General features: G+C 37.5%; 3 protein-coding genes and 1 non-coding gene across 8 annotated transcripts; 2 read left to right on the top strand and 2 right to left on the bottom strand.

Moving 5' to 3' along the window:
- Nucleotides 1-2849: 2849 nt before the first annotated feature.
- Nucleotides 2850-8261, top strand: LOC104092198 (protein SAWADEE HOMEODOMAIN HOMOLOG 1-like). 2 transcript variants are annotated; one of them, XM_018769478.2, is made up of 9 exons: nucleotides 2850-3083; nucleotides 4710-4795; nucleotides 4892-4937; nucleotides 5022-5150; nucleotides 5900-5967; nucleotides 6647-6698; nucleotides 6884-7027; nucleotides 7653-7772; nucleotides 7853-8261. In XM_018769478.2, the coding sequence occupies exons 1-9, from the start codon at nucleotides 3018-3020 to the stop codon at nucleotides 7907-7909; spliced, it is 768 nt and encodes a 255-aa protein (XP_018624994.1). In that variant the 5' UTR covers nucleotides 2850-3017; the 3' UTR covers nucleotides 7910-8261. The 2 variants fall into 2 exon arrangements, with proteins under 2 accessions (XP_018624994.1, XP_009596025.1); XM_009597730.4 differs by having other exon boundaries at nucleotides 2851-3083; nucleotides 5022-5157; nucleotides 5904-5967.
- A 24406-nt stretch (nucleotides 8262-32667) lies between these two features.
- LOC138891827 (uncharacterized) lies at nucleotides 32668-34814 on the bottom strand. Its single transcript, XM_070175529.1, has 2 exons — nucleotides 33550-34814; nucleotides 32668-32749 (listed from the first exon to the last, which is right to left on the bottom strand). Exons 1-2 carry the CDS (start codon nucleotides 34812-34814, stop codon nucleotides 32668-32670), a joined length of 1347 nt encoding a protein of 448 aa, XP_070031630.1.
- A 1048-nt stretch (nucleotides 34815-35862) lies between these two features.
- On the top strand, nucleotides 35863-35969 carry LOC117275773 (small nucleolar RNA R71). The gene has a single exon (XR_004505970.1). It is a non-coding gene; the product is annotated as a small nucleolar RNA R71 (small nucleolar RNA).
- A 9186-nt stretch (nucleotides 35970-45155) lies between these two features.
- Nucleotides 45156-53174, bottom strand: LOC104092197 (casein kinase 1-like protein HD16). 4 transcript variants are annotated; one of them, XR_685356.4, is made up of 18 exons: nucleotides 52525-53174; nucleotides 50915-51046; nucleotides 50738-50811; nucleotides 50555-50624; nucleotides 50401-50456; nucleotides 50225-50296; nucleotides 49720-49814; nucleotides 49533-49599; nucleotides 49298-49427; nucleotides 49003-49221; nucleotides 48768-48910; nucleotides 48519-48693; nucleotides 48226-48316; nucleotides 47975-48132; nucleotides 47690-47878; nucleotides 47349-47586; nucleotides 46200-46259; nucleotides 45156-45697 (listed from the first exon to the last, which is right to left on the bottom strand). XR_685356.4 is itself a non-coding variant. In XM_009597729.4 (16 exons), exons 1-16 carry the CDS (start codon nucleotides 52903-52905, stop codon nucleotides 47527-47529), a joined length of 2112 nt encoding a protein of 703 aa, XP_009596024.1. In that variant the 5' UTR covers nucleotides 52906-53174; the 3' UTR covers nucleotides 47042-47526. The 4 variants fall into 4 exon arrangements, 1 of the variants encoding a protein (XP_009596024.1); XR_001968462.3 differs by having other exon boundaries at nucleotides 45156-45874; XR_011413394.1 differs by having other exon boundaries at nucleotides 45156-45683; nucleotides 46187-46259.
- Nucleotides 53175-72089: the final 18915 nt, after the last annotated feature.

A 72089-nucleotide genomic window follows, 5' to 3' on the forward strand; every position in this document is an offset into this window, starting at 1 on the left:
GGCCTATCAAAAATGACCTACGGAATAATAGTCATCGCTTCGTCATGACCGTTCCTCATTTTTTGGATTTTAGGGCTATAACATTGGAATTCCGTCCGATTTCTAGATTTTCATGTGCTATCCCAAGCCACATGCATGCTTCCGGGCGACCAGACTCAAATCACCTAAAATTTTGTCGACTCTTCAAAAACAACCTAAGGAGCTATAATCATCGTTTCGCCATGACCGTTCCTCATCTTTTAGTGTTTTAGGGTCAAAAAACTAAAATTATGTTTCATACCTTGATTTTTGTATAATATAGCTCATGCCACTTGCATGCATCCAGGCGACCGGACCCAAATCACCTAAAAATTTATCGGCCCATAAAACGAACTACGAAACTATAGTCATCGCTTCGCCATGACCATTCCTCTTTTTTGGTATTTTTCAGCCAAAAAACTGGAATTCCTCCCGATTCCTAAATTTTCGTATGGTATAACCCACACCACGTGCATGCATCCGGCGACCAGAATCGCTTAAAATTTTGTTAGCCGATCAATCTATGGAACAATTGTCATCTCTTCTCCATGAACATTCCTCGGTTTTTGGTGTTTTATAACCAAATACTAGAATTGCGCCTGATTTTCAGATTTTGGTGTGCTATTGCCAACGCCACCTACATGCTTCGGGCGACCGGACCCGAATCGAAAAATTTTTTACCGACCATCAAAGCGACATATGTAATAATAGTCATCGCTTCGCCAAGATCATTCCTCATTTTTTGGCATTTTAGGGCCAAAAAACTCGAATTGCGCCTCATTCCCAAATATTTATGTGATATAGCCCATGCCACCTGCATACATCCAGACGACCATACCCGAATCGCCTAAAATTTTAACGACCTATAAAAAAATGACCTAAGGAACATTAATCATCGCTTTGCCATGATCGTTTCTCATGTTTTGGTATTTTAGGGTCAAAGAATTGGAATTCCGCCTGAATTCTAGATTTTCGTGTTCTATAGACTATGCCACCTGCATGCATCCAAGCGAGGACCCGAAGCGACTGAAATTTTACCAGCACGTAAAAAATGATCTAAGGAATAATTTTCATCGCTTCGCCATGACTGTTCCTGATTTTTTGTCCTTTTAGAACCAAAAACCGGAATTGTACACGCCATATGCATGCATCCGGGCGACCGGACTCGAATCGCCTAAAATTTTGTCATCTCATAAAATATGACCTAAGGAACATTATTTATCGCTTCGCCATGTTCATTCATCATTTTTTGGCATTTTAGGGCCAAAAACTAGAATTCCGCTCGATTCCCACATTATCGTGTGCTATAGCCCACGCCACCTGCATGCATCTGGGCGACCGGACCTGAATCACCTAAAATATTTTGTCGGCCCATAAAAATGACATAAGGAACAATAATCATCGCTTTGTCATGACCGTTCCTAGTCGTTTAGCGTTTTAGGGTCCAAAAATTAAAATTTCGCCCGATTTCCAAATTTTCGTGTGCTATAACCCACTTTACCTGCATGTATCCGAGCGACCGGACCGCATCACCTAAATTTGTCGGTCCATCAAAAATGACCTAAGCAACAATAATCATTGCTTCGCTATGACCGTTCCTAATTTTTGGCGTTTTAGGACAAAAAAACTAGAATTCCGCGTGATTTCTAATTTTTCTTGTGCTATAGCCTACACCACCTCCATGCGTCCGGGCGATCGGACCCGAATCGCCTAAAATTCTGCTAGCCCATCAAAAACGACTTAAGGAACAATAGTCATCACTTCACCATGACTGTTCCTCGTCTTTAAGCGTTTTGGGGCCAAAAAACTTGAATTCTGCCCCATTTCTATATTTTTGTGTGCTATAGCCCATGTCACTTGCATGCATCCGGGCGACCGGACCTGTATCGCCTAAAAAGAATTGTCGACCCATCAAAAAAGATCTAAGGAACAATAGTCATCGCTTCGCCACGACTGTTCCTCGTTTTTTAGCATTTTAGGGCCAAAAAACTTGAATTTCACCTAATTCTCATATTTTCGTATGATATTGCCCACACTACGTGCATGCATCGAGGCAACCGGGACCGAATCACCTAAAATATTATCATCCCATCAAAACGATCTAAGGAACAGTAGTCATCGCTTTGCCAAGACTGTTCCTCGTTTTTTGTGTTTTAGGGTCAAAACTTGAATTTTGCTCGATTTCAAGATTTTCGTGCATGTATTCGGGCGACCAGACCCGAATTACCTAAAATTTTGTTGGCCCATCAAAAACAACCTAAGGAACAATAGTCATCACTTCTCCATAACCGTTTCTCGCTTTTTGGTATTTTAGGGCCAAAAAATTAAAATTCCGCCTGATTTTCAAATTCCGTGTGCTATAGCCCATGTTACGTGCATGCATCCGGGCGATTGGACCCGAATCGCCTAAAAAATTTCCCCCACTCAAAAATAACCTATGGAACAATAGTTATCGTTTTTCCATGACCGTTCTTCGTTTTTTGGCTTTTTGGGCCACATTCTTACTAAAAATAATTTCTTAAAAAACACTTTTAAAAAATAAATGAATTTTAGAATTACACTAAATAGACTACTACTCCTTCCGTTCCAATTTATGTAAACTTGTTTGAGTGAGCACAGAGTTTAAGAAAAAATAAAGACTTCTAGAATTTGCGGTCCTAAACAATTCAAAAAGGGGCCCAACGTATTTGTGTGGTTATAAAAGCTCCTCATTAAGGGTAGAATTATAAGTTTAAGTAAAATTATTTCCAAATTTAAAAAGGATTATTATTTTTAGAACGGACCAAAAAGAAAATAGTTTCAAAGCTAAACGGAATTAATATTAATTTTGAAATAGGCGCCCAATAAAACCATGAGAAGAGACAAATTGGGTTGCGTTCCAAATTGTGGGTTTCGTTCAAATCTACTGTTAAATGGAGCTGGACCTTCGGCCATATTTCTCTCTTTTACTATAATTTCCTCAGAAAAAAATTGTGGGTTTCGTTCAAATCTACTGTTAGATGGAATTGGAACTTCGACCCAGAAAGAGACAAATTGGATCTTTCTCTGGCTTCTCAGAAGCTGAGGTACTTTCCATTTCTTTTCTGGGTTCCATTTTTTTTAAAGGATTATCTTTTCCAAATTTGTTCTTGACGGGTAGTTGAAGAATTGTATTAAGATGATATATGCATTAAGTTGATATTTTTCTTGTTTGATCTCTATTTAGAAATTTGTTTATCTTTTTCATGTTTTGTCTTTTAGGGTCGTTGAAAAATTGTACTCCCTCTCTTTTAATTTATATAACACGCTTTACTTATTAATAAGTTCCAAAAAGAATGATACTACCTCTGTTCCAGTTCATGTGAATCTTTTCACTTTTCGAGTGTCAATTTGACTAATTTTTTAAGCTAAATTGGATTAAATTAACTCAATATTTTAAAGTTAAAATCTAGATATTAAAAAATTATACAAAAAGTATGCCGACCAGCAGGTACCTACAAGCTTGTCAGGTACACGTTCCGGTCACTCTTTCGAAAAAGGTTCACATAAACCGGAACGGATGTAGTATGTTTTTGGGGCTATAAATCAGCTAACTAAAGGTAAAATGTGAAGTTTAATATTAAATAGTTTCTAAATATAGAAAGGTGTCATTCTTTATAGTACAAGCTAAAAAGGAAAGAGTGTCATATAATTTGAGACAAATGAAGTATATATTTGTAGTATGAAATATGCATTATCACTCTACCTATGTGCAAAAAATAGCCGAGGTTGCGGTAGGTTGAGATTTAGAGTAAAAGTAGTCATACTATAATAAATGACTAGTGAATAGATACAGAGGATTTATATAGGTGACCCCAACTTATTTGGAATTGAGGTGTAGTTGATTGATAGATATAGAGGAATTTTCTGCACTTGACACTCATTGGATTAAATCATGTTGAATCGTGTGAACGGCATTGTATTAAGATTTTAGCTGTTAAAGAGGAGATATTTTTATTTATTTAAGTTTGTGACACATCTCTTACATGAGGGATGAATCTTTATTTCCCCTTTTCCTTTGAGCCAAACATGGGGATATAGTTTGTTAATATGTGGCCGTGAAACTTTAACGCAAGAACTTTGTCTGTTTTGACTCCATATTGAATTATATGAATGACTTAATTTAAAAGTTTAAATAGTTAAGGAAGGTCGGCGACAATGTTATGAAGGATGAAACCAATTAGACGGTAGTCTCTTGCAAAAGGGTAGCAAGTCTCAGCTGTTGGAATTGAGCAAACCAATGGGTTTGATTTAGTTTACGTTCTACATATCAAAGTTAGTTCAATTTGTTAATAGGTTGCAGTCCCTCTTCTTCCATTTAATATCACAAAAGATAAAAGAAAATAGTGGAGTATTTAAATGAGCTAGAAATATTGGTTGCTAATAGAATGTAGAAGCTATGGTCTATTAAAGTTATGTCCTTTCTGTATAATTTTGTAGAAATGTTAGTCTTGAATATTTATATCAAAAGTCGTTTGTCGTGTTTCACTGAGATTGCAAACTGAGGCTGCATACTGCAAGCACTTCAGTTTTGCCTTGCAGTTTTTGTACGTATTACATTTTGCTGCTTTTGAGCGACAGGAACCTAATACCATTGGATGCATTTCTAGTTCAGTTATTTTCTTCTGACTGAAAATCTTTTCATCGTCTTCCCAAATCCTTCATTCGAGCAGATTGAGAAAATGGAGAACTTAATTAACGAATCAAGTGAACAAGTTTGTGACCCAGAATTCTGCAAGAAAGTGGCAAAGACGTTCATGTGAGTTTTCACTTTGAACCAAGTAATATTTCTTTTTGCATACTCACAATCCGTACATGTATATTCTTTAATACATACTTCTCGGCATGTTTTTAGGCGCTCTCAAGGTCGTGCAGGAAAACCGATTGTTAAATGGACTGAGGTTCATACTTCAATAGCCTTTCTCTAGGATCTGTTCTTGTGGCTTGAAGGTTCGTATGGCACTAATTATTTCACTTGATTTTAGGTCCAAACTTGGTTTCAGAACAAGTTGCAATGCTGTCCTTTGAAGAATAATTCAGCTGAGGCCGACAAAAAACTGCCTGACGTCACAGAAAGATGTGCTTTAGATAAAGCAAATGAAAGCTCTCATACGGCAGAAGGTCTGTTTCAACATATGTTTTCTATGTTGCCAGAAATTTGACATGATGGTTATATGAGACTTATGTGGCCAAGCACGGCAGGTCTTTTCAACATATGTTATCTATGTCGCCAGAAATTTGACATGGTGGTTATATGAGCCTTATGTGGCTAAGTACAATGTTATCTACAAGCACTATTTTCTCTGGAGAAATTAAGTGCACATTAGTGCCTCTTGATTCCTTCATTGAATATTCACTATGTCGAAATTTCACATTTTTGTCTGTAAATTTGTTATGGAGATAAGATACTCTTAATATTCCCAACAAGTTTTGGCTTGTTTATGTTTTCTCAGCTCCAGCTGAGTAATTAGTAATATTAGTAATTTGAAATTATCTTTCACAAGTCCTCCCCTTTCTTCTGTATTGTTTTCCAGTGTTTATCTTCTATTATTTTCTTACCGTTGTCTAGTTTCCTTTATCAACTTCAACTGAAACCTTAACATCCAGTTAAAGCTACATTCAACTGACATAGAATAAGATCGACAAACCATGTTGAGTATCTGGTACTTCAGTTGGTGGAAAGTAAGTAATTGTTGAGATACCGAAATTGCATAGGCCTTTTCTTTTTCCTTTTTTTTTCTTCTAATATTGATAGTTGAAATTCTTTTGTTCTGAATAGTTGGTCCTCCTTTCTCTTTTAACATTAGAGTTGCATTTCCTCTGGCATCAGAAATGTACTTTATATATTCATGACGAACATTTTGCAGGCCAAAAAGTTCTAACGCAATCAGAATTAGAATTTGAGGCGAGGTCTTCAAGAGATGGGGCATGGTAAGAGTACAATTAGCAGGCAGGAAGGTTTTGGTCTTTTACAGTCAGAAATACTTACTGGGTACACATCGGTTTCAGTATATCATTTTGGATACGTAATTGAGTTTTATCAGCACTGTGTTAGTACATTTTCAGCTCCTTTAACATTTGAGATGCATATACTTGTGATGACTCTTGTTTGCATATTGTCTTTGTTTGTGACGTCCATATCTCAAAAGGTTCCATAAAATGAAGTTAACTGATTGAATATGACATCCGTGTCGACTAAGAAATGTCTTATTTCTCTATATTTTCTTTTCAGAGAGTTTTATCTGTTTTTCTCTTTTGTTGCTTTCCCTTTTGATGGGTGGTCAATGGCTGCTGGTTGGAGAATGTCTTTATGTTTATTTCTTTTGAAATTTGTGCTATATTAGTCCCCATCCATTTTAAACACACGGAACCAGAAAACTCTCAGTGAGTTCAAGTGTTCAAATAAGAGGCAATGAAAGTCTACTTCTCAAATCATCTTAGTTTTAGTTTACATAAAACTTTCAAAGCTTGTTTCTTAAGGGGAGTTGTTTTCCAGTTTTGCCAAAAACATTTACCTTAAATACACATTCCTCGTGGGGTTGATGAAGTAAAAAACATCAGTACTTGTTGATGACATGATTAATAGAGTGTTTTCTTCTGGATTTTACAGGTATGATGTTGATTCGTTTATCTCTCACCGATTTCTTAACTCAGGAGAACCTGTAAGCAGTTCCTATTTCTTCTAGAACTAACACCATATAACCGAATCCAGGCATTGTGGAATATGCTAAACCTATCTTAATGAATGTTTAGCAAGACTCTAAAGTAGCTCCTACTTATATTTCTATAACGACAGAAATCAAATCCGTTATTTATGGTTGCAATAACCAATTCACTGTTTTTGCAGGAGGTTCTTGTGAGATTTGTGAGCCTTGGATCGGAGGAGGATGAATGGGTAAACATAAGAAAGGCAGTTCGCGAGCGTTCTGTTACTCTTGAACATTCAGAGTGTAACAAAGTGAAGGTTGGAGATCTTGTTTTGTGCTTCCAGGTACCCTTTCCATTGGAATTTCTTTTCCCAATATTACTGCAAGGAAAACATAGAAATATTTGAATTTTCAATTCGTGATTACCAAGAAAAAAGGATTTTCTTAGAGTGCTAGGCTGGTGTGCACAATGGAAGAAAAAGATTCATATAAGTGATACTTATTAGTTAGGAATAGGTTTTAAATTTGTTAGAGAACCATATATATATATATATATATACATACATATATATACACACGCACACTTATTTTCCCTACAATTATTTATTGTGGCATGATAATGATATGACTTGAGCTTAAAGAAAGAAGTGAGAATTCATATCTCCCACCCAACTTTGTTTAGGATTGGGGCATAGTAGTTGTTTTTGTTGCTTGGGTGGTGTGCTAAACTGCCAATAGAAAAGATTGAAAAATCATCACAAATTAGGAACATTGTGTCATTTTAAAGTGTATTTCGAATGCCCAAATGCCCCACTAACACAAAAATGATTTAGAAAGATTCTTCTTTCTCCATGGTCATCAGTCAGGGTATCCATAGCTTTACTTCTTTTTCGGCCAAATCCTTATTTCATTTTGAAGGTAGTGCAGATAACATCTTATTTTGTGTTCTGTTCATCTTCATTTAACTAGGAGGGAAAGAACCAATCAAAATATCTTGAAGCTCATGTTGTAGAGATTCAAAAGAGATTGCATGACATAAGGGGCTGCAGATGTCTCTTTGTGATTCGATATGGTCGTGATGACACCGAGGTAGGTATTGGTAATAACTAATAAGCATACACTATGGAGATGGACTAAATGTTTACCAGATTTTACTATTTTTTGCTCAGGAAACAGTTCGTTTGAGGCGATTGTGTGTTCGACCAAGCATATTAGGGCGTCCTTGACGTAGTTTGAACTTTGAATATAGTACATGCCGCCAGCATATGCTACTCAATCATAGAATCGATTCCAGTCAAGGTGAAAAAAGTCTGATGATCCCGCCACCCCTGCTCCCGGATTTTGATCCTACTGCTCTATCTAAGAGATGCAAAAGAATTTGTGAATTCCATCTGGTGAATTGCTGCCTTAGGGTGTTTGGCTATTAAATGGGGAGAACATCTTGTTTAGCTTAATATGACCATCTATTGTAAATAATTAGCTCTAAAACGACATGCAAGAAGCAAAATTTTGATGATACTTTAATGTCATTATTTACTGTTTTAGTGGTTGAAACAATTGTGTTAAAATTTGTCATTAGATTATGGTTCAATTTTCGCTATAGTATAGTTTAAAATTACTGCTACCTTGTAATGTCTGAGATGCCAAATAACCTCACAAAAGAGTAATCACATCCCAAGAACTATTCTTTAACTCTTAGTTCCACTTTAGTGATTGAGTTATTATTTGGAAAGGTAAATGAGCTTTTCTTTGATTATAATTTTTTAAATAACTTTTAAATATTGTGAGGTTGTTTCCGAAAGACCGCTCAAGAAGACGAAAATAAACAATAGATCATTGATAGCAACAAAAGCCAAAGACAGAAAATAGATGGAAAAGCAACAACAATAACCAGTAATAATGCCATAGAATTATGAGAAAAAACGAAAATAGTGTGGAAACTATATAAACCACTAACATTCCTAGGCGAAACACTATCAGCCTAGTTTCGCCCCCGATACAAAGTAGAAAAACGTTCGACTCCCTCATAACCTACGACCCTAATGCTCGACCTGCACCCTAATTTTCGCTATAGTATAGTTGAAAATTACTGCTACATCATCCATATAATGTCTGAGATGTCAAATATCCTCACAAAAGAGTAAATCACATCCCAAGAACTACTCTTTAACTTTCTTTGTTCCACTTTACGTGATTGAGTTATTATTTGGAGAGCTTTTCTTTGATTATAATTTTTTAAATATTTTTAATTGTTAAATATTGTGACTTATAGTGCTTTTTACATTAGTTTTTAAATTTGTAAAATTTATTTCAAAATTTTTTGAGGATTTTATGTCCGAATACAGACATAAAATAGAAAACCAATGTATGATACGCACCAATTACGTTTTGCCACATTTTTTTTTTCTTAATACTATTTTTATTTTCTCGTTGTTCACTATTTATTTTATTTTTATCTTTTGTTTTCGTTTTCTTTCTTTTTTCTTCTCCTGCATCCTCCGCCGTAGCCACTACCATCACTGTCACAAATGCCACGTGGATTCAAAATTTCTTTAGGATTTTTTGTTTTCCCCTAAATCTAATTACCTTTATCTTTTCTTATCCATAACTAGTAAACCACGACAACTATAAAACCAAGATAACACTTACCACCTTTCTCAAGACATGATAATAATCAGGAATTCCTTCAAATTCTATCTCTCAGCTTTAGTCCTTCTACAAATTCTAACTTTTTCCAAAGCAACGGTTTAATTACTATGTATCGGTTACTAGCCGATTGGACAATTCAGTATCTATTCAATGCACAACTCAAGGTCACAATATTAGCAAATACAACACGCCTCGTGGCGTTGTTCTTGATTTTTCTATTGACACCAATGCTCCTAATCCTAATGCTTCATGTAAAATGAGTTCTGGAAATTTACATGGAAATTTTGTGCTATTTGATCCCTCAAAAGACCCTGGGAGATGTTCAGATAATGAAACATGCCAATGGCTATTAAATCCAGATGGAAGGGGAATTGTTATTAAATCCAATGGCTTTAGTGTATAAGGGGTCGTAAAATTGTTATTTGTATGTGTAAGGGGAATATTGGCAAGATTTTATATGTCTTCCTAATTATGATTGAAATATATTCTACCCTTTAAAGTACTTTTTATTTTTTTCAATCGTTTCGGTATTCAAAATTCATTAACTAAACTTATTTTGATAGGGAATGCTTTGTCATTTTAGTGGGGCTTATGGGACTTTTAAGTACTTATCCCTCGTTATTTCCTCCAAATAAAAAGGGGACTTTTTCGTATATATACGAGAGACCTCCGAAGAATTAATAGATAAAAATTCAGGAACATTGTTAATTTTTGTATAGATCGGTGGAATTGATCTTATATGTTGTATAAGTGCATTTTAATTGCGTTAGATGTATTTCCAGCTGCTTTAATATTAACTTTAAGATGCAGAGGTGGATCTAGAGGTTTAGTTACGAGGTTACGTGAATCAAGTAACTTTTGCTCAAACACTTTATATATATATATATATATATATATATATATATATATATATATATATAAGGAATTTATTAAATATTTAACTATGGTCCAATTATTAATGTAGTATTAATTTGAGATTAATAAAGGAATCGATAAACTTCAAATTTTAAATCTGCCTCAGTTAAAATGTGTATATATACTTGTGATGACTCTTGCTTGCATATTGTCATTGTCAAGTCCATATGTTGTTCCATAAAATTAGGGATGACAGTGGTGCGGGACGGGTGTGGACTAAACCCGCAAAATTTTACCTTCATAGCAAATTTTCTGTTTTCAACCCGCCCTGCCTAGCACCCGCAAAACCTGCCCCGCCCCGCCCCGCCCCGTGCCGCATAAGTTTTATTTTTCTTTTTTCTTTCATGTTCTTATTTAACTGAGACAAATAAGTTAAACAATTGGTTATTCTGTAAACCAGAGATGTTATTAGTTACATTACTAATATACTAATAAAATTGAAGCGTGGTTGCAAAACATATTCTGAGCCTCATATTCGTTATTCTGCACTTACTAATATTCTGTTGTTGCAAAATATAGAGTAATACTAGTATAAAAGAAAAACAAATCAACGACTTTGTTATGCCAAGAATTATCAATTCAATTTTTACAATCTGGAAAAAAAATTATCACACACTGAATTAGTATAATTGGGTCTTGCAAAAAATGAGTTGATAATCCCACCAAATAACACAAAAAATAGAAACAAAGAAAACAGTTTATTAGAAATAGAAAAACAAAATTGGGTGAAGCATTTTAATATTAATAAGAGCAAAAAAGGGAGCAGATTGCTTTGATGGTTTCAACCAACAAATCGCACCAAATTTTTTACAAAAAGGCAGTCAACCCGCCCCGTCCCGCACCACATAAGAGCACCAGCCTCGCCCCATTGCTATCCCTACATAAAATGAAGTTAACTGGTTGAATATAACATCCATATCGATTAAAAATACCTTAATTTTCTATCTTTTCTTTTCAGAGTGTTTTATCTTTCTTTTTTTCTTTGCTTTCCCTTTTGATGGATAGTCAATGACTGCTGGTTGGAGAATGTTTATTTGTTTTGAAATTAGAGCTATATTATACCCCTTATATGGAGCACCAAAAAATTCTCTTATTCTGTGCAGTAACTAGTAAGTACTTCGATGTGTTGATTAATGGTCAGAGATAGCTTAAAATCAATAGTTCATTACCAAACAAAGCAATTTATCCATAGTAGCTCCATATTAAAGTGAAAATTCATGTTACTCAATCATAAATAAGTGATAAATGTGCATATGAATGACACGTCTTGTATTTATTAGTTTGGTTTTTTCCGGCATTAGTTTTTCACAGGGTGCTTATTTATTTTTATCCGTTTGAGGCGACTGTCCTTGACATAGTTTGAACTATAAATATAGTATATGCCCCAGCATATGTTACTCAATCATAAAATCGATTTCGATCAAGATGAAAATAGTCAGATGATCCTCCTGCCTGTTTCTGGATCTTGATCTGCTACTATATCTGAAATATGCAAAAGATTTTGTGTATAGCTACTATTAAAATGGGAGTACATCTTGTTTAGCTTTTCCTGGCCATCTTTGTGAATGATAAGCATGGTAAAATCAAAATTCTTATACCTACTACTATATCATTGTCGACGATGTTCTAGTGGTTAAGCAATTTTGTCTCAACTTTCGTTAAACTGTAGTCGTTGATTTCACCATGTTAGTTGATCACGCTCAACTATGCCTCTTAAGAGGTGTAGCGGCCGTTGCAAATATAATTCGATTTACAAGTTCGGAATCGAATCCCACAGGGAAATAACGTGTTAATTACAACTAATAGTTTTGCACGAATTCAAGTAATTTGAGTGTTTACTAACTAAGATCAAAGTAATTAAAAATGCAATAATTTATAACTAACAAGGCAAATATTGTAGACAAGATTTGAAAAAGTCTAAGGTTATGATTTTCCCTATTGTCGGAATCTTCCTCGCTGCGTTTCCTATAAATTCGCCTAAATATTTTCTACCGATCGTGAGTACTTTAAGTGTCGTAGCTCTCTCTCTCTCTCTCTCTCTCTCTCTCTCTCTCTCTCTCTCTCTCTCTCTCGAGTAACTACTACAATTTACTAGATGTATTCTCTCGAATTACGCTACCTGTCACTAATTTACCGCTCACGACGATCGCACCAAGGCTTCGTTATCTCTAATCCCGCCTTTAGACCCTTCGTATCGATCTCTCAACTACATTAGGAGTGGTGTTGTTCAACAACTACCTAAATGTGCACTCTCTCTCTCTCGAGCAATTTACACACTAAATAGGCACAGTTAATTGAGAGCTCTTCAATTAGCAACAATGAAAATATAGTTGAACAAGTAGAGAAAAATTAAAGACAAATCAATATTAAACGCAGTAAAGAATCATCCTCCAATAGGTTCCACCAAACCTTAGATTAAAGAGTTTAGCTACTCATAAATACAATAACAATCAACATAATATTTAAAGACATGAAACTACAAAGTAAAGAGATAAAGGAAGGAAAAACTCGTTTGATTCTTGCTCCACAGTGCTTGGCAGCCTATTTCTTCTCCAAAATCATGTCCAACCCTAGAATAACTCATTTGGGGAGTATTTATATCAATCCCTCGGTCCAATTTCGGGTTTGGATCTTTTAACCTGCGATTTTAATTTACCGTGCTATAGACCTCGCGAAACCTGGTCTATAGCGCGGTCGACCTAGCTATAGACCTCGCGAAGCCTGGTCTATAGCGCGGTCGACCTAACTATAGACCCCGTGAAGCCTGGTATATAGAGCGGTCGACCTGGCTATAGACCTCGCAAAGCCTGGTCTATAGCACGGTCAACCTGGCTATAGACCTGCAAAGCCTGGTCTGTAGCACGGTTTGGATACTTGATACTTCTGTGCTCTTTTCTTGTATTTTTGTCCTCTTTTTGTGCAATTTTCATTTGATGATTCCTTCTGATATTCCTACACATAAAACAACACAATTTAGCACAAATATAACACAATAACTCATTAGACCAACAAAATATAGGGCGAGTAATGTGCTAAAAGTAAAGCATTTTGGCATCACATCACCACCCCACACTTAAACGTTGCTCGTTCTCGAGTCAACCACCAATTTCTAGAGCACTTTTATTTTCTTTTAGCACATCTGAAGCACGCCATACCTACTATGACTATGGTTGATAGCAACAATTAAACTTTAGCATATGTCTTCGACACACATTTCCTTTTACTTTATGCCATACTTCAAATCTTTATTCAACAAAAGGACAACATGTTTCTAATAATCCTAACCTCACAAACTGACTCAATATCACAATGTATTCATGGCTTGAACACTTAACATCATAGAGAAATCTAATAACGTCACATATCCCTTGAAAAATCATATTCCCTCACAACAAGAACAAGAGAGTAAGTTGAATCCATACATTCGAATCAAATGCTCAAATATATTTTAAGGATTTTCATATATCAAAGAAATTCCTCACTCTCACAAAGAAGTCACATGCATGCACAAAGTATCATAGGCTTGGCCATTATGTAAACATCTACTAATGTAGGCTTGCTCGATCTAAAATCAATTAGGACCTTTTATGGTTGCAATGTTGGCTTAAGGACGGGTAGGATAAATTTAGGAATAGTGACTAATCCTCCTAAACACTTTAACACATCGCATAATTAACTTTAAGCGCAAATTCTTCAATCCATTTCAATTTCACAAATATTATCACCCCCAAAAATATTTTCTCTTTCTTTAAGCATCACATTAATTCATACACACTAGCAAGGACAAGATAAAAGGATCATCCTTATTTCTTTTACTGCTCATTTTACAATTAAAATTCTTTAAGAGGTAAAAGGATCAAAACAATAATAATTAAGAACAAAGGAGTATAGGCTTATAATGTGGTTGCCAAATAAAAGTTTATAGGCTCAAAAGGGTTGACTAGAGATAATTTTTAATGTGGTAAGCATTAAGCTCAAATAAATCAAAGAATGCCTAGTATCATTTTTCAAACCGAGCAAAACCTAAAATTTCGCTTCAACTCACATGCCAGGCAAGTTCTGGACTCTAATGTAATGACATATACTATATAATTTCTCACCACATATGGCACATGACTCACTAAGGACGGTTCCATTCCTATTCTCAAACAATTACAAGTATTCACAGAGCCACAAAATATTAAGCATCAAACACAAAGTGACACAAGCCAAGAAAATGAGATATAGGCGTCAATAAACATGTTATTACTCAACAAGGCATAATAAATATTTTCAAACCATAGGGAAGGTACTACACATGCTAGAGCCTAAATATTCTACTATCAAATTACTATCTACAATAATAAAAAGATATATATATATATATATATATATATATATATATATATATATATATATATATATATATATATTGTTAGACTTAAGTCCCTCAAGAAAACTGTCTAAGAGATTCATCGTCGGAAAAAGTCCAGTCATTTTATTTTTATTTTTATTTATTTATTTATTTTTAAAAAAATTAAATATGGGGAAATACAAAAATAAAATAAACATTAAGCACACGAACTAATTAGTTTATCTAATATTTACAAATGACAAAAGAATACCTTCCACCCCACACTTACATCATGCATTGTCTTCAATGCATATATAAATTCATAAATACAAAAACATGTAAGGTGGTTAGAAAACTCCCTGATCAGACATCGTAGTGTGTTTAGTGAGGTGTGTGTTTTTGTATAGTGTTTTAATATAAAGAGGTTAGAAAACAAAGTAGTGTTTTAATATAAAGAAGTAATATAAAGAAGTTAGAAAACAAAGTAGTGTTTTAATATAAAGAAGTTCGAAAACTAAGCTTAAAAAATATTAAAACATCACTTACCTGTGCGCGCTCCCAGCGAGTATTTTACCCGACGAAGCGAGCTGCATAGCGAGATGAGATGCAGGCGAATCGAGGTCATAGCGAGCTGGTGGTCTGGCTGGGCGAGGTCTGCAACGTGGTATTTGAAAAGCAAAGAAAACTGCCCTCGCGATAACCCGCGCGACGCGAGGCTAACGCGAGGTACTGCTTAGCGAGCTGTATCATTTGCGATGCGAGGCTTAACGCCAGGTTGTGATCGCTGCATCTCTTGCGACGCGAGCTTAATGCAAGGTAGTTACCTGGCAACGCGAGCTAGAAAGCACGCTGGGCAGCAGGCGATGCAAGCAGTAACGCGAGATTAACCTCGCTTAATCCCTCACTGAGCGAGCTCTATATCACGCTTAAGACCTGGCGACGCATGGTGTTTATCGAGAAAGGGAGTGGTTTGTTGTGCTTAGGCTGGGCAAGCTCCCAACAAGAAATGGACAGTAGGTTTACAACAATGGACAGTGGGTGATGTGAGGTGTGTGCATGGGGATTGGCCAACTGAGTTTTTATAGTGAAAATGGGAGATGGCCAGGCGAAACCAATAGCGAGCTAGAAACATGGTTGGCGAGGATTTCAGGGAGCAAAGGACCATGCTAGGTGATCTTTAATGCGTGCTGAGAACCTAGCGACGCGAGCTCCCAACGAGAAACTTACCTCGCGAGGCGAGCGCCTAATTAGCGAGCTGCGAAGCAGGCGATGCAAGGCATAACGCGAGGTTATTTCCTGGCTATGCGAGGTATGCTGCTAGGTTGTTCTCGCTGTTTCCCTTGCGACGCGAGGCTACCGCGAGATTGGTCTCGCTATGACCCTCGCTCGATGCAAGTTGTGCCGCGAGGTGAAATGTTTGCAATGCGAGGTTTGCTTCCAGGTGCGTTGTGCATTTAAACTGGGTGACGCGAGGTACGCAGCATTGTTTGGAGCGTATGCATGCAATTTTTATTTCGTTTTGTGAACGACTCCAAGAGCCATGACTTTCCCTCGTGCTCCATTATCTGTTCAAACACCAAGATTTAGCTAAAAACTTGTTAGTGCATAAAAAACAAAAATTTATAGATAAGCTAAAATAAAGTACGAATTGGGTTGCCTCCCAACGAGCGCCTTATTTAACGTCGCGGCACGACGCATGCGATCAAACTTAAGGATCACTCAACAATTGAGGCTCCTTCAAATGAATCGCCGATACAACATTTTCCTCATCCATGCCAAGGTAATGTCTCAATCTTTGCCCATGATAAGTAGGGATTTTAACCTATTATTTGCTCTCTTTTACTTGTGTTTAGGGCCAAAAATTCGTGAAGATATTTCCGGAAACTAATGTAATATGCTTGCTTGCAGGGATTGTTCAAAATGAGCCAAATGAGTCATAATCAACTCATAAAGGAGTCAAAACTTGAATAAAAACTAAGACTGGGCCAAAAGATGTGAAACGCGGACCGCACAAATGTTGTGCGGCCGTGAAAGCAACAACGCGGACGTGAGTACTATTTCGATCCGCGAAAGGAAGATTCGGAGAGATGGATTTTTGGACTAAAATATGAATGCGGTCGCGTCAAAAAGGTGCGGCCGCGAAAGTACCTATGGGGCCGTGATTGGAATTATACAGACTATGGTTGCTGAAGTTCAGAGAGCTTACATTTTAAGCAAAAACAAGAAGTGCGGTCCACGTCAAGATTATGCGGCCGCAGAAGTCTCCTACGCGACCGCGATGGAAATTACACGGTCTGCGAAACCATGCTCAACCCAGATCCAGAAGTGAAGAACGCGGACCGCGATCAGAATTATGTGGCCGCTAAAACAAGAGTGTGGTCGCGGTCAGAATTATGCGGCCGCATAACCTCCGCAAGGGTATTTTTGTCCGAAAATTTCAGCTTAGTATAAATAGAACTTTTTGTCATTTTTAAGGGATGTTGTGTATTTGCTGAGCACGTGAGACGGCTGGAACTTCCATTTCGGGCAATTTTGTACTAGATTCACCTTATAACAATCGATTTTCATCTTTTAATCTAGTATTATGAATTTTATCTTCTTTTCATCTTTGATTTCTGTTATTTCTATGAGTAGCTAGACCCATAGTTAGGGTTTTGACCCAACTCTAGTATGGGTATTTAATGGGTACTGAATTTTGGGGCTTGAATATTTATGGGTTAGTGATATTTAGCCTAGTTCTTGCTAGAATTGTAGAATTAGTGGTTGCAAACACTGATTCATGCCTTTATGACTTAGTCTCTTCTTGAGAAAGAGAGACTATGTCTAGGAAAACTAGGCTAACAAGGAATTGGGGTGAACTCAAGAAATTGATAGCCCCAATTAAAGGGTTAAACTTAGAGATAGTGATGCCCGACTTGAGCTAATATCACATGACGTGCATGAATACCCGTTTGGACTTGAGAAAGCCAAATTGGGCAAAATCACTCAAACTATCGAGAGGTATAAAGTGAGTACTTGGGTGTGATAGCTATATTACGACCCCAAATTAATCAAGCTTGCCCTAGATTCTTGCTACCCGTTAGATATCCTCCTAGGCGGAAGTCACTACCCTAGTCCTTTTTAAACACTTGAAAACCAACATAAAAAAATATTATACTTAGCTTTAATCATTGCATACAATAGAATAGAATTAGAAGTAGAATCAAAAACAAAATGTGTGGAAGCGTAATTAGGAACAAAACACGAATCTAGACTTAGATATAAACTTAATTCTAAATCAGTTGACTCCTTGTGGATTCGATCCCGACCTTGTTGGGTAAAACTGCATCGACCATCCTCGCTACTCAATAGTAGTGCAGGCTTGGAACAGATCAATTTTTGGTGCCGTTGCCAGAGAGTTAGACGGTCTTAGCTATATATCTAACTATTTATGTGTTTTGTTTTTTTCTTTCCTTCCATTTTTCTAATTTTTGTGTGTCAATTGCTTTTAGGTACCAAATGGCTCTTAACGAGGCCCTCAGATATATTCCTCAGGGGGAGGAGGTAGATTAAAATGAAGTGGATGAGGTTCATCTTAAACATTACGTACAAAGAAGAGGCCACCCGCCTTATGACAATGTTCCAAACCCTCATCCACCTCCTCCAAGGGCAGCACACCGGGTGTTGCCCAATGAAGGCTACGCAAGTGCAATTGTCCCGCCCCGGATTCGGGCGGGCAATTTTCAAATAACCAATGCCATGCTTACTCTATTGGAACAAAGGGGTTTCTTCACCGGAACTCCACATCAGAACACATATAAGCATCTCAATGGTTTTGTAGACACATGCTGGGAGAGCAAGCATACGAATGTATCTAAGGACGCTTTAAGGTTAAGGCTTTTCCCTTTCTCACTTAGAGGGAAGGCTTTGGATTGGCTTGAGAGGTTACCCAACCATTCCATCACCACTTGGGATGAGTTGGCCGAGAAGTTCACAACAAAGTTCTTTTCTCCGGGACATATGGCAACATTGAGAGATGAAATCCTTGATTTTAAACAAGAGCCAAATGAACTGTTACATGAGATTTGGGAACGGTACCGGACAATGGTCAAAGAATGCCCCAACAACGATATGACTGAAGCAATGATCCAGCAAACCTTTTATAGGGGTATCAACACAACTAACCAGTGTGTGGTGAATCAGCTCGCAGGGGGTAACTTCATGAACATGCCATATTCAGAAGCATGTGAAATATTAGATGAGATGGCAGATACCTCTTCAGCTTGGCAAAGCCGGGCCAACGTTCCCTAGGGTGACCATAATGTTATCCACCTTCACAAGGAACTTCATGATCACGGACAAGCCATAGCAGAGTTGACAACTACCATGAATCAGTTAACCAAGGCATAGCTTCAGCAGGTTCAGGGTGTCACACCTACTTTTTCCCGAGGGGATAGGGAGTTTTTCCAATTTAAGTTACATTATTCGAAATAGGATTATTTATTTATTCATAGTCGCCACTTGGAATAATTTATGGTGTCCCAAGTCACTGATTTATTTTAGAATCCCAAACCGAGGAAATTTGACTCTTATTTTTGGTCCGCGAACACAAAAGATCGGGTAAGAAATTCTGTTAACCTGGGAGAAGGTATGAGGCACTCCCGAGTTCCGTGGTTTTAGCACGGTCGCTTAACAATTAATACTTGGCATAATTATCTGATTTATTATATGTTTTAAACTCATTGTGCATTTTTGTCTTTTACCGCTTTTTAATATTTATGGAATTTATTTTAACAAGTCGCGATGTCGCACACTTGTCGTTTTGGTACACATTGCAAACCGCGCCACGTGAAACGCACCCGCGATTTACAACATATTTATTTTTATTATTATTTGAAGTTATGGTCAAGTCGCGTGAAATGCGCACTTGAATTGGGGTTTACGTATCATGACTATGCCACAGGAATCATACCCATAGTCATGATGATTTATTATTAAATCGCACCTAAATCAAGCTACGGTGTTCGAATATTATTCAATTACTAATTTTGACATTATTGTAAGGTCATGAGGTATGTATATTGTTATGGAGGAAATGAAGTAAATTAATTATGGAAAAAGTTAGCTAGCTTGTGAATGTTTATTTGTTTTTGGTCATGTGCAACAATTAGCCCATAAATACGCTAGGAAAGTTCAATTAAAGTCTTACACCAATTATGGCCCAACCTAATCTCTTATAATTTTACTGCTAACCAATATTTGAAATTAGACTAAATTTATGGCAGGAAAAGATAGACACAGGCAGGATCAATTTAGTCACTAAGATAGGAGATCAAAATGAAACTAAAGCATGCTAAATTGGAAAGTCATTACTTCATTGAATAAACAAGAAAAGTAACGAATTAATACATATTCATCAATGAAATTAACCATATGAACTACTAAAAAGGACAATAAATTATTCTTAACAAATACTCGACATGAAAACACATTAATCTTAGCACACTCAGATGCGAACTCGATCATATCATACTCAAAGTTAAATTAAAACAGAGTGACCCAAAACATTAATGAGAAAAAAAAAATAGAAAGAGAAGTGAACCTTTGTATTGATGATTGTGGATTTAAATTACAACCACTCAATGATTGGATAGCTCTCAACTGGACCCTTCGGACCACGAAAAACTCGAGCGGCAAATCTCAACTTGCAACCTCAATCGACCCTGCAAAACTGACGATTTAGTGGCTATTTTTGGAGCTTTTTTCTTCTTTTTTTTCTTTTTTCGGGGGGGAGGGGGGGTTAATGATGGCTCAAAAGTGGTCAAGGGCTGATGGTTTTGGGATGGTGAAGCTGTTGGAGTTTTCGAAAGAAAGCCGAAAAAAGAATGACACGAGTAGAAATTTCCTTATCCTAGAAGAAGAAAATATTTTTTTCTCAATTCCTTCCTCCCTATTTTTTCCTTTCTCTCTTTCACTTTTTTTCATCACATTTCTCTTCTATTTATAGAAAAAAAATCGGATTTTTCAGATTTTTATTTTTTTATTTTTAATTAAAAAGAATTTTCACTTCCCATTTTTCTTATTTTTTAAAAAAAATAATTCTCCACTTTCATTTACTTTTATTTTTTAATTTCTCACTTTTTTTTACTTTTAATATATTTAAAATGCCACTTTTTTACTTTTCTTTTTTTATTTCCCACTTACTTTTACTTTTTTTTAAAAAAAATCAGATACCCTTACTTTTATTTTTTAATTCCTACTTTATTTTACTTTTTATTTTTTAAATTTCCACATTCTTTTACTTTTATTTTTTAATTTTCCACTTTCTTTTACTTTTTTTATTAAACAATTTCTACCTACTTTTACTTTTACTTTTTAAATTTTATATTTCTACTTTTACTATTTTTCAATTCCCATCCGAAATTTGTTTTAAAAAAAATTAATAATTAATTTTTATTTATTTTCGGTTTTTAATTCATTTTATTTAAAAATAAAGACAAAAATAATACTAATAGTAATAATTTACCTTTTAAATTATTAATAATTTTTCTATATATATATATATAAGTGTAACAAAGCTAAAAAATATATATTAAATTCTAAAAATATTTACATAGTAGAAGGTGATAAAAATTTAAATATAGTAAAAAATTAGGTGCTCACACGGGCCAAAGCAAGTAAATGTCATGGAAGGAGTGAATGTAATGATTAACATGAGGAGACAAAGAGGTCAACAAGTTCAACACAATCGGGATCAATTTGAGCAAAGTGGTAATGGGTACAACCAAGATGACTCTTATGACGATCAAAGTGAAGAGGTTCAATATGTGAACAATTACCAAGGTCAACGGAGCAATGCTCCAAATCAACAACAGTGGATATCACAGGGAAACAATCAAAATTGGGGCAACCAAGGCCAAGGGAATTGAAATAGTAACAACATCAACAATCCGAACAATTGGGGGAACAACAATCAAAATTGGGGGTATCAAGGAAATACCCAAGGCAATTGGGGTGACAACAATAATAGTAATTGGGGAGGCAATGTAAACCAAGGGGGGTGGAACAACAGTAATCAAGGGAACCGGGGGTCGGGCTTTCAAAGGCCCCCGATGTATCAACAACCCAACAACCCGCCTCCATATCTGTCACAAGGGCAAAGTTCTTCCAACAATGAGATGGTACGGATAGAAAGTATGTTCAAGCAAATGATGGAAAGAAACGCCGACTTTGATGCCCAAATAGCCTCCCACAACACTTCTATCCGCAACTTGGAAGTCCAAATGGGTCAAACTTCTCAAGCCTTAAATACTCGCCCTAAGGGGACACTACCAAGTGATACAGTAGTAAACCTAAAGGGTGGAAACAATACGGGTCATGCTATGGAGGTGACGACAAGAAGTGGTAGAGGTGGAGTTGCTAGTACCTCCAATCCAAGAAAGATCGTGAATGATAATGTGGTTGTGCAAGAAGAGGATGAGCCAATAAATGATGAGAATGTGAACGATGAAGTGAGGATAGACATTGATGATAACGTGGAGGAGACACAAGATGATATGAACCCGTCTAAGTAACATGTGATAGACATATCGGATCTGGTAGTGCCCAAAGCCAAGGCTCCTTTGCCAAGGCCTCATCCACCATAACCTCAAAGGCTCGCAAAGCAAAACAACAAGAACCAATTCAATAAATTCATTGATATGATAAAAAGTTTGTCCATAAATGTGCCTTTGGTTGAAGCTCTAGAATAAATGCCGGGATATGCCAAGTTCATGAAGGACTTGGTAACAAAGAAGAGGTCAATGAACTGTGAGATGATCAAAAATGACACATCAAGTGAGTTCCATTGTGCATTCCATGGCTCCAAAGCTAGAAGATCCCTGTGCCTATACAATTCCATGCACTATTGGTAGTGTCGATTTCGCCAAAGCCTTGTGTGATTTGGGAGCGAGCATTAATTTGATGCCATATTCTGTGTTCAAGACATTGGGGATTGGGAAACCAAGACCTACTTCCATGAGTTTGCAAATAGCGGACCGAACAATGAAGAGGCCATTGGGGATAATTGATGATGTGCTAGTTCGGGTCAACAAGTTCATGCTTCCCGCAGATTTTGTGATACTCGACTGTGAGGTTGAATGAGGTGCCAATCATATTGGGGAGACCTTTGCTAGCTACAGGAAGGCCTTAGTTGATGTGGAAGCTCGGGAGCTCACCTTCCGAGTAGGTGATGAAAAAGTTGTGTTCCACGTGTGCAAGTCAATGAGGCAGCCTAATAGCAACGAAGTATGTTCGTTTGTGGATCTTGTGACTAAGGTGATTGTTGATGACACAAGTGCTATGATTAATGTGTAAGACCCTTTTAAAGTTGTGTTGTTGAATCATGATGAGGATGAGAATGAAGGCTTGGTAGAATGTTCAAATGCTTTGCAAGGAATGGGGTACTACACATATGGACCCCAAAAACTTTCCTTGGACCTTTCGAACCGGAAGACTCCACCAACAAAGCCCTCAATCGAGGAGCCACCATATTGGATTTGAAGCTCTTTCCTTCACACCTCGGGTATGAGTTCTTAGGCCCTTATTCCACATTACCTGTTATTGTCTCTTCGTGCTTAACTAACGTGTAGGTAGATTCCACCCTTGCGGTGCTTCAAAGAAGGAAGAAGGCAATAGGTTGGACATTGGCGGATATTCGGGGTATAAGCCCCGCCTTTTGCATGCACAAAATCATATTGGAGGAAGATGCCAAACCCTCCGTGGAACATCAAAGGAGGTTGAACAAGGCCATGCAAGAGGTTGTCAAGAAAGAGATCATTAAGTGTCTAGATGCAGGGGTAGTGTATCCCATTTCTAATAGTTCATGGACTTCGCCGGTACAATGTGTCACAAAGAAGGGGGCATGACTGTGATAAAACATGATAGAAATGAATTGATACCCACAAGAACTGTCACCAGTTGGAGGGTATGCATGGATTATAGGAAGCTGAACAAAGTGACCCGGAAAGACCATTTTCCATTGTTATTTCTTGACCAAATATTGGATAGACTTGCCGGACGTGCTTATTATTGTTTTTTGGATGGGTATTCTGGATATAACCAGATTCTCATTGCACCTGAAGACCAAGAGAAAACCATTTTCACTCGTTCGTATGGCACATTTGCATTCTCAAGGATGCCATTTGGTTTGTGTAATGCACCAGCTACTTTTCAGCGGTGTATGATGGCAATATTTACGGATATGGTGGAAGACTTCCTCGAGTTGTTCATGGATGATTTCAGTGTTGTGGGGGATTCCTTTGAAGAATGCTTGGATAATCTTGATAAAGTGTTGGCCTTATGTGAAGAGACCAACTTAGTGCTTAATTGGGAGAAGTGTCACTTTATGGTCGAGGAGGGCATTGTCCTTGGCCATAAGATCTCCAAGAATGGTATTGAAGTGGACAAAGAAAAAATTGAAGTGATATCAAAACTCCCTCCTCCGACTTCCGTCAAGGGAGTGAGGAGCTTTCTTGGTCACGGGGGGTTTATCGTAGGTTCATCAAAGATTTCTCAAAAGTGGTGAACCCCTTGTGTAAGTTGTTGGAAGAAGATGCCAAGTTTGTGTTCAATGATGATTGCATGAAAGCTTTTGAGCTACTCAAGTATAGGTTGACTACCACTCCCATCATTACCGCACCCAATTGGAGCTTACCATTTGAGCTCATGTGCGATGCTAGCGACGTTGCGGTAGGAGCGGTATTGGGGCAAAGAATCAACAAGATATCTCACCCGGTCTATTATGCAAGAACAACAATGAACGACGCCCAAGTCAACTATACGGTTTGCCCGTACCTCATGGGTACCAAAGTGATTGTGCACACCGATCACGTGGCACTTTGTTATTTGATGAGTAAAAAGGACATAGACCGAAAAGGGAGTGAGAATCAAGTGGCAGACCATTTGTCCCGCTTGGAAGAGGAGGGGAGGCCCCATGATGGCCTCGAGATTAATGATTCATTTCCGGATGAACAACTCATCTCCGTGTATTTGACTGGGATACCTTTGTATATGGCTAACTTTATTATGACCGGTATTGTCCCGAATGAGCTCTCTTCTAACCAAAGGAAGAAGCTCAAACGGGACTGCGTGGATTATTATTGGGACGAGCCATATCTTTTCAAAATTTGCAATGATGGTGTTATTCGGAGATGTGCTCCGGAAGAAGAGCAATTGAGTATTCTTGAAGCTTTCCATTCCTCAACCTATGGTGTCACCATGGTGGGGCGAGAACTGCTACAAAGGTCCTAAGCTGTGGATTCTATTGGCCTACCTTGTACAAAGACGCTATCGAGCTCGTTAGGCGTTGTGATGAGTGCCAAAGAGCCAGTGAAATTTCCAAGAAGAATGAAATGCCTCTCACCACCATCCTTGATATTGATATTTTCGACGTGTGGGGCATCGACTTTATAGGACCATTTGTGAGTTCATGTGGGAACACTTATATTCTTGTTGCTGTGGATTATGTTTCCAAATGGTTTGAAGTTGTGGCTTTACCCAACAATGAGGTAGGGAGTGTGGTGGCTTTCTTATAGAAAAATATCTTCATAAGGTTCGGCACCCCAAGGGCTATCATTAGTGATGGGGGTTCTCATTTTTGCAACAAAGCCTTTGACACTTTACTTTCCAAGTATGGTGTCAATCATAAGGTGTCAACCCCCTATTATCCCCAGGCAAGTGGACAGGTTGAAGTCTCCAACAGGGAGATCAAGACCATTCTATCCAAGACTGTCAATGCAAACCAGACTGATTAGTCAAGGAAACTTGACGATGCTTTATGGGCCTATAGAATAGCTTACAAGACTCCAATTGGTATGTCTCCGCACCGATTGGTATTTGCGAAAGCATGTCATTTTCCGCTGAATTAGAGCACAAAGACATGTGGGAGCTGAAGAAATTGAACCTTGAATGGGATGTAGCTACCAATCTCCGGGTAGAGCAACTAAATGAACTTGATGAGTTCTGGTTCCATGCTTATTCCAGCTCTTCCTTTTATAAGGACAAGATGAAGTACTTACATGATAAGTATATCCGGAACAAAAAATTCAAGGAAGGTGACTTGGTTACGGATGTTTCCGGGAAAGCTCAAGTCGAAGTGGAGTGGTCCTTTCGAAGTGGTACATGTGACTCCTTTTGGTGCTCTAGATTTGAAAAAAAAAGAATGGTGAGATCTTTAGAGTCAATGGGCGTCGAGTGAAGCACTACTTTGGCAAGATTGATGATAGCCAAGTTGTGGCATTGATCCATTTCAAATGACGATGGTAACATGCGTCGTTCCGCGACGTTAAATCAGACGCTTCTTGGGAGGCAACCCATGTGTTTTTCTTTCTTTTAATTTTCTTCGTAGATTAGACATTATTTTGGACTAACTGGTTGTGAAGTATATGTAGGAATTGGTTGTGCAGTGCAGGAAATTGACAAGGAAAAAAATATTTTGCTAAGTGGTGAACTTTCGCGGACCACGATCAAAATTTCGCAAACTGCATAAGCACTTCACGGCCGCATCATTTTGCGCGCGGTCGCGTAGTTCAAATGGGAAAAATGCCAACTCTCCGAAGTTGGCCTGTCAAAATTCCTTCAGAGTTCACGGACGTGTTCAAATTTTCGTGGTCCGCACAAATTGTGCGGCCGCGGCCAGTTTTTCGCGGACCGCGCCCGTGGATCTGAGGTAGATCTACATAAAGGTAAAGAATGCGGACCGCGATAAAATTTTGCGGCTGCACTCAGGTAAGGCGGTGGGGTCACTGGGTTCTGAGTATAAATAGGAGTTCTTGAAACTTTTCACACTTTACGAACCCTAACCTCTCAAACTCACCTAAAGCACTGTGCATCCGTACATGGTTTCAAACTAATCCTATTCTCATCAATTTTCAATTTCCTACCACATTTTACAACTGGTATGTTCATTTCAATAATTTAATTTTATCTTTTTCTTTTCTTTTCTCTTTGTTTTAATTTTTCTTTTTAGATAGAGTTAGAATCATGTCAAAATGTCAAATTAATGCTTAATGTTTTATTAAAAACATATGGGTTAGTGTTTGTATGCATAATGGGGGTTGGGGTTAATAACTTTGCATGTTTAATTGCTATAATTCTTGGGTAATTAGTGAAAACCTTAGTTTTAAGTGTTCATCAGTGCCGATTTATTTTGAATTTCGCGGCCGCGGTCATTTTTTCGCGGTCCGCGATAGGGTATGCGGTCGCGTCCAAAATTAAGTGGTCCGCAAAACCCTAGCTTCAGGGCATTGATGATTGTTTAGAATTCATGGCCGCGGTCACTTTTGTGCGGTCCGCAATTGGTCTTTCGCGGCCGCACCCAATATTTCGCGGTCCGCGCATTTGAACTTTAGAGACTATCATTTGACTTCGCGACCGTGTTTATTTTTATGCGGTCCGCGATTGGTCTTTCGCGGCCGCACTCATTTTTGTGCGGTCCGCGGTTGATCAAGTTCAGAGAACCAGTAGTCTGAGTCTGGTCTCTTCGCAGCCGCGTTCACTTTTACGCGGTCCGTGATGGGCAGTTCACGGCCATACTCATTTTTGTGAGATCCGCGATGCCCTGTTCTGAGAAGCATTGTTTTTCATTTCATCTATATTGCTCTAACACATGATTGAACTCCAATTCTAACTGTCTTTCACTAGATGAGAGAGGAGACACTTCAAAGGGGAGGGAAGAATCCTCCTGAGGCCGGGGTAAAGGAATGCAAACCTTACCCTTAGCAGCCCAAAGGGTAGTAGGAAAAAAGGCTACCCTTGTTAGACCTCCTTCTGACTCCTAGGACACAAGTGAATACCTCCCATCCCGGGAGACTTCCGAGGGGGAATCTGCACAATAACAACCAGAGGCTCAATCAAAACCATTCTGATTGGTCAATGAACCTACCTCCTCTTCTGGGTCATCTGATGGCTTAGAGGGAGGTAGTGAGGCATCGGAGCCATCTTCCCCACCTGCTACAACACCTGCCTCAACAGCTGCCCTAATAAATATTGATGATGATGACGAGGTCCCGGATGACGGGAGAGAGGGTGACGCAATCATATGAGGTCTGGCTAGATCAAAGAAGGCGGAGGTGTGTGCTGATAGATTTGTAAATGAGAAAGCGTATGGAAAATTTCGGGAATGGTGGATCCAAAGGTCACTCACTCTTGAGCGACAATTCATAACAAAAGACCTAGGCCAGCACAATTCGAATGTCCTGCGATAATTTACGAAGAGAAAAGGATGGAAATGGTTTACCTTCCAGTTGAAAGATACCAATGAATACCTTGTCAAGGAATTTTATGCCAATGTTGCCCACATCAAAAAGGGTACAAAGGTGACGAAGGTCCGGAACTTGAAAATCGGGTTTGATGGAAATGCACTAAACCGTTATGTAGGGTTTGAGGAGGTCGAGGCAGTGCAATACCTGGAGAAGCTAGCCTTGGGTGATGCAGTTCGCACATGGCTAGCTGAGATACTTGCTATTCCGAGGACAACACCTGCTTGGCTCACAGAAGGAGTTCAAATTGTCATAGCCACCCTTAACATTGAAGCAAAAGGGTGGGCAATATTCGTGTGCAACCATCTTGACCCGTGCCATCATGCGAATGTCCTTCCACTCCCCCTGGCAGTATGGGTATCTTCCATCATGATAGGCTATCTTGTTAATGTAGGAAACTTGATGTCCTACAACATCTCCAATGCAGTCCAAAAAGAAGAAAGATCATATCCTTACCCCAACTTCCTCACAGAGTATTTCCACAACCAAGGGGTAGAGCCGAGACATTTTGATGTGGAGGTGAAGGCTAAAAAGCCTTTCTCATGGTACCACCTCCAGTGAGCGGAAAACCCTAAGTTCAAGGGTAAAGCCATTACCCCCACTGGCCAGTCTAAAGAGCCAAGGGTAGTGGCCACCGGGTCAGTTGTCGAGCCCTCCACAGCATCCGGTACTTCTAACGGAGCAGCTGCTATGCCTCTTCCTTCCTCTGGGCCATCCATCACAATGCCATTATCTGTGCCTTCATCTTCCACCTACCCTCAGACTGTGCTGCGGTTTTCACAGACACTATCCAGCCTCAACAACTGGATGCAGGCAGCTACCACAAAGCTGATTGTCCTATCCAGTGCAGTAGCAACACAGTCTTCAGCCCCATCAGAGCTTCAGGTACCTCCATCATTGGAGGAGTCTTTGAAGAAGATTCTGCACAACCAAAACAAGATTCTGGACGACCAGAAGAAGATCCGGGAAACTCTTGATACACATGGGAGGATTATCAAGGATTTGGGGAAGTAGGTGAAGAAGATGCGGAAAACTCAGGCATCTAAGGATTTGGTGGAGAAGTTGAGCAAAGAGGTTCAGAAGATTGCTTCTACCGGTGATATTCCACTGGACATGCTCATTGAGGAGACAGCACCTGCACCAGTGCATGAGGCATCAGATGCAGCAGTTGGACAGTCTGAGGAGCCGACTGCTACTACACATATTGCTGAGGAGATGATCTAGATGCTCAGAAACCCCGTGGTCCCCCAGTCAAAGGATGTGGAGATCTAGTTAGAGGACACAGAGGGAGCTGATGATCCTATACAGTCTGAGGACCCCACTCATGTTCCTGACCCGATGCAGACAGAGACCACATAGGGAGTTCTCTTTACTCCCTAACCTTTCCCTGATCTTATTTTGATATTAGCATTGAGGACAATGCTATTTTTTATTTGGGGGGTGGTCCATTTTGATTTGATTTGTGATGGCATTTGGTATGTAATAACTATGATACTATTTTTCTTTATCTTTATTTACCGTTATTTTCACTTTTGGTATGTATAAAATTTTATCATTCGATGTATATATTCATTTCCATTATGTATATATTCATTTACTCCATTTTGTACATATTCAGATTACTTTCTGTAGTTTACTTCATAACTTCTTTTGTTATTTTTCCTTAATAACTTAGCTTCTTATTTCCTTTAGTAGCTTCTTTTTAAGTTTTTATCTTCTTTTTTACATTTTGTGTGAACAATAAGCCTTTTGTTTTCTTAATGCCACAGTTCTTTCCAAAGGTAGATGTTGTGTGAACTGAGTGGCTCTTCCTACTGATGGATGGCGTGACAACCTTCTTAAGGGATCGAGTTCATTTTTATTTTGTTTTGGTGTATATAGTAGTAGTAATAAATAAAAGTGTCTCAAGCAGGCTTCACTTAGTACTAACACATTTACCTTCGACCTCATGATTAGAGACAAGTTGATTGACAAAGATTAGCTCTAGTTGTGACCTTTAGACTCTTGAGTTGACTAAAACAATCATCGAGTGGTTTTCTTGAGCCATGTGTGATTTTCAATCTTAGCTAGGGTTGTTGTGGGCCCTCGACTCTATTCTCTTTAACAATCCAGCAGCTTGAGAGGTGAGGTATTGAATTGCAAGTCCAAGTCCCATGCCAATAAGTCTAGAACTTGCCCTTAATGTTTGTCTAGGCGAAATTCTACGTGTAGCTCGACTTGAGAAATGATTGTAGGCTCTCCTTGGTCCATTTTGAACTTTGAAAGCTTTCGTAGCCTACCAATTTTATATCCCTATTCAACCCCTTTGAGCCTAAGCCTTTTTCATTCAATAGCCACATTACAAGCCTTTATCCGTTCTATAATGACCCTCTCTTGGCACCAAATCTTTCCTTAGCATTCATGATGAACAATTGGAAAAGGCATAAGTTTGGGGGAGAGACGAAGAATTTGAAAGTTATAAAAGGTTCAAAAAATAAAAAGAAATGATGAAAAGGAAAGGCAAAGAAAAGGAAGAAAAGCCAAAAAGAAATACGTCAAAAAGAAAGTGAAGGTTGAAGGGATTCAAAGAACGCAATGATGAAAGGAATGGAATTATGAGAAAAGGAGAAAAATGATTGTCATGAGTAATAAAAAGTGACGGTGTGTCTCTCTAGTTCCCCTAAGGAAGAAGAAAATGACTCAAAGGGTCAAGAAAGTATGAGCTGAAATGAGAAAATGGAGTGCTTAAGGAAAGATGAAACCATCATAGCTCGATAAGTCCTACTTTGATCCAAAAGCCTTCATTACATCCCATTAAAGCCCTATATGATTTCAAGTTGAGTGAGCTTACATTAGTGGTGATTTACATAAGGGGAAAGCTTATGGTACTTAGAGCCGGACTTGTGGCATTCTTTTGAGAGTGATGAGCGCACTTCTTCACAATCCTTGTTTTGAGTGGTACTTTCTAAAAAGTGAGATTTTCTCATGGAGAGTAGAGGAGGAGGAATTTGGGATCCACAATGACCTACGTGATAGAGCGAGCTTCCTTGATGAATTGAGTCAACTCTTGATGCTCTAGTGTCACAATAGAACTATAGTACTCAAAAGGTCATAACATGATGTTGTTGATAATTCATTTGTGTTGAGGGTAATTGTTAGTCCCAATTGATGCTTGATGGAGTTACCTTAGGCCAACTGAAATATCCTTTTATTTTTCTTGTAGAGGTGAGAATTACCTTATTTGCTCGAGGACAAGCAAAAGCTTAAGTTTGGGGGAGTTGATAAGTAGGGATTTTAACCTATTATTTGCTCTCTTTTACTTGTGTTTAGGGCCAAAAATGCGTGAAGATATTCCCGGAAACTAAGGTAATATGCTTGCTTGTAGGGACTGTTCAAAATGAGCCAAAGTAGTCATAATCAACTCATAAAGGAGTCAAAACTTGAACAAAATCCAAGACTGGGCCAAAAGATGTGAAACGCGGACCGCACAAAGATTGTGCGGCCGCGAAAGCTACAACGCGGTCGCGAGCACTATTTCGAGATCGATTTTTGGACTAAAACATGAGCGCGGACCGCGTCAGCAAGGTGCGGCCGCGAAAGTACATGCGCGGCCGCGATTGGAATTATGCAGACCGCGATTGCTGAGGTTCAGAGAGCTTACATTTTAAGCAAAAACAAGAAATGCGGTTCTTGTCAAGATTATGCGGCCGCAAAAGTCTCCTACGCGACCGCTATAGAAATTACGCGGTCCGAAAAACCATGCTTAACCCAGATCCAGAAGTGAAGAACACGGACCGCGATTAGAATTATGCGGCCGCTAAAGAAAGAGCGGAAGAGTGCGGCCGCGGTTAGAATTACGCGGCCACGTAACCTCTGTAGGGGTATTTTTGTCCGAAAATTTTAGCTTAGTATAAATAGAACTTTTTATCATTTTTAGGGGATGTTGTGTATTTGCTAAGCAGGTGAGACGGTTGGAACTTCCATATTGGGCAATTTTGTACTAGATTCACCTTATAACAATAGATTTTCATGGGAATCTTATGTCGACGGAAAATATTCCCCGTCCTTTGACACTCATCACATCTATTTATCCAAAAGTGTGCATCTTTAAACAACGTCGGCCAATAGAAGCCCGACTCCAAAACTTTAGCAGTTGTCCTTACTCCTCCTAAATGACCTCCATAAGGCAAAGCATGGCATGCCTGCAAAACAGAAGCTTGGTCTATATCGGGAATATATCTCCAGATCATGTTATCAATACAAATCCGAAACAAATATGGTTCATCCCATAAATACATGCGACAATCACTAAAGAATTTTATTTTTTGCACAGAAGACAATTCATAGGGAACAATACCGCTTGCTAGGTAGTTTGCAATGTCGGCATACCGTGGTGCTTCCTCAAGTCTCATGGCTAACAGTTGTACATCCGGGAAATTCTCCATGATATCTTTCACCTCAACCTTCGTTTTAGCTCCTTCAAGCCTGGACAAGTGATCGGAAACTTGTTTTTCCGTTCTTTTTCGGTCACGAATTTCCAAGTCAAACTCTTGCAGTAGGAGAACCCATCGAATCAGGCGCGACTTTTCTTCCTTTTTATCAATTAAGTACCTGAGAGCAGCATGGTCAGTATAAACAATTACCCTCAAGCCTATCAAGTAAGACCGAAATTTGTCAAATGCGAACACCACTGCTAGCATCTCTTTTTCTGTCACTGTGTAATTCAGTTGGGCGCCATTCAACATTCTACTTGCATAGTATATTGGATGCATGATTTTATCTTTTCTATGTCCAAGTACTGCTCCCATGGCATGGTCACTTTCATCACACATCAGCTTAAATGGTTGCTCCAGTCAGATGCAACTATGATAGGTACAGACACTAGCCTCTTCTTCAATCTTTCGAAATCTACCCTGCAATCATCAGAAAACACAAAGGGTGATTTTTTTCAAGCAATTTACACAAAGGGTTAACAATCTTGGAAAAATCTTTTATAAACCGCCTGTAAAAACCGGCGTGACCAAGGAAACTTCTTATTGCCTTGATGGAAGTGGGTGGTGGAAGCTTCTCTATTACATCAATCTTGGAATGATCCACCTCAATGCCCTTACTTCACACTAGGTATCCCAAGACTATACCTTCCTATACCATAAAATGGTATTTTTCCTAGTTCAGCACCAAATTAGTCTCTGTACATCTCCGCAACACTCTTTTCAGATTTCTAAGGCAATCATCAAAAGCATTTCCCCACCACTGAGAAATCATCCATGAAAACCTCCATTATATCCTCTACCATATCTGTGAAGATGGCCATCATGCACCTTTGGAATGTGGCGGGTGCATTGCATAGGCCAAACGACATTCTCCGAAAATCATAAATGATATATGGATAGGTGAATGACATTTTTTCTATATCCTCCGAGGCAATAGATATCTGGTTGTACCCCGAGTATCCATCCAAGAACAAAAATGGGACCTCCCTACCAATCTATCTAGCATCTGATCAATAAACGGGAAGGGAAAATGATCTTTTCGGGTGGCCTTGTTCAATCTTTTGTAGTCCATGAAAATTCGCCATCCTGTGACTATTCTTGTTAAGATTAATTCATTATTCTCATTTTGCACAACAATCATCCCACCTTTCTTTGGCACACACTGAACTGGGCTAACCTAGTTGCTATCTGAGATGGAAAAAATAATTCCCGCATCTAACCACTTAATCACTTCCTTCTTTACAACTTCTTTCATGTTAGGGTTTAGCCTTCGTTGATGTTCTATGGAGGGTTTGTGCCTATCTTCCAGTAGAATTTTATGCATGCAGAAGGTCAGGCTGATACCCTTAATGTCTACAATGGTCCAACCAATTGCATTCTTGCACTCTTTTAACACCTGCAAAAGTTGTTCTACATGCACATCTAACAAACCAGATGAGATAATAATAGGTAAAGTCGAATTAGGTCCCAAGAAAGCATATCTAAGGTGAGATGGAAGTGGTTTCAGCTCCAATTGTGGTGGTGCTTCGATCGATGGCTTGGATGAAGGGTTTTTTCTTTCTTTCGAGTGTAAAGGCTCAAATTCGAGCTCTTGTTTCCAGTACCCTTGCCCTTGAAGAGCCAACACCCATTCCGCCAAGTCTTCACCATTTACTTCTTCTAAGTTCATAAGGCAGCCTGTTAGAGGGTCTTTTGCATTAAGTGTCTCATCATCTTCCTCCATGATTACATCCACCGTGTCTAAGAAATAGCAATTTGCAAACTCACTGGGTCGCCACATAGACTTTTGCACATTAAATGTTATTTCTTCATTATTCAGCCTCATCTTCAGCTCCCCCATTTCACAATAAATTAGAGCTCTCCCTGTGGCCAAGAACGACCTTCCCAAAATTATGGGAATCTCCTCATCAACCTTGCAGTCCAGAATGACAAAATCTGTTGGAAATATGAATTTTCCAACTTGCACAAGTACATCGTCAAGTATACCTGATGGCATTTTCACCGTTCGGTCAGCTAGTTGCAGTAACTTGGATGTGGGCCTTGCTCTTCCAATGCCTAACTTTTTATAGATAGACAATGGCAACAGATTTATACTTTCTCCCAAATCACACAATGCTTTGGCAAATGCATAGTTACCTATGGTGCATGGAATTGTGAAGCTTCCAGGGTCGGATAACTTCTCAGCTATAGGTCTTGACACAACAGCACTACAAGTCTGTGTCAATGTGACAGTTGCCAAGTCTTGTAAGTCAAACTTACGAGACATCAAGTCCTTCATCATTTTTGCATAACCAGGAATCTCCCTCAAAGCATCAATTAGAGGAATGTTTATCTGAATTTGCTTCAGCATTTCCATGAATTTTTTGTATTGTTCATCCTTATGATATTTGACCAACCTCTGCGGGAAAGGTGTTGGAGGTCGCTTATTTTCTGTGGCTTGAGTTAGATCCTGCTCAGGCACTTTTTCTAAAACCTTCTCTTGCATTTTCTCAGTCTCCTTCGCAACCTATTTTTCCTTGTCTATTTCCTCGTGGGCCGGTTGCACTCTTACTTCTGTTAGCCATGTTGACTCATCTAACTCAATTGGCACTAACAAAAGTGTTTCAGTTGACCGGCTCTCATGAGCAATTTCTTGCTCTAAATCAAGATCTCTACCATTTCTCAAGCGCACCTCCATAAGTGACTTCGGGCCCTGCTCTTTTGAATTGACATGTGTGTCTGCAGGTAATGTCCCTTGAGGACGATTGTTAAGGGCCATGGATAATTGCCCTAGTTAAATCTCAATGCCCTTGATAGCTGAATCGTGTGACACTGCCTTTTCTTGCATTTGGTGGACCATTTCTTCCATTTTCCCGCTGGCCCCTATGAGTTGTTGCAACATTCTTTTAATTTCAGATAACTCATCATCCTGCCTCTCTATCTGCTGTTGTTGAGGTTGTTGATAAGTTAGCTGCTGATTTTGCTGGTTGTATCCTTGTTGAATTTGGTAGGGTACTACTTGACCCTGTAGTCTTATAGCTCCGGGGTTGTTGGTATTATTGTATTGTTGTTGTGCTGGTCTATACTGTTGATCTTGTTGCCCTCAATTCTGACCATCATGTCTTTGTCCTCCATAGTTACCCACATAGTTCATGTTCTCTTGATAGTTCTGGTTGTCACTTTCACCACTCTACGAACACATGTATGGTTGGTTAATGCATGGTGTACACAATCCCCCATTAGTCGTGTCAACTATGTGTACCTGCTTCTGGCCTGATTCATCAATCTTCTTGGTGAGGATACTCATTTGCGTCATCAGAGTGGCCATATTTTCGGCTATGGAATTGTTCGGGTCCAATGCTACTGAGTGAACTATAGGGGTGATTGTGGAATCTCTTGTCATCCATCCCGAGTTTTGAGCCATTTTATCTAGCAAGACCTTAAACTCTCTAAATGACTTGCTTAAAAATACTCCACCTACTGAAGCATCAACATTGTCCTTCAAGTTGTCTGCGAATCCCATGTAAAACAGTTGTCCCAACATCTGATCTGGAATGCCATGATGTGGACACTTAACCAGCATACCTTTGAATCTCTCCTATGTTTCTTGTAATATTTCACTTGGTTTCTGCCTGAAGCTCAATATCTCATCAACCTGCTTGGCAGTCTTATTGGGTGGGTAGAACTTATTCAAAAATTGCGTGACTAATTACTCCCAAGTTGTGATGGAATTTATATGGAGAGAATTAAGCCAAGTTTGGGTTTCTCCTGTCACTGAGAATGGAAACAACAATAGTCTTATTTCTTCCGGTGTCATATTTGGTTGCCTTTACGTGACACAAATTGACAAAAAAAAATTAGATGTTGCTGTGGATCTTCAATTTAAGACTTGGAGAACAATCTCTTGTTTTGCAGCAGATGTAGCATGTTGTTTCTGATTTGAAATGACTCCTCTTGTATCTGAGGGACTGCAATTGCAGTTGCTAAATTTTCAGCAGTGGGTTGTGCCCAGTCATACAAAGCTACTTCTGGAACAAGAGGTGCCACACCCTGATTATTCGGGTCATTCACATTGTTTTGATTGTTTTGATTATCCAAAGCATCACCCATGTCTGGTTCAATTTGTTCTCTTGGGTGATGATGTAGTTTGTCTTTCTTGTTTGCACGATTTAATGCCTTGAAAGTTTTCTCAGGATCCGGTAATGCTTCAAATAATTCACCCGTTCTTGAAGAATTTCTAGGCATACACTTATAACACACAAGACCACAAACGTTAGAATTTCAATGTAATGAATAAAAATAGAGAAAATTTACTAAACTAAGAATTCTAACAATTCTTATAGATGTAATTAGTAACATTGTTGCTTCCCCGGCAACGGCGCCAAAATTTGATCACGCCCAACTATGCCTCCTAAGGGGTCTAGCGGTCGTTGCAAATATTATCTGGTTTACAAGTCCGGAGTCGAATCCCACAAGGAAATAACATGTTAATTACAACTAATAGTTTTGCATGAATTCAAATAATCAACCTTCAGAAATATTATAAAACAATTTGAGAGTTTACTAACTAAGATCAAAGTAATTAAAAATGCAGTAATTTATAACTAACAAGGCAAATATTGTAGACAAGATTTGGAAAAGTCTAAGGTTATGATTTCCCCTATTGTCGGAATCTTTCCCGCTACGATTCCTATGAATTCGCCCAAATATTTTCTACCAATCGTGAGTACTTTAAGTGATGTAGCTCTCTATCTCGAGTAACTACTATAATTACTAGACGTATTCTCTCAAACTACGCTAGCTGGAACTAATTTACCGCTCACGGCGATCGCACCAAGGCTTCGTTATCTCTAATCCCACCTTTAAACCCTCTGTATCGATCTCTCAACTACGTTAGCAGTGGTGTTATTCAACAACTACCTAAATGTGCACTCTCTCTCGAGCAATATACACACTAAATAGAAACAGTTAATTGAGAGCTCTTCAATTAACAACAATGAAAATATAGTTGAACAAGTAGAATCTATATTAAACGCAGTAAAGAATCATCCTCCAATAGGTTCCATCAAACCTTAGATTAAAGAGTTTAGCTACTCATAAATACAACAGCAATCAATATAATGTTTAAAGACATGAAACTACAAAGTAAAGAGATAAAGGAAGGGAAAACTCGTTTGATTCTTGCTCCACAGTGCTTGGCAGCCTTTCTTCTCTAAAATCATGTCCAACCCTAGAATAACTCATTTGGGGAGTATTTATTTCAATCCCTCGGTCCAATTTTGGGTTTGGGTCTTTTAACCTGCGACTTGTATTTACCATGCTATAGACCTCACGAAGCCTGGTCTATAGCGCGGTCGACCTAACTATAGACCCTGCGAAGCCTGGTATATAGCGCGGTCGACCTGGCTATAGACCTCGCAAAGCCTAGTCTATAGCACGGTCAACCTGGCTATAGACCTGCAAAGCCTGGTCTGTAGCACAGTTTGGATACTTGATCCTTTTGTGCTCTTTTCTTGTATTTTTGTCCTTTTTTTGTGCAATTTTCATTTGATGATTCTTTCTGATGTTCCTACACATAAAACAACATAATTTAGCTCAAATATAACACAATAACTCATTAGACCAACAAAATATAGGGCGAGTAATGTGCTAAAAGTAAAGCATTTTGGCATCACATCAGTAGTATTTGAATTTTGAAGTATTGCGAGCATATCGAATGCAAAGTTCAAAAAAATGACCATTTGATGTATTTGATGCGCGACTTATGAAGTAGCTCATTCCTTGTGAGGGATATGATGTGTAGTGGTTAAAAAGGTACAAACATCAGACGGCAATGACACAAGTATGTGTGCATTAGGGATGTACACAGGCCAGGTTGGTTCGAGCTTTTGAATTAGGTATATATATATATATATATATATATATATATATATATATATATATATATATATATATATATAAACCAAACCAAACCAACAAAGTCGGGTTTTTCAATCTTGATTTTTTCTTTCTTTTTTGTGAAGGACAATACCAATTTTCTTGTTTCTATTCCCGTTCCTTTTAAAATTGAAGAAACACGTTAATCTAAACACATTAGATTTAGCGCGTAAATTGTAAAATGAGAACTTACTTGTTCTTATAGAAGAAGCAGAAGGAACAGACAAACCGCGGCAGGAATTACTAGTTTGCGGTGGTTGTCACAGTGTATTGGAGCAACCCCCAAATCCAAAGTCTAAAACCTTGTTTGGATTGAGAGAGAGAGAGAGAGAGAGAGAGAGAGAGTAAAAATATTGTTCAGAGTATGTCTTTACTGTACACAGTAAGTGTACTTACATAGGGAATATTAGGGTTAACTAATAACCCTATTGGGCCTTAAAGCACCCCTTATGGGTGGACCCAATTTTCCTACATCTCCCACTCATACATAATGGGAGTGCTCATCTAATATGAGAAACATATTCTCATATCCTCAATCATTCATATAGGGAAGTAGACTGTGCGACCAGCATACTATGAGAACTAAGTGTTATACATTTGTTAGGAGTATATAGTCTCTAGTTGAGTCAAACCTGCAAGTAGATCATAAAGTATGCAGTACCCTAGATCATATAAATCACATTTGATATAGTCTCAAAATCTCATATATCATTATTTCTTGTATTCACAACCATAACTCATAAGTTATAATTGGTGCACCAGTGAATACAAATAAATGAGATTCCATCAATGATCTTCCTCTTCTCACGATCCCCTTAATATTAGTATGACTGCTTTTCTAGATATGCTCTGCTAGACCGAATCTGTGTACATGGTCTTTTGGAAACACACTAAGATAGCTAACATCACACTAAGTCTCAACTCTCAAGTATCTGATTGGAATCTCTGAGGGTACAAAATCTTGAGCCATCATAAAAGCTCCGGTCTCACACAAAAATAAGTTGAGAATGGATTTATGTTAACCCAATTGGTCGACATTAGCAAACATGGTATGAAACATGTGCTATAGTATTTTCTCCCTTTTCCCAAGGAGCGTATGTCTTTATCTCATAAATAATGATGTACATATGATATTTAGACACCATAAGTATCTAAATTTGAGTTCTTTGATCAACATATCATTTTTAACTTACATCTGGCTCACAAAGTAGACTAGGTGAACGTTTTTCACCCTAATGACCTTATGCCATTGTTTAAGCGACATTTTGATTTTAAGCGAATAGCTCTCAAATTATCCTTATGATAATTTTGCTTAAAACCATGCCTCATCTCCTAATATCACTAAGATAAGGAGGCGGTTGCCTGTGTGAGAAGGCTAACCTCTTGTCTACCTGATATACTTATCAAAAAAAATAAAGAATGCATATAACATTCAACAATAAAAATATGTATGTATGTAAATCAACTTTACTGGTAATCAAAGAACATTAGTGTTGTGAACACGGGAAAATAAATAACAAAATAAAGTATCTCATAGTTTACGCAAGCCTTGAGACCTAATGTGTCTGACAAATGCATCTCTAGGCAAAGGTTTGGTCAATGGATCTGCTAACATATCTTTTTTAGACACATACCTCACATTCACTACCTTCCGCCTAACCATGTCTCTCGCATAGTTATACTTGATATCTATATGTTTGGTTTTACAATGAAACTTAGGGTCCTGGTGGAGGATATTGCAGCCTCACTGTCACAGTAGACTAATACTGATTCAGTATTTTCAGCGATATCTAACAAGTGTTCCAAGAACTTTTTCAACCAAACAGCTTCTTGTGCTGCTGATGCAAGAGCCGCATATTCGGATTCCATCCTAGATAGTGATACACATGATTATTTCTTACTAATCTGTGATATGGCACCATCACTGAGTAAGAAAATATATCCTTAGGTAGACTTTCTTTAGTCTAGATCTCCTCCATGATCAGCATCATTGTATCCAACTAATCGTAGATCCTTGCCGCCTTGGTAACAAAGGGCATAACCAGCAGTTCCCTTTAGATATCTCATTATACTCTTTACTGCTTGATAATGTTCTAAACCTGGGTCGGTTTGATATCTACTTACCAAGCCAACTGCTTGACAGATATCAGGTCTAGTGCACACCATAGCATACATTAGACTTTCGATTGCATTCCTATAAGGAACTCGACTCATTCTTTATGTCTCTTCAGGAGTCATAGGACACATATGACTTCCCAAGGTGTGGCCTTTACTGATAGGAGTTTCAATTGGGGTACTATTTTTCATATTGAATCGTTCAAGAACTTTTCTAATGCAATTCTCTTGTGAGAGATACGATCTCTTGAAATCTTAACTCCAAGAATATATGCAGGTTTGCCCATATCTTTCATCTGAAATTGAGATGACAACACTGACTTTATCTCGGTTATAAACTCCTTATCATTTCCAGCTATAAGTATATCATCTACATACAATGTTAAAATCACAAGCTTGTTCCTTGATCTTTTGGTATAAACACAATGGTCTTCATCTATCATGGTAAAACCATTGGATACAACAACATTCTGAAAGCGTATATACCACTGCCTTGAAGATTGTTTGAGGCCATAAATAGACTTCAAAGGTCTACATACCTTTTGTTCGTGGCCATTTTCAATGAAACACTCAAGTTGTTCCATATAGATTTCTTCGTCTAGTTCTCCATTGAGAAAGGCACTCTTTACATCCATCTGATGTAATTCAAGATCCAAGCTTGCAACAATAGCTAGAACCAGGCGAACTGAGGTAAATCGTACAGCAAACGAGAAAGTCTCTTTGTAGTCTATTCCTTTCTGTTGTGTATACCCTTTCGCCACCAGTCGAGCCTTATATCTCTCAACTGTGCCATCAACCTTGAGCTTAATTTTGAGAACTCATTTGCTCCCAATTGCTTTGCGTCCTTCAGGGAGGTCAACTAGTTCCTAAATTTTGTTGACTCTCATAGACTCCAATTCATCTTCCATTGCTTTTGTCTATTTATCCTTAGAAGGGCATGAGAGAGCCACTTTTGCATTTTTAGGCTCGTTTTCTTCTTGTATGAGCATCATAAACAGTTCACTGCCTTCAACATCAAATCATCGGTGGGGAATCTTTTTACGAGAACCACGTCTTATTTGTGATTCATCATTGTTCCTAAATGATACTCCCACTTGGAACAAAATTTGTGGCCATCTCGCTCTCACTTGGAACAAGATCCATTTGGTCACTTCCACTAAATGTAAAATAATTACTTTCATTCGCATCTGATGATGAAGGAGGTCTTTGATGCGAAACTAATCCATCATCCGCTAGAATTTTCCCACTCGAATGAAGTGATCCTTGTACTTCTTGATCCATTATCTCAAATAAGGTTAGGTTTTGACCTACCTCTCCCTTCTTAGGGAACTCATCCTCTAAGAATGTGACATCTCGTGATTCAAACTCAGTTACACTCCCACTGTCTTGCTGACCTATAAACACATAACCCTTTGAGGTTTCAGAATATCTTATAAAGATACTCTTCTTTCCTCTTGAGCCCAATTTTCCATATTTGTGAGAGGAATCATATGTATAGGCAACACAACCCCAAGGTCTTAATACACTCAGGTCGGGTTGTCTTCTAGTCTATAACTCATATGGAGTAGTAGTAACTGATTTTGTAGGCACTTGGTTAAGCACAAAGGTGGCAGTGAGCAACGCATCACCCCAGTAACCATTTGGGAGGTTAGCTTGTGCCATCATTGACCTAACCATTTCTAGGAGCGTTCTGTTTCTTCTCTCCGCAATACCATTTTGTTGTGGAGTATTTGGGATAGTCAACTGATGAACTATTCCCTTTTCATCACATAAATTATTAAACTGGGTTGATAAGTATTCACTACCACGGTCAATTCGAAGAGTTTTTATCTTCTTGTCTAATTGATTTTCCACTAAGCTCATATAGCGTTTGAAGCAACTTATTGCTTCTGATTTGTGGGAAATTAAATAGACATAACTAAAACGGGTAAAGTCATCAATAAATGTGATGAAATAACCTGCTCCATGCCTATCCCTAACATTTATAGGCCCACAGATGTCTGAATGGACTAATTGCAAAGGATATTCGGCTCTAGTCGCCTGACCAAAAGATTTTCTTGCAGATTTTCTAGCTAGACAATTTTCACAAGTGGACAATTCCCATTGAAGCATAGCTTCATTTTTGATTGAAAAAGAAGACTCCCCCTTTTCAAAAAAACTAATCTCTGCCATAGCCATGGAACACGAAGTTCCATGCTTTTCTCATTCTTTCTATAATATTTATTTAGGAAGAGAACTTTATTTTCTTCTTCCTTGTCTAGTCATTGCAGTTTCGTGGAAGAAGAAATAAATTCTTCTATTCTACTCTTTGTCATGGCTACTGGAGTACGAACGCCAATTTTAGTTCGACTATCGGTGAAAAAGGGAGAAAGTCTCTTAATTTCTTTTTTTAGTTTGGTAGTAGCTTCTAAAAGCAGCCACCGTCAGACAACGATGGTTTTTGGCGGCAACACAGGATGGGGATGCTAATCAGAGAGTTTGATTTTTTTTTTAAAATTAATCACTTCCGATAATAGTCGAATTATAAACTGATTCTTTACTTAATTTAAATCAGTGTTTAATGAAACTTGAATTATAATACCCAATGGAGCAGATCTGAAAACTAGTTTCGATTAAACAGATAAAATAATTATCTTGTTGAGATTAAACATATTAATCATCTAATAACACAGAAAAATACAAATAGTTCAACATTCACGTAGAAAATCAAAACTATTTTATATTTTATTCCGAGCCAGAAAATCAGCCTATGGCTCTGATACCAATGAAGGAACACGTTAATCTAAACACATTAGATTTAGCGCGTAAATCGTAAAACGAGAACTTACTTGTTCTTGTAGCGGAAGGAACGGACGAACCGCAACTGGAATTACTGGTCGGCGGTGGTTGTTACGGTGTGTTGGAGCAACTCCCAATTCCACAGTCTAAATCCTTGTTTGGATTGAGAGAGAGAGAGAAAAAAAAATACTATTCAGAGTATGTCTTTAGTGTACACGGTAAGTGTACTAATAACCTTATTGAACCTTAAAGTACCCTTATGGGTGGACCCAATTTTCTTACAAAAAATATTACTCGTACATCTTCACATCATTATAACTGCAAAGATGCGTGGCTAAATATTTTTTCAAGTTTGATCGGAAAAAAATTCACAACTATAGCATCTATAGTAAACAGAAAAGGTGCAGTTTGCATTTTACTTTTCATCTCCGACAAAATACACATAAGCTGATACTTTTACTTTGTTGTTTGTCAATTCAAACTCTTAATAGAGGTATAATAGAAAAACAAGGGGTGGGCATAGTTTGGGCAAACCCGAAATCTAATTTTTTTGGATTTTTGGTTTGGATTTTGGATTTAGTTTTAAAAATTTTGGATTTCGAATTGGATATTAGATTTGATACTTCGAATTTTTTTATATTCGAAAATTCAAAATTTTATAGTTTATATTTAGTCAATTATCTATATGCCAATAGTAATAAGTTCAATACCATACCCATTAGATTATATCTCGTATATTCAATATTAATTATTTAGTTACTGTCAGAATACTTTCTATTTGGATATGATTTTACTATTACTACTTCTTATCGGCCTTATTAATGTCTCTGTTGCATTTCCTTGATTATAATTTTATTACTTGAATACTATATTTGGATGATTGCACTAAGAATGAGGAACTTTTCAGACAATTTAACATGAGTACTTTATTTGGGTATTTATTTTTGTAAAAAGAAATTTAAAAAAAATCTCAACTTATAAGCTCAAAACCAAAAATTCAAAATATCCAAACCAATTAATCCGAAACCGAACTTAAAAATCCGATCCAATCCGAGCTTATTTGGATTATCATTTCTTCAACCGAAAATCAAAAATCCAAACCGAAATTTTCATACCCAATCCAAACTGCCCCCTAACACCCACCCCTACCAGAAACGGCAAATAGACACCAAGCTTAGCTTCTACATGTACCATATAGCACCAGGGCGTTGCAGAGCTGTTCACCAGTTTGTCTTATTAGCACAAGTGCTTGTCAGCAATGAGAGCTGCTGAATTCATCCTCGAGTGAAGAAAGAAGACTAAGCACCTAGATTGCTCGTCTTATTAAGGCAAATAGTCGTCAACGATAAAAGCTACTGAACTTCAGACTCGAGTGGAGAAAGAGGACTAAACCCCTAAATTGCTTTCAATGACTGGCAAAGACGAGTGAATTGTAAAGACAAGGTAGGGGCAAATCGGAAGGTTTGTCCAACGGGATGGGGGACAGATGAGCCTCAGATTGAGCTATGAACAAAGTTGCGGACTCTTCATTTTTGATACCGAACTTATCTCGACACAACGCTGGGACGGGTGCGTGTGCGGGATACGTTTGGGATTCAGCCATGGCCAAATTTGAGGAAAAATTGAGATTTCGATTTCTTAACATAAAAGATAAAAGCAGATTAAAAACATGAAAAATGACATAACTTCAACATTAGTCATTTTTTCTCATACTCGCTGCTACAATATACATGCAAGTTTTTCACAGAATATCTCTCAAAATATAAAATATCTTTATAGCTCTATTTTTATAATTTTGACTTTTCTTAGCCGAATCCCAACAACCAGGATCTGCATCCCCGAATCGTAAAATTAAGATTTTGCTGGATCAAACTCTCGAATCCGTACCCGTATCTGATACCCGCATCAGAGTCCGAACAACTTAGGCTATGAGTACAACATAATTGAAATCCTTCCGCATGAGTTTGACACTTTACTGATCCTCAACTTAAGTCTTCAGGTGAAATGAGGAAACTAGTCCATAAACAGATGTAGCCGGAGAATTGTATAAAATAAGCCATGCCACAATCCTAAGACAGAAACTAGGAGTCGCATCTTCCCTAGGAAGCAACTGAAGTTCAGTTCAACAGTAAAAGATCTCAGATCAATGTTACAACTCGCCTATTAAGCCACAAGCAGGCACAAATCAACATCTACAGAAATTTTGTACGTTGAAGTCCAGCAGCAGAAAGAAACGACGTGTCGAGAATGAAGAGCACCAAAACTAACTCAACAGGCGAAATGCCAACATCACACTGTTACTATAATTCTGCAAACCTAACTCTAAAAACAAATTCGCAAATGTCACTAGAGTAGATGACCAATCAGCTGACAGTGGAAGCACATGAATATACAAAAGTTATGTTGCCCCAGCTATCAAATAATAGGATCTCGAATATATCATTGGCTGCAGCAATCATCTTGCCAGATACTAGAAGAATATACCCAACATTTGTCCGGTTCTAATTTTGTCCAAATATTTGGGGGCAAAGGGTGGAGTTAGCTTCTGATAAAGGCACTCTGCAGAAGCCAAAAATCTCAATATGAATCCAAGAATCACAAACACAAAATGGAGATAAAGTGACTGCACACATTTACACAGCTAGCACAGAGGACAATAGTTCAAAGAAACAGTAAAAGAGGACTCCAACAAGCAGCAACACAATCGAGAGTATCCCCTATGAAGAAGTGCAGTTGCTGTAACAGGCAGGAAGAAGCAGTTTCTTTCAGTTTAAGAATGGCTTAGCATGAATTATCGAAACATCATTCTGCTTCATCAGTTTTGGACCCTGTTTTTGGCCATATCTTATGAATAGAGTAAAATCACTGATGAGGCAACGAGAACTGAATTGATGACTTCCACGTGACCATAAGTTATCTTTTTTATTAGACGTCCAACCAAACAGGTCATTAAGAAACTTGACCTTGAGTAAGGCCAGATATTCCAAATTTAACTTCTAGAATGTGCAGAGTGATAAGAAGCAATGAATGAAAAAATTAATGAGTAACTATATAAACTTACATCCCGAAGAACCACCTTAGGAGGAATCTGCTCATTCTTCAACTAGCAACTCGAATTATCCTGAAAAGAAATTGCAAACTTGATAAAACTATCAGAAATATGCATCAGAGATAAAAGTGTGCCAAACATATATCATCTAGAGATTTAAAAACAGATTAAGCAGACTAGAAACTTCCATATCTCAAGTGGCTCGAGCCTAACTTGTTTAATACTCAATATCTTGCCATTCAAAATCTGCAGTCAGTTGCAAGGATGTAGCTTTCTAGAGTATACTGTTGTGTATACAATTCATAATGAGACCTTAAATACTGATTACTACTTTTGACCCACAGACAGTGCAGGCTAATGTGTAACATTTTATATACGTAACAACACGTCAATGCAGTGAATGAAATATGTCTACTCATACTCAGAACCTCCTGATACAGGGAATGGGACCAAAAAGAACTTAAAAGGGACATCTGAGAGCAATTCAGGAATCAAAAACAAATTTAATACTAGGAAAAACAACTTTTTCTGGGCTATTGTTTCTAACACAGCTTTAATTAACTGATTAGATGTTTTCTGGGCTATTGTTTCTAACACAGCTTTAATTAACTGATTAGATGTTTTCTGGGCTATTGTTTCTAACACAGCTTTAATTAACTGATTAGATGTTTTCTGGGAATGGAAAAATAAACTAATTAGAATATCTAAAACAGAAACCAACTATAGCACCTATTTGTGGGTACAAAAGAGGGGGAGAGACTTGCGCTGAAATTTCTCCAGCCCAATAACAAAAACTACCAAAGCTAATCAACGAGTGCATATAAAGAGCACATTAGAGACAACCAAGACAATACTTTCATCGTTTAGAGGTTGGACCCGCAAAGTAAAATTAACGAGCATAAAGTAAGAGGACAGAAGTCAAAACTGGGAAAAAGAAGTAGAAAACAAAAAGAGAAGATTTGACTGTTAATGTTCAAACTTCTTTGCAGGATCTTTGCATGGTTCATAACACTACAAAGATAGCCTGTTTGGCTTGGCCCCCTAAAAGGAACTATTTGATCTGTACGAACTTTAACCAATTGTGAATCCCACCACTGGAAATCTACACTCACGAACTGACCGACAAAATCACCATCCTGGACATCAGGAACAATCACATACATTAATGGCAGGGGACTTTGCAAAGATCATCTTCAGTGGAGAAAGCTGAGTCAGCTTTGACAAGGAGTAAATATTGTAATCCATTTCTTCCCTTAGACCAAAAATAGCAGGCACTTTCTTCAAGCACTACAAAGAGAATCTCATGGCACCATTGAAAGTACTTCCAGCAACATTTTGTCTAAGAAACAGTTCGCCCATAACAGACAGATGCAAGGTAAAGATTCTTTGCCCATTTCTCCTGCAGACAGCAATATACACAGTTAGCTTAGGAAATAGTAGGCACACACACCCAGAGATGTGGTTTTCAACGAAGAAAATTAGACAATTGGTTCAACCACCACCTTGACATGAGTGCTGGGAAAAGCAGAGGTACGAAGCGTCTCTTGCGTTTCATCAACAGGTTTCCTTCTTGGTATACTTAGAACAAAAGCAGCTTGATCCCATGTAGCTGCAGTCGCTGTGATACGATAACCAGCATCCCACCTCTTATGGATCCCTTCACTAGGATACAGAAAATCCAATTCCACTGTCTGATAATTCATAGAAGCACATGAATACTCAAATTCAGAATTAGGACCATGATGCACATTACCCAAAAAACATAAAAAGGGAAGAAAGGTTTAAACCTGATCAGAAAACCCAGATCCGCGTGACATAACAATTGCCCATCTACTTCCAGCAGTTGCCATAGCAGTGACGTAGAAACCCTCCTTCCATTTTTTGTTTATCCACTTAAATGGAAAGGACTCGCTGACTTTGTAAGACTGCTGAAGATACTGGGTACCTGATATAAACCACAAAATTAAATTTATCCACTCTAATTCACAGAACCACAGAAGAAACGCATGTATAGGCAAGTCACTAAAGTTCCTCTAACCCTTTGACATGACAACTAAGGAGCTCCCGTTGCTAGCTCCTGCTATAGCACTAATATAATAGTTCCTCTCCCATTGTTCCATAATCCACTCCTATATTCAAACAGAAGCACATAGGATTAATCAAACTCTATATCAGTAAAAAAGTTGAACAACATCTGAATCATGCAAGAGTTAAAGAGATATAGCATATTAAATGTGGAAATATGCAACATATATTTTTTTTGTAGAATATGCAACATATATTTATATAGCATGCTTCAAGATTGATCACATTCAGTGATAGATAAAAGACCTTGTGAAGAAAATAAGGTGATAATTTGTAAACTTGAGCACTAAATCCAGTCCCTGCATCCATGATTAGGGCCCACAAGTTCGAACAGGAGGCCACACTGCTGATAAACAGTCCATCCTCATTTCCCTTCTCAATATGCTGAGATAGCCTCTCATCAGCAACGTTATAGTGATACCTGCAACCCAATGTTATAGTCACTTTATTTTTCACAAGCCTTAAGCAAACAAATTTTGGGCAAAAGAGTACAACCTTTGCTTCATGGGGCGACGACCATTGTACACACTAATCCACTGTGTTGCAGGCATTCCCATTCGCACCTTCTTCTTTGGTTGTTCATCATCATCTTCTTGCACTGTCAGTCTGCCTCTCTTCTGTCCGACTTGATATATAAGCTACATAGATCAGAAACGCGTTAGAGAAATCTAGCTTCTGTCAGTGATTCAACTTCAGGAGTAGCCTGGAATTAACGAAACATGCAAACTACCTTCTGTGCACCATCAGTGTTAATTGGCCTAATGTCTGGATTTGGACCTACTATTCCATCAAATAAGGAGATATATTTAGCATAGTTGGGCTCCTCATCAAATTTCAGGTTCACAACATACTCCACAAAGTGTCTAAATGGAGCCGGGCAGAGGCAGCAAAGAGTTTCTGGAGAAGTTGCCATCTTTTTCTTACAGACAAGGAAACCTTTATTATCACCCTAGTACAAAAATTTCATTATCAGAGGATAGGAGAATCCATAGTAACAAAATACTGGTATTAAGTAAAATGCATACTTGGTAACCCTGCCACGGCAACTTGGCTCGGAGAAGGAAAATGAGTGTGTAAGCCAGAGATTCTAGATCATCCCTCCGGCTTCCAGTCCGTCCAAGGTGAGCATGCACACTAGCATACCTTACAGTTCCTCTGAAGCAATGGTTTTCTAACTAGTTATTGAATGCAGAATCTAATGCAAAATATAAAGGACACCAAATAAAAAGAAAAGACAAGTCAAACTGTTGATTATTGTACCTAAAGACATCAGGTCGCTGATCGTATTCAACATGTAGACCAGTTGAAGTGTCACGCCACCTTGTTGCTGAAGTATTCAAACGGCAAAAGAACAGACGTTGTATTAATAGAGGAAAATGAAGATATCAAATGTAGATCAAGATTCATATACATTTTCTTTCTAGATAAGTTCCAATGAATATTATACCTAATCCGAGGTCAACTAGAAACAATTTTTTCTCGTCAGGAGTCCCAGATGGTCCAAGAAGAAAGTTCTCAGGTTTTACATCCCCATGCACATACCTGCAAAAAAACAGCAGCCAGAATGACAAGACTTACTTCAGAACCAATAAACACTGTTACTTTCCTTGAAATACTGAAATTTTTGCACCAATGTGAACACTCAACAAGATCACGCCGAGTATGGTAAAAGTAGTTCAGCACTTTGTGGATGCATAGACTTCAACACATAAATAGATGTAGTTAGAGAAACCTTTTATTCTTATGATTCGTAGTTGATGACATCTACTTGTTGTGACAAGATAACTTGATCTCTTCTATAACAACCAAATAACAATTTTCCTCTGTACAGATTCAAGCTCCATAGATCTAGGTGATATCACGATCACACAGAACTTACAATCTCTACAATAGAACACAGCTATCCAGACGAAGTAAGATAACAGTCATTAACATTAGAAATATATACTTACCCTCTAGAGTGCAACTTCTCTAATATTGAGACAGCTTCAATGGCAATGCATGCTACCATTTCAATAGACATCCTGAAATTGGCAACATTAAAGATCCAAACTTAGAGTTCGAGGAACAAGCATATGATATCAAAAAATAAGCTCTTAAAGTACAGATAATGGAAAATATATCTCACGTATGGGAATTGTTGTTCCAGACATCCCATAAACTAGGACCAAGCATATCCATGACCTGCAATATTATAGGATATCAGTAATATTAGTGGAGATTGAAATGATGCAACTTGAAACAAGAATAAAGTAACTCAACTACATAAAGAGATCACGTACCATAATGTAGAAATCACCTTGACGCCCCTTATAATGAACATGTGGTATACCATGACTACCACCAAGGGCACTAGGGGGGAAAAAGCAAATGGCATGAATTGTTAAGATAAAGTTACTATTAGGTATCAATACTCGGAATAAAAAACGTACAGATATAATGACAAAAATAAAATGAAGACTTACTTGTAGACCTGCCACTCATAAGGTGGTCCATAGTTACAGCCTTTGCTACTTCTGTGCTCAAATTTTAAGGCAACCTAGAACCACAAAAGAAACGACAGTAAATTTGCATATCAAAGAGAAGTCCTCTCCAACATATTCAGCAAAAAAGGCAAATAAATGCAAAATGTACTGTTCCACCTCTACGGCTCCAGAGCCAGTTCGTTCGTGAGGATTTGTTATATTTACACGACGACCTACGTACACTTGACCAAATCCTCCTTTACCAAGCTTCTTCTCAATCCTATAAGCTGGTGATCCGCCAACCTGGACCTGTTACTCGCACAAGGAAAATAGTGAATTCAACAACTCAAGTTGAATCCTTCAATTAGAAACTACAAGGAAATTTTGAACAAAGAGGCAAGAATAGCAGCAACAAAATCCTCCATGCTGACAGCATTATGAAAATCGAGATTCTGTCCCATACAGGAGCACATATTCTTATCAGTCACAAAAGCACATTTATCCTAACAATCAACATTAATAACGACAAGCTTAACAGCATATACATTTATCCTAACAGTCAACATTAATAGTAAGAGCATACTTTTTTTTCTTATCGTGGTGCCCATTTTTTAAAGGAACTAGCTCAATAGCATAATTCTCATCAAAGAATCTCTATTTGCATAGCTTAATTGACAAGAGAAACTTAGTAAATGCCTACCATGTTAGAGATAACAAGGCAAGTAAAGAAACAACTCACAGATAGCACTCGCTCGTCCATTCAATCTGTCCCTCAAAAAGAAAAGAGAAAACAACTTTTCATTCAAGAAAACAGGTGACAAAAAGCAAAACAGTCACAAATAAAAGAAGAGAGAAGCTACTCTGGTTTATGTAACTGTGTACTAAAACACCTAAAGCGCTGAAGCTTTCCAACTTCATGCTCTAAATTATGCACAAAATTCATCACCCATTAAAGATGATGAGAAAAACAACCTAGTTTCACAGCAACCAAAAACCTCCTACGTCACATCCTCATCACTTACACATATCACTTAAAACTACCACCAGAAAAAAAAAAAAAAAAAAAGAAAAAAAAAATTAATATAACCTACGAGACACATTGATTCTTCTTGTGTTGCCAAAATGAACACTCTATTTGCCTAACTATTTAGGAAAAAGTGTTCTTTTTTGCAAACTCAATCTTCGAGACTGTGGCAACACAGTTTATTTGAGAAGCTTTTTACCCAAAAACAAAAGAACTCTTCTTAAAGATCTTCATACTCAATTTTCAAAAAAGAAAACATTCTTAAGGCTTGCTTAAAGCACGCTTAAGACCTAGAGCTCGGAGAAGCCCAGGTTGTGCATTTCATATCCCTTAATTGTTGCTATAACTTCAAGGTGCTAAGGCGTGTGGACCTTCACCAACGAGTCCTATCTTTAAGAGCACATCATATATCTATAACTTAAATATAGTTTTTAAATTCTTTTGTCCAAACAACTATGTGTGTGTTTACAATTACATTTTTCTACATTATATTTCTAAATTTTTGTTTTTTCTTCATTGGCACTTTTCTGCACTAAAGCCCGTGCTTTGATAGCGCTTAGAGCTTAAAGCTCCAACAAACTTTGGTGTTCTTTTTGGCTTTATGCTTTTGACTACTTTGTTTGCAAAACTATCAAAAGCACGGTTCCTAAAAACTGTTTTTGCAAAAACTCAAACAAAAACCATTATATATAATTAGTATCATAATCAAATGGACCTAAATGAAGCAAAACGAATAGAGTTAAGAATTCATAGAATCCCGTACCCTTTCGGGCAATGGAGGTGTGTTGCCTTCATCCTCCGCGCCTCCTCCCAAAACTTTATTTCCACTTCCTCCGCCACTCCCATACTCATCCATCTCCTCACTCTCCTTTTCCGCTTCACCAATTCTCTGCGACGACACTGTTTTCTTCACAAAAACATCATTTTCAACTCCCACAGCATGCACGACGTCGTTTAGTTTCTTCTTCCCTCGCCTTTTCGGCGGCGCGTGTGGTAGTGCGTCGTTTTTCTTCTTCCTCTCTGGCCTTATCGGCAGCGCGTGCGGTTCGTTGTTCGGTGACGGCGCGTGTAGTGGTGCGTTATGAGCAATCGGATTTTGACGGCCTCTGCGCACTGCGCTACGCAGTTGAGGCATAACGATCATCCATCAACTTGTGAATACCCTAAATCGACCTTCACAGACGACTTCTAGAATCTTCAACAGGCGAATTCGGAGTTTTTGAAAATCGGAGGACCTGTAAGCCCGGGAAATGTAGTGTGTGTGTGTGTGTGTGTGTGAATTAGGGTTTTGGATCAGTGAAAATATCTGTGGAGGGAAATGAAAAGTAAAAATGGCTCCACAGCGGAAGTGGGTTTATATCCAGAGAGATGGAGAAGAAAGACAAAGCAATGCTCTTTTGTTTCCTTATTTGATTTTTGTAAATTGTAGATTTAATTAAATATGAAAACATCCATTTAATTATATTAACTCCACGGTGAAAACGTGTCTGAATTAAACAAGTACTAGTGTTCCAACATATTATACTTTTGTTTAAGATCAAGCACCAAGTATTTGTTTTTTCTACTCTTCCTACTCATGTTAGTGATGTGGGACAAACTTAAAAAATCTTTTAAAATTATGATTTGATATATTATATTATTTTAATAATTTTTAGTTACTATTTATTTTTAATACAACGTGCAAACATATAATAAAATTTATATAATTGAAGGATACATATCATATGGTAATTAAATAAATTTTTTATTTTGTTTTTATTAAATTAGAAAATACTTAATACTAAATATTTACTAATGAAGTTTTTTAATAACTTGTCAATTGGCTTAATATTTTGTCACTATTTTTCTATAATATAACATAGATATATTTATTTTTACTCTGATATTTTAATGATTATTTTTGCTATTTAATATTCTTTAATTGTCTAAATTTATCGATATATTTTTTCAGTATTATTTACTTACCTCTTATTTTTATTATTATGTGGCATTTTCAATATAGAATATTGAGTTTTAATTTTATTTTAGATTTTCGCTATTTACTATGTGGAAGATTAATTTACTCTTTTCTTTTTTTAACAATTCATATAGCTTTATTTATTTCGTCTTCCTTTTTGTAAGTAATTCCTATAGCTTTTTATAACCATGAATGTTTCGATGGATTTTTATTTTTTGTTGCCATAATTATAGTATTCTACATGACATCTGCATTTTTTTTATAGAAAATTGATACAAATTTTAATTATCTTAATAAATTCCTACTTTTCCTTTATTTCATATTTGTCGGGACAAAAGAAACTATTTAGCCGGATATGAAAGAATTAAAGATTCATATCAAAATTAAATTTAAGATTGTCATATAAGAGTTAATAAAAACTAAGATTTTCATTAAATGGGATTCCATATAAGTTCTATTTTCTTATTTGAAAATCTCCCCATAAATTCACTTTAAGAATGCCAAGTGGCTTTTTAATAGCTTGCAACTTGGCTTAACCACAATACCAATTATATATAGTAATTTTATTCCATTAATATATATATATATATATATATATATATATATAGAGAGAGAGAGAGAGAGAGAGATATTTTATTATTATGTGGCATTTTCAATATAGAATATTGAGTTTTAATTTTATTTTAAATTTTCGCTATTTACTATATGGAAGAGTAATTTACTCTTTTCTTTTTTTAACAGTTCATATAGCTTTATTTATTTCGTCTTCATTTTTGTTAAGTAACTCCTATAGCTTTTTATATCCATGAATGTTTCGATGGATTTTTTCGTTGTTGTTGCCATAATTATAGTATTCTACATGACATCTACATCTTTTATAGGAAATTGATTGCGATAACCCAAAGTATCATATTTAAATTTAATAATTAATTCTGTATTCTAAGATCTCGAAAAGCACTAGTTATTATTTCTCGACTTGTGTGCGCAGTCCGTATAATTTTTCGAAAAGTTTTTATGTGAAAAATGGATTAAAATGTCAAATAGAGTTTTAAAACTTAACTGAATTGACTTTGGTCAACAGTTTGAGCAAACGGACTCGGATTAGTGTTTTGACATTTCCGGTAGATCTGTATTGTGATTTGGGACTTGGGCGTATGCCCAGAATTAAATTCTGAGGTCTTTAGCCCGAGATATGGAATCTTGATGAAAAATTAAAAGTTTAAAAGCTTAATAATTTTAAGAATTTATTGATAATGGATTTATTGACACCGGGTTCGTATTTTGGTTTCGGAGCCCGGTATAGGTCCACTATAATATTTATGACATATTTGTCGAATTTGGTGAGAAACGAAATTGATTTGACGTGATTCGGACGTCCGGTTATGAAAATATAAGTTAAAGTTTTCTTTAAAATTTCCTTTGATTTGGTGTTTGATTCGTAGTTCTAAGTGTTATTTTAGCGATTTGATCGAGCGAGTAAGTTCGTATGATGTTTTAAGACTTGGGTACATGTTTGGTTTGGAACCTCGAGGGCTCGGGTGAATTTCGAATGGTTAACGAGTTGAATTTTGGACTTGGAACTTTGTTGGAAAATTTTCTGATGCACTGTCTAGTTTCCTTCTTCGCGTTCACGATAGAGGAATCGTTTTCGCGAAGAGGAACTTGAGGCAGGTGAAGTTTACTCTTCGCGCTCGTGAAGAAGGGGCCGCGTTCGCGAAGGGTAGAGGGCAGTGTTCATCGCGAACGCGTGGAAGCGTTCGCGTTCGTGTGGAAGCGTCCGCGTTCTCATAGAAGGCGAGGCTTGGTCGGGCACCAAGCGATAAAGCTTCGCATTTGCGTAGGGTATATCGCGTTCGCGAAGGCCAAATTTGGCAAGGCTTCGCGTTCGCGAGGTTGCCTTCGCGTTCGCGAAGAGCAAAGTTTTGGCAGCACAAAAATGTGCTTCGCGAATGAGAAGGTACTATCGCATTCGCGAAGGGTAAAAATCCGAGAAACATAACTTAAGTTGTGGAAAATTAGATTTCGTCTCATTTTCAACCATTTTTCATTTTTGAGCTAGGATAAGGCGATTTTTGGGCGATTTTCACGAAAAAACATTGTGGTAAGTGTTCCTTATCCTTATTGATTATATTTCATGATTCCATACTCATTTATATCATGAATCCGTGAATTTTTGGGAGAAAATTTAGATTTTTATAAAAATCTTGAAAAAACGATAATTTAAGATTTGAAGGTCCATTTGACAACGGAATTTGATAATTTTTTGTATGGTTGGACTCGTCTCTGAATGGGTGTTCGTATTTCGTAAACTTTTTTTAGATTTGAGATGTGGACCCCACTGCCAATTTTTAAAGTGAATTTTAGATTTTTATCCAGAAAATTAGTAAATTCATATGGAATTATTTCCTATGATTCGTATTGAGTATATCGAATTGTTTGTGAATAGATTTGATGCTTTTGGAGACCAATTCAAAAGGAAAAGTTGTGGTCGAGTAATCGATTGAAAATTTCAAAGCGAGGTAAGTGTTGTGGTTAACTTTGATTTGAGGGAATAGAACTCCTGAATTATTTGCTATGTGAATTTCATGTGCAATGATGTATAGGCAAGGTGACGAGTGCCTATACTTTGTCAATTTAATTGGTTGTTTAATTATTTAAACATCTTAAATTGTTTTAAGACACGAACTAATTGTTATAATAATTGTTTCTCTCTTATTTTTTGTTAAATATTAATTCATGAATTTTTGCAATAATTTTTACATGCTTATTTGATTTATGTATCTTAATTTCTACTTGACATTTAGCATATTAAATATTAAGCTGTCTATTTTCTCCCTGATTTTCAAAATAAATTGCTACTTGTCATTGTCTGTTTCATAAATAAATCATAATTATTGTATGATTGTTGTCTTATAATTTCATATTAATTGTTGCATTTATTGGGGCAATTTCTTTTTATAAGAATTGGTAAATGAATATATTGGAGGAGCAGGTTGCATGCCGCAACGAAAATAAAAATGAATATATATTGGGGGATCGAGTTGCACACCGCAACAGACTTATTAAAAGTCAATATTGAGAGATCGGATTGCACACCGCAAAAGACTTATTAAAAGTCCATATTGGGGGATCGGATTGCACGCCGCAAAAGACTTATTAAAAATCCATATTGGGGGATCGGGTTGCATGCCGTAACATACTTATTAAAAGTTCATATTGGGGGATCGGATTGCACGCCGCAACAGACTTATTAAAAGTCCATATTAGGGGATCGGGTTGCATGCCGCAACAGACTTATTAAAAGTCCATATTGGGGCATGCCACAACGGACTTATTAAAAGTCCATATTGGGGGATCGGGTTGCACGCCGCAACAGACTTATTTAAAAGTCCACATTGGGGGATCGGGTTACACGCCGCAACAGACTTATTGGAGGATTGAATATGAATATATTGTGGGAGCGGATTGCACGCTGCAACGTAAATTGATTGAAATAATAATTGGTTATGACTGATGAGTTGGCTTCAACTATTAAAAAATGAGCTACTTGATTTACTTATATTATTGTGGTTATTCTATTACTGCGTACATGTTAATGTAAGTACTTGCCTTAGCCTTGTCACTGCTTCGTCGAGGTTCAGCTCAACACTTACCAGTACATGGGGTCGGTTGTACTGATACTATATTCTGCACTTCTTGTACAGATTTCGGAGTTGGCCCCAACATCATACCATAGACTTGCTCGGATTTCAGCTATTCAGAAGAGACTTGAGGTATAACTGCACAGTGTCCGCAGTTTTAAAGTCCTCGTCTACCTTATTTTAGCTGTGTGTTTGCTTTCAGACATCTTTATTTTATTTAGATATTTATTTGTATTATTCTAGAAGCTCGTGCACTTGTAACACCAATTCTGGGATGGTATTTACTCATCGCTATTTTTATGGATTATTCACTACATTTCAGACTTTACTTCCGCATTGGTTTCTTTGTTATTAATTAATTTAAAATTATTAAAAATGGATAATATTATTCTAACGTTGGCTTGCCTAGCAAGTAAAATATTAGGCGTCATCACGGTTCCGGAGGTGGAAATTTCGGGTCGTGACAGTGATACAACTTTTTATTATCTTAATAAATTCCTACTTTTCCTTTATTTCATATTTGTTAGGAAAAAAGAAACTACTTAGCTGGATATAAACAATTAAAGATCCATAACAAAATTGAATTGAAGATTGCCATAAAAGAGTCAAAATTGAATTGAGTTATTTCACTCAAAGTATGGTGTAAGAGAAAACTTTGCTCCACCATCCATGACGGTTATCCAAACAATGGTGACTAACACTTCAAATTTTAAAGAACAACTCATAAATTTAACAAAGGCAATTGAAGGGTTAACGAAGCATATGCAAGATTAAGACAATCAAATTGTCAAGCTGATAGATAGAGTTGAAATCATGATGGAGGGATATTCAAGTCATGCACCTAAAAATCTCTCTATGATGCTAGATAAAGGAGACTCGTATGCAAGGCAGACAACAATTCCTAAAGAACTTCAGATTTCAATTGATGGGGTTATTCCCATTGACCAGTTGAAAGACTTCATTATGGGAACCATCAAAGATAAGTACGATGTTGCTGCCAAGTCTTCTCTCGCATATGCAAAGCCATACACTATGAGAATTGATAGTTTGAAGATGCCTAGGGTTATAAACCCCTAAATTTTCAACAATTGGATGGTAAAGGAAATTTGAAGCAACACATTGCGCACTTCATCGAAAATAATGCAGGAACCTATGGAGATTATCTTGTCAAGCAGTTTGTCTGTTCCTTAAAAGGAAATTCTTTTGATTGGTACACTAATATTGAGGTCGGTTCCATCGATAGCTGGGAGCAACTTGAACATGAATTTCTCAATTGCTTCTATAGCACAAGGAGAACTGTAATTATGGCTGAACTCACAAACACGCATAAATGAAAGGATGTGCTGGTCGCTGATTTCATCAATCGATGCAGGAATGCGAGCCTCAACTATAAATACAGGCGTAGTGACGCTTCTGGAATAGAAATGTGTATTCAAGGAATGCATTGGGGACTTTACTACATCTTACAGGGTATCAAGCCTAAGTCTTTTGAAGAATTGGCTACACGTGCTCATGATATGGAGTTAAGCATGTCTTCAAGTGAAAATAAAGGGTCGCATGTTTATGAACCTCGTAAAGTGAAGGATAAACAAGAAATAAAGAAATGAGGCAAGTTTGTGCCAAAGTACGAGAGCAAGGAATCAATGAATATTAATGCCTCGCCATTAAAGGTCACTACAAAAGTGAGTAAGAATCAAAGTGTGAAGACAACATCCTTGCAGGATAAAGCTGGGCGAAAGTTAAATCTGAAGGAAATGTAAGCAAAAGAAGATCCATTCTTGGACTCTGACGTTCCAGCAATTTTTGAAGAACTCCTTGAGTTAAAACTTATTGAGTTACCTGAAATGAAACAGCCAGATGTAGTTGGAAGGACTAATGATCCAAATTATTGCAAGTACCATCGATTGATTGGCCACCTTATTAAAAAGTACTTTATCTTCAAGGAGAAAGTCATGGACTTGGCCACTGAAGGAAAAATCTTGCTTGAGGATGAGAAGGAAAGTTCGAATCAAGTCTCTGTCATTTTTGGTTCTCTTAATCTCATCGTCCTTTGCATTTTGTCGAAGTACATGAATATGATGGCATCAGAACTGCATCATCACCAAGTATGATTAAATTTGGTAACTTTGAACCTATCGATGTGAGCAAATCATTGCTTATCCCCATATAAAATGAAGTAATAGCGGAGGAAAGATCTAAAGAGGAAAGTGAATCACGTGATGGTCAAACTGATGATGAAGGTTGGATTCTTGTGACTCGACGGAGACGCTGCAAGACAAATTCACAAAGGGAGTCAAATAAGAAATTGACTAGGAGGAAATTTTGAAAATACCCAAGAAGAAAATGATAAAGAAGAATTGGAACAAAGCAAAAATGGAGGAGAATCACTATCAAAGGCTACGACGTCCAGTGACATTGGATGAATTCATGCCAAGCTAGTTACGCCCGCAAGCTTCCTGTGAAGATATCAAGGCCTCATGTTGTAAGGTAGATGAAGAAGAGATAAAGAAGGAAGATCCATCATTGCCGCCACCTCCCTTGGCTGAAAAACTCACTGAGCATCTCTCTGAATAAGTGGACACTTATAATGCAAAAATCATATTTCCTAATTATGATCTTTTGCTTGGTGAAACACACCATAATCGTCCCCTATTTATGGTTGGATTTGTGCGTAAGTAGAGAATAAGTAGAATTTTGATTGATGATGGATCTGGCGTCAATATTTTCCCAATTCGTATTGTCAAATAACTTGGCATACCGATGGATGAACTATGTGAAAGTCGTTTAATGACTCAAGGGTTCAATCAAAAGGGGAAAAAGCTATATGGGATATTAAATTGGATATAAATACGATAGATATATGTTCCAGTGCATGGATGTACGTTATCGATGCAAAGATCTCATATAATATCTTGTGAGGAAGGCCATGATACATGAATACATAGGGGTTTCATCCACCTACCATCAATGTTTCAAGTACCATAAATATGGGGTGGAAAAGAAAATAGTTGCTAATGATAAGCCATTTACCGAGGCTGAATCATACTTTGCCGATGCAAAATTCTACTTGAAAAATTATGTATAAAAGGAGGTTAAGGTTGATGATGTGATGTTGACCAAAAGTGTTTCAAAGAAGGTTGATGTCACAACTAGTAAGACAAAGATTATGGTTGAAAAAGATTATGTGTTTTATGATAGGAACACGGTGAATAAGGTGTCTTTAAGTAAGAAGTTGAATCATGTTCTCCGATATGTCCCAAAACCAAGGAAGGTTGAAGATCTATCTTCTAAACTATAAGGTAATGTGCTAGGAGACTTGACCCTTCCTATCAAGCGAATTGATGCAATTAAGTCGTCTACAAAGTTGTTTAAAGGGTTTGTCAAATCATCAAACCACAATTTGCTTCAAAATCTACCACATATGAGGGCTTTGACCCAAATGGCTACAAGTTGTTAGCAAAAGCTGGATGACCCCAATGAACCATTCAAGTTGGGAAAGCTCCCACTTGAAGTTTCAAACCCTACTCAAAAGATGATAATGGAGAAAGGGTACTCACTAAGCAATCATGCGAAGGTTTGGGTTGCAAACAACTCCCCAAAGGGCAAGTTGTAACTACATTACTACTAAAGAGTGTCTACGATGCTTAATGAGAAGCCTTCTGTGTTTGATCGACTTACGAAACTAAGGACCTCAGTCTTTGACAAGTTGGGACCACTGAAGAAGGAAAACAAGCATCATGAAAGTAATGGAAGGATTGGAGGACCTATCTTCACTAAAAAGGAGATTTTGTCCATAGACTACCCAAGTGTGATTCCTCTAGAATGAGGCAAGAGACAAAACTTATAGCTCCATGCGGAGAAGTCCTCAAAGAAAAGGCTCATGCCATAGTCCATACTAAAGAACACGAGGAAGATGAAGAAAGTATGGGGTCATCATATCATATCACCATTCATGATGAACAAAATGCTTCATCTTATACGCAAGTTGAGGAAAAGTTCCTTGATATTCATGTATGTCATCATATATCTTTCAATTATGGTGATCCTCAAGAGGATGGAGATGCTAAAGATACACCACTTGAGCTTGAAGAAGGGGTGAAGACAACAATTGATGCACTAAAAGAAGTCAATCTCGGAGATGTTGAAGATCCAAGGCCCACATATGTAAATACCTCTCTAACTGGTTATGAAGAAAGCAAATATATTGAGCTACTTAAGGAGTTCAAAGGCGTATTTGCTTGGAACTACAAAGATATGCCAGGTTTAGACCCCAAGGTGGTTGTTCATCGTCTTGCTGTCAAACGAGGTGCGCGTCCCGTGGAGCAAGAACAATGCCACTTCAGACCTGAATCGGTTCCCTTGATTGAAACAGAAGTTAACAAGCTTATTGAGGCTAATTTTGTTCGTGAAGTTAAATATCCTAGAGGTGTTCGTCGGTCGGTACGGTACGATATTTAGACATTTTGGTTCGGTATTTTCGGTATTCAGTTTCTTAAAATACAATACCAATATCGTACCTACTTAAATTCGGTATGGTTCGGTTTTTCTCCTTTCGATTTCGGTTTATTCGGTTTTGTAACTTTGGTTTATTCGATTTGAATACTAACTTGTGCATATAGTAATAGGCTGTAATATTCTAAATTAAAGTACTCAAAAGTACAATACTAAAAACATTTGTTAACAAAAGTTTTATCCAAAACTAGCAAATATCAATCTAGAGAGAGAAAACTGTACATAAAAGAATAAATTTTATCATTAGAAATGTCTTGTTAGTAGCTTAGAGTTAATTGATGAACTTAGAGAATAACGTAAAGTAAAATGTTAGATTTTTATATTTATGTTATAATTAATAATATGTGTATTGTGTAATATAATATATATTTCGGTACAATATCGATATTTCGGTATTTTATTTTAAAATACCAAATATCAATATTTTTTAAAACTTAAACCAAATACCATACCGAATACCAAATAGTAATTTTTTTGATTTCGGTACGGTAATTCGGTATTTACCAAATTATGCACAACCTTGAAATATCCTACATGGATTTCAAGCACCGTCCCTATAAGAAAGAAGAATGGCCAAATCCAAGTTTGTGTTGACTTTAGGGACCTAAAAACGCTTGTCCTAAGGATGAATTTCCTCTTCCCATCCCGGAGCTCATGATTTATGCCACGACTGGATATGAGGCGATGTCTTTCATGGATGGTTCGTCCGGAATTTAATCAAATTTGCATGGCACCGAAGGATGAAGAACTTACCGCCTTTCGAACCCCTAAAGGTATATACTGCTACAAGGTAATGCCTTTTGGCTTGAAATATGTTGGTGCTACATATCAACGTGTCATGCAAAATATTTTTGACGACATGATTCACAAAAGCGTTGAATGTTATGTTGATGACTTGGTGATAAAGTCAAGGATGAGTGATGATCACTTACAAGATTTGAGGGAGGTATTCGAACAGCTTCGGAGATACCAACTCAGAATGAATCCCGCTGAAGTACACCTTTGGGGTTACTTCGGGAAAGTTCCTCAGTTTTATTGTTCGGCATAGAGGTATCGAAATTGATCAAGCTAAAGTGGATGCTATCTTGAAAATGCCCGAGCCTAAGGATAGTCATGAATTAAAAAGCTTACAAGGTAAGTTGGCATATCTTAAAAGATTTATTTTGAATTTAGCTGGAAGATGCCAACCGTTCAGTCACTCATGAAGAAAGGAGTTCCTTTTGAATGGGACCAAGCTTGTCAGAATGCTTTTGAAAGCATTAAATCCTATTTAATGAAGCCTCCAGTATCGGCAGCCCCCATACCTGAAAAACCATTAATATTATACATTTTAGCACATGAAAGGTCAGTAGGAGCACTTCTGTCTCAAGGAAACAATAAAGTTAAAGAAAATGCACCTTATTACTTGAGTAGGATGATGACGCCAAATGAGCTCAAGTATTCACCTATCGAGAAGTTATGTTTGGCACTTGTCTTCTCTATTATAAAATTGAAGCATTACTTCCAAGCTCACGTTGTGCGACTCGTATCAAGGGTGAATCCGATCAAGTTTGTCATGTCTAAACGTGTCCTAAGTGATCGATTAGCAAGGTAGTACCTTTAATTTCAACAATTTGATATTTGTGTATGTTTCTCAAAAGGTGGTAAAAGGACAAGCTTTAGCATACTTCCTCGCTGACCATCCAAATTCCAGATGATTGGGAGGTTTCTGATGAATTGCTTGATGAAGATGCAATGGTCATAGAAATTCAACCTCCTTGGAAGATATCTTTTATGGCGTTGCACATCGTGAAGGAGCTGGCACTAGAATAGTGTTTATCACTTCTCAAGGAGAAGTTTTGCCATATTCTTTCACTCTGACACAACATTGATCCAATAATAATGATGAATATCAAGCACTCATCCTTAGTCTTGAAACGGTTATGGATATGAAACAATTATAACTACAAATTTTTGGAGATTCCAAGTTAGTGATCAATCAACTTTTGGGTAACTATGAGGTCAAGAAGCCAAAGTTGGTCCCATGTCAAAAATATGCTCAGAGATTGGTAAGTTGTCTTGGAGAGGTAATTGTTCAACACGTGCTGAGGAAGGAAAATAAGAGAGTTGATGCATTAACAGCCTTAACTTCTACATTATCTTTTCCTGATCAAACGCGCAAGTCGTTGTATGCCAAAGAAGGGCAGTTCCTCCACCAAATGACTATGAAGAAGAAGAAAAAAGCAAAGTTAAATATCTTGTTGTCGTTATTGAGGTTGAAATTGAAGATCGGCGAAAACCATTAATCGATTATCTTTGTTATGGGATACTGCTAGAAAATCCCTGAATGAAGACAGAAATCCGAAGAAGAGCCTCTCATTTTCTTTATTACAAAGAAACACTCTACAAACGATCATTTGATGGAGTGCTCTTACGTTGTTTGGGGGTCAATGAATCCCATAAAGCCTTGCAAGAAGCACATTGTGGTGTATGTGAAAGCGCATCAATCTGGGCCAAAACTTCATTTTCACATAAAAATGGGGTATTATTGTAACACTCTATAAATCTAAATTAGTTGTGGATGCATTAAATAAGTATTAATGTGAAGTCATATCGGGATGAGTATGGGTGGAAACCATTGTTTTGGAATCAAGACTGATAGTGAGGTGCATAAAATTTGATAGAATCGACTAAGTTTATGGGAGGTACGTCTTATAGCCTAAGTCAGTGTAAGGCCATGAAAACTCACGGCCATAGACAGTGCAAGGCACTGTCCAGGGCATCTTCCTCAGCGCCCAAGATAGTGCAAGGCACTGTAATTTTGGCGCCTCTGATGGCGCCTTGCACAGTTATTGTGGTGCCCTTGACGATGCCTCGCGCCGACGAGGTTTACCAGCTATTTCTATTTTCCTCCTCAATTTTGGGACGTGTTCACTTATTTAAAACCATTACCTCGCTCCCCCACACCCCAAACACGAAAACCTACTCTAGAAAGGGAAGCTCTCAAGAACCTAACTTCCACAAGGTCCCTCCACCATCCAAGGTAAGTTCTAACGATGATTCTAAGTTAATTTCAATTCTCCAACACCTTATTAACATGGGTAAATCCTTCCACTCATTAGATATTCGACTGAGACACCATTGTTGAGAAAGGAAACGTTAGAACTCGAATTCAAGAGGAGTGAACTTCGAAAAGGTAATGCTTCTACTCCCTAATCATTTATAACTATGAATTGATGAGTTTTGTTGGGAGAATAGTAAATGGGCTTGATAAAAAGAACCATAAGAATTATCTAGGGTTTTGGATTGTTGAATTATGATTGATGTAAACATTTAGGTGATGAGAAATGATGTTAGTTACATCTATTTGGGATTGTAGAATCACCTAAAAGTAGTAGAATGCCAACTTGGTGAAGAAAATACCAATAACTAAGGGCTATGAGGCTTTACACCCATAAGGTGTTTGATAAAATTCCTAAGTTACTAAAACATGAGAATTAGTGCTAATATTGGTTCCTCTTGATATATATATATATATATATATATATATATATATTGACGTAAATTATCGTTGAGCGAGGCGACGAACATCGTGATACTCTAAAAATAGAGCAGAGCTAAGGTATGTGAGGCTAACTCTCTACGTTTGGGAATGTTTATGATTCTCCTTACGTCTCATTCTTATGACTACTACAAATTTCCTAAGAAATTAATTATGCCTCAGTTCCATAAATAGTTGTAGAACTTATATTCTTTAGATGACATGGTTTCATACGTCATTCAATATCCCAGGAGTCTTAGTTATGAGAGATCATTTTATTATGAATACATATTTCAGTCGAGTCCTATTTAGCATTTCAGTATCATGTAACCTAGTGGGGTTCAATATTTCAGTATCACATATTGTAGTGTGATTCTTAGTTCCCTATTTTAAATCCTGAATGTTGAACACATGTATTTGAGCCCAAGGCCGTAGTTCATGCTTTATGCATATTTGGGCCTGAGGGCGTAATTATGTATACATATACTTGGGCTTGAGGCAGTCGTTTGTGCACATATATATATTAGGACTGAGGCTGTAGTTTATCAGATAAATAGGTTGTTCATCATTCAGAAGAGGGAGTATTCATATCCTTTCTTCCTTGTTTAGTTATCAATTTATCAGCTATCAATTCTTAGTTATCTGTTCAGTTCTCAGTTATCGGTTATTAGTTCAGTTTCAGTTTCAGTATTTACAGTTATTTTACATACTAGTACAATTGAAATATACTGACGTCCCTTTTTGCCCGAGGCCTGCATCTCGCGATGTAGGTAACAATTTACAGGTTGACGGCTCTGCTTTCTAGGACATCTCATATCAGCTATTGGTGAGCCCCAGTCTTTCAGGGCATTATCCTTTTTTAGTCTTCAGTATTTATAATATTTCAGTTAGTAAGGTATGCCTGGGACCTTGTCCCGGTAAACAGTTATCATTTCAGTATTCTTACAGGTTTCGTAGACTATAGTTCAGTCAGTCAGATGTTAGCAGACTTTTATGTGTTAGCCTTGTCGACTACTCATTTACACTTGCAAACTTTTCAGTATTTTCTGCATCTATGATATGTCAGTCACACTCTTTAGTAGATCATCATGTTGTATATTTATATCTATTTTGCAGTTATACCACATGTTGATCCAACCATGCAGTTGGTTCACTCGTTCACATGCAGTGAGGCACTGAGTGCCGTGTTAAGCCCATGCCATGGTTCGGGACGTGACAATTATTGTCCAACCATGGTGAAAGATTGTTCAAATTACGCTCGAAGGTGTAAAGCTTGCCAATTCCATACTTACTTCATAATTGTTGCCTCTTGGCCATTTGATGTTTGGGGTTTGGATGTTGTTGGACCATTATCAAAGTCTTCTGGCGGATATTTATACATTTTGGCTGCAACTGATTACTTCTCGAAGTGGGCTGAAGTTGTTTCTCTTAAGGAAGTAAAGAAGAAAAATGTGGCTAACTTCATCCGAGTCAATTTTATCTATCGTTTTGGCATTCCTCGATATATATTAACGGACAATGGTAAGCCATTTGATAACAAGCTAATGAATAAAATATATGATCTTTTTGGCTTCAAGCAACATAATTCCTCCATGTACTATGTTGCTGCCAATGGATTTGCTGAAGAATTTAACAAGACGCTATGCAACTTGTTGAAAAAGGTTATCTCTAAGTCCATGAGAGATTGTCATGAGAGAATAGAAAAATATCTTTGGGCATATAGGACCACATATAGCACACCAACGCAAGTATCTCTGTATTCAGTTGTTTGTGGAGTCGAAGCGGTCCTTCCACTTGAGCGTCAAATCCCATCGTTGCATCTTGCAATTCAAGAAGGACTCACTGATGAATAAAATGCTCTGTTACACCTTAAAGAATTGGAAGCTCTTGATAAAAAGAGGCTAGAAGCTCAACAAAGCCTTGCATGTTATCAAGCTCGTTTGTCTCTATCTTTTCATAAAAGGGTTCGCCTTAGATCCTTCCAAGTGGGTGACCAAGTTCTTGTGGTAAAAGGGCCTATTGTCACCTCTCGTCGATCTGGAGGTAAATTCTCTGCTAAGTAGGATGGGCCATATGTTATACAAGAGGTATACTCAAGTGGTGCTTACAAAATAGTTGACTTAGAAGGTTTGTGGATTGGCACCATCAATATAAATTCATGAAGATATATTATCCTTGAAGAAAACAAATACACTCTTCGACACACGAGTATAAGCTACGTGTTACTCCTGGCTCGCAAGATTTTAAACTGTGTATGACCCAAAAAGAATGTCTGCTAGGTTAAAAACCTGAAAGAGGCGGCCTAGGCAAAAGTTAGGACATAAAAAAAGGTTTGTTAGGTTGAAAACCTCGAAAGAGGCGTCCTAGGCAAAAGTTAGGACATTAAAAAAAAGAAAAAAAAATCACCCATTTCGAACCACAACATGACTTGATCCTCTTCACCGAGGTACGTAGGCAGCTTAGAGTTTCATTCTAAGTTCAGTCATATGAGTTTAAAAAATACATATTACCCAACACATTATTCAAATGAGGTATGATGGAATATAATTCACTCGATTGACACTTGAAAATAAGGTGTACATGTATTCTTTCGTTGAACCCTCTGACTTGTCTTGATGGCTCAGTGGGGGCAAGCCCTCCATGTGAAATTGAGGTATTTGATGGAATAATTGTAGTTTCTTTAATAAGAGGCTAAATATTCAAGTTAAAGTCTCCAATTTTAAGTCAAGTTGATTTTTTCAAGTCTATTACATCATCAATTTGAAGTGTTCAAGTCGGCTAGGTCTTAAAGTTACAATCTTCAAGTCCGTCAAGCTTTCAAATCCATAAAGTATTTAAAAAGAATCTCACTTGTTATGAACTACATAATGTGTTGATCCTTTTCACCGAGGTACGTAAGCAACTTAGAATTTTATTCTAAGTTCAGTCACCCTAATAAAAAGAAAAGTGAGTGTTTTCTTTAAAACACGTAGATAAACTACCAAGTCCTGATCATTGAATAACATAAAAAAGGCAAGAACAAAAGGGAACATTAATGAGAACACACAATATAAAGTGAAACCAAAGAAGTTTTATTGCTGATGAAAACAACTACTAAATAATCAAATGCAAGAATAAAGGGAAAAATAAATAAAACAGTGTTTATAGCCTAATCTAAACACAACTTGTAGTTGGCCAAATCCTTGAGCATAACTTCCAAGTATTTATTTTTCTTCTTCTTATCCAAATAGGCCAAGTCATCAGCAGTCAACAAGGTATTGCAGCATGCGCCATACTCTTTTCTAGCAGTTGAGGCTCCTAACTTGGCTTATTCAATTTCTTTCTCAACAACTCCTAGAAGGGCTTCTAAGTTCTTCTCTTTTTTACGGAGCTTCTCTATCTTTTGTTTCACTGTAAATTACGGATATGTGACACTTCTCTGGCCTTCTCTTCTTCTTCTTCTTCTTCTTCTTCTTCAATCATGACATATGTAAGGTGTATCTCAACTTCTGATATTGCAGTCTCTTCAACCTTCTTAGATAAAGCATATCGTGTCTTGTTATATGAAGTAACAAACTCAAAAAAGGACTCCAGTATGTTTCTCAAAAGGCAAATATCCACATCATCCCCATATATTGCCTCAAAGATCACTTTAATATTTTCTTCAAGCTCAGAGACCTTGTCTGCATCGCTACCTTTCATCTTACGCTAGATCGAAGTCCATATCTTCAATATAAACACCTTTAGAAGATCCAAGACAACCTTCTTTCCATAAAAACTAGGCACTGCAATTGTTGGTTATTCACGCAAATCAGAGCACAACTTTACCCTAATTCCATCACGAGAAATAGAAGTTTCCTCTAGATCTGCCTTAGCTGTGAAAGATGATTTTTGTAGGTTCGGTCGTGCTATAGACTCACTACTATCTTGTGGCCTTCCTCGTTGCAATGCTCCAATGTAATTAGCCTACAAAAAATTTAAAAACAAATGTAAGAACACTTTAGCAAAGTCATTTGTCCATGGCTAAAAAAATGAAAAGTTTATGTTTTCTTTTATCTTCTTGTTACAAGCTATTAGTGTTCTTGAAGGGCTATCAACGCTTTGGACCTCTACAACTCCTTATGGGTTAGGCCTTTTCTCTTTCGAACATTGATCTCATTTGCTGCTATCACTATCCTCTTGGGATAGTCGCGTGTTAGAGTCATCAACAACTACATCGAATGAAATGAGACTTTTTTCAACTGGAGCATAGATATCTTCTCTTTGAACTTCTTTGTGGAGCATTGGTCTGTTGCATATGCGCATCTCAAGTACCTTAGACTTTGAAGCAGGAAGCTTATCAATCACTAGGACATCCTCGTTGCGATCTAGAAGAGTATTTTTGATTGGCTCAATAGTATTAATTAAAAATTATAAGTGGTCTTCAAGAAGGGTTTCATACATCCTTGCCCACCAAGATCTATAGTTAGATGATGTAAACTTCCTCATGTTGGACCCAAAAGGAGGAAATATTGCCCTTGACTTAGATTTAGTCAACACATAAATTTGTACAAGTCTTAACCCTTTTTCTAATGAGCCCTCACGAAAATATCGCTCCAAGCGACCATGGGTATATTGATAAAAACCAAATTGGCGGCTAAATCATTGAGGGCTGTAAGCTTCAATAATAAAGTTGATTTCATACCTCAAAGGAAGATAATTCTAGTGAATACTCATAAAGAAATTTAACTCGGACTCGTCTGCCTTACCATCGTCATAGTAGTTGTATGGATCAGATTTGCGGGGCATTGTCGAAGTTCAAATGATATTTTCTCCATTATAAATACACTTCCTTGCTTCCTCTTTCCCAAAATATCTAGCAGCACCTTCACCATAACATGTGGCCATAAGAGGAACAATTGGCCCCTTTGCATATGGAAAATGAGTCTTAAAGTAATGGGCTAACCAACCATACACATAATGAGTTGGAAAGTAAGCTTGGGCATGATCAAGCAACATACACTTTGAAATTACGTTTAAACCCTTATATATGCTAGTTAAGACTGGGACTGCGAGACTAACTCTTCGTTTGCAAGCAAGATGACACGTGATCTTAAAGGTCCCAGGACGAATGAAGTCACCTTCTTTTGAAGGAAGCACAAAAACACATAACCAACAAGATAGAAAAGCAACCAAGTATGTCTCATCTTTATTATCTTTATTATCACTCATAACTCCTAGTTTATGGAATAAGTCTTCTTCAACAGTCGACCAATTAACTGCTTCCTCTACGACCCCACTAGGATTGTGCGCCGATTTCAAATGAGCAGACTTCTTTTCTTTCTTTAATAGAGGTTGAGTGTATTTTGTTGTCTTTTTGCACCAACAGTCTACCTATTTTTTCACAGAAATCTTTGGGTCATTGCAACTTCCTTCTCGGAGCCAATGGAAGGCGTCAAACAAATGCTCATAAATCTGAGAAAAAACATTCTCCCTTTGTCATACGTGCATGTAAGTTCTTCAACATATGTCACAACTTCCTGTATGGAGATCCTGTTATAGGCAAACCACCGATCTTGCATAAATTCCAAAGTGATATGGATAGTTCTCCACCAGAGGTAAGCAATGTATTTGTAACAGGGCACCATGCCTCATGGAAAACCTGCACAATATTTGTATTACGGTCATATGTGAAGAGTGAAGCATATACATCGTCATAAATTCTTGCGCCCTCCAGGGTTAAACGACACCTACTTAAGACATCTTCTGCCCATTCCCAGTTCCCAATAAGTTTCCTTATTAATAATTCATCGCCTTGAATATGGTAATGTACTCGCGACATTCCAAACATGATGATTAGGGATGTAGAGCATCCATGTCTTGGGAGGACGACTATTGAATTCACGTGTCCAGTTTGCCAAATAAGGCGGATCCCTGAAAGGTACCTACGAAGCTGCAACATATTGACCGACTAGTGACCTATCAACTAATAACCTCTTCTCCACCTTGCTCCCTTTATGGTTTGAAATAACAAGGCATTGTGAATTGGAAGAAGAAAGTCTTGAGTCTTTGAAGTAAACCATATTTACACCGCAAAAAGAGGGAAAAAGTGTTCATTAACACTTAACTTAGAAAGTTAATATTCACGGTCTTAAATTCATACTATAATATGGCCACTCAATACTAATCCTACAAAGCATGAAAAAGGCAAAATATATGACTTAGACGATGTAATGATCTTTGTCTCAGATAAAATAAAATCTTTGGCTTAGACAGTGTAATGGTCTATGCCTCAGATAAAGTAAAAGTCAAATATGCAAGCAAATAAGGCCTTCAGCTTAGACAATGTAATGATCTTTGCTTCAGACAAAATAAAGTCTTTAGCTCAGATGGTGTAATGGTCTTCGCCTCGGATAAAATTAAAATCTTTGGCTTAGACGGTGTAATGGTCTATGCTACAGATAAAGTGAAGTCAAATCTTCAAACAAAATAGAGTCTTCGGCTTAGACGGTGTAATGATCTTAGCTTCAAACAGTAAATTTTTTGGCTCAAACAGTGTAATGATCTTCGCCCCAGATAAAGTAAAATCAAATCTTCACAAACATATCTTTAGTTAAGATGATGTAATGGACTTCATCTCAAATAAAGCAAAATTTCGACTTAAACAGTGTAATCGTTTTTGCCTAAAGAAAAAAAGACAGAAAAAAAAATAACAATTAAACATCTAAAGAGAAAAGGAC

The sequence above is a fragment of the Nicotiana tomentosiformis genome, chromosome 1 (genome assembly GCF_000390325.3).
Source record: "Nicotiana tomentosiformis chromosome 1, ASM39032v3, whole genome shotgun sequence".
NCBI classification, from domain to species: Eukaryota; Viridiplantae; Streptophyta; class Magnoliopsida; order Solanales; family Solanaceae; genus Nicotiana; species Nicotiana tomentosiformis.

Bases quoted from the DNA above. Each gene is read 5' to 3' on its own strand.
- LOC104092197 (XM_009597729.4), bottom strand. From the start codon at position 52,905: ATGATCGTTATGCCTCAACTGCGTAGCGCAGTGCGCAGAGGCCGTCAA. The intron at 51,047-52,524 runs GTACGGGATTCT...TGCGAGTAACAG, and splicing joins CACCTCCATTGCCCGAAAGG to GTCCAGGTTGGCGGATCACC. The intron at 47,587-47,689 runs GTGGTGGTTGAA...TGCTGTCTGCAG, and splicing joins TTCCCAGCACTCATGTCAAG to GAGAAATGGGCAAAGAATCT.
- LOC138891827 (XM_070175529.1), bottom strand. From the start codon at position 34,814: ATGCAAGAGAAGGTTTTAGAAAAAGTGCCTGAGCAGGATCTAACTCAA. The intron at 32,750-33,549 runs GTTAGATGCGGG...TGATGATTGCAG, and splicing joins AAGAAGGAAGTGATTAAGTG to GGTAGATTTCGAAAGATTGA.
- LOC104092198 (XM_009597730.4), top strand. From the start codon at position 3,018: ATGGAATTGGAACTTCGACCCAGAAAGAGACAAATTGGATCTTTCTCT. The intron at 6,699-6,883 runs GTAAGCAGTTCC...CTGTTTTTGCAG, and splicing joins TTCTTAACTCAGGAGAACCT to GAGGTTCTTGTGAGATTTGT. The intron at 7,773-7,852 runs GTAGGTATTGGT...TTTTTTGCTCAG, and splicing joins ATGGTCGTGATGACACCGAG to GAAACAGTTCGTTTGAGGCG.